Source organism: Cherax quadricarinatus, chromosome 33 (assembly GCF_038502225.1).
Source record: "Cherax quadricarinatus isolate ZL_2023a chromosome 33, ASM3850222v1, whole genome shotgun sequence".
NCBI classification, from domain to species: domain Eukaryota; kingdom Metazoa; phylum Arthropoda; class Malacostraca; order Decapoda; family Parastacidae; genus Cherax; species Cherax quadricarinatus.
The window spans coordinates 13,984,417-14,056,505 of NC_091324.1; the positions used below are offsets into that span (position 1 = coordinate 13,984,417).

At 40.1% G+C, this 72,089-nt stretch overlaps 1 protein-coding gene across 1 annotated transcript; it reads left to right on the top strand.

The window, feature by feature from the left end:
• The first annotated feature begins 4,294 nt into the window (after positions 1-4,294).
• Positions 4,295-56,926, top strand: l(2)05287 (WD repeat-containing protein l(2)05287). Its single transcript, XM_070090835.1, has 16 exons — positions 4,295-4,451; positions 14,103-14,193; positions 17,423-17,527; positions 17,617-17,811; positions 17,949-18,031; positions 18,379-18,560; positions 19,562-19,717; positions 26,418-26,608; positions 35,242-35,426; positions 39,401-39,561; positions 43,829-44,015; positions 45,429-45,610; positions 46,671-46,831; positions 46,948-47,172; positions 52,417-52,508; positions 56,620-56,926. The coding sequence occupies exons 1-16, from the start codon at positions 4,339-4,341 to the stop codon at positions 56,777-56,779; spliced, it is 2,469 nt and encodes an 822-aa protein (XP_069946936.1). The 5' UTR covers positions 4,295-4,338; the 3' UTR covers positions 56,780-56,926.
• The last annotated feature ends 15,163 nt before the right edge of the window (positions 56,927-72,089 follow it).

The following is a 72,089-nucleotide window of genomic DNA, read 5'->3' on the forward strand; positions in this document are numbered from 1 at the left end:
TATTACACAGCATCACAAGCCAGCACTCCTAAACAATGCTAAAAGTCTATCAGTACTTAACTACAACATCAGGTCCTTAAGCAAACACTATGATGACCTCTTAGCACTCCTTGAATCACTAAAGACACCCTTCTCCTGCATTATTCTTACTGAGACCTGGCTTAAGCAGGACACAATAGATATCTACCCTCTACCAGGATACACAGCAATTCACAACTGCAGACCAAACCAAGTTGGGGGTGGTATTGCAATCTATTACTCTAACCAATTATCTTGTCTTAGCACCACTTGCTTTAGTGATGAATACGGGGAATACATTATTGCTAATTTTGCTGTAAAAAACCTTAAGACGCCTATAACAATCGGTGCCATTTACCGGATACCTCACACAAACATCCCAAATTTCAGTGAGAAATTAAAGTCACTAATAACAAACAGACAAATGAATAAGCACCACCTTCTCTTAGCTGGAGACTTCAACATCAACCTTGGCTTACTAGATGATCAGCATGATCATCAATATGAACAACACACTTCTCATACCAACAATAACTAAACCAACCAGGCTCACTGAGACAAGTGCAACCATAATAGACCACATATGGACCAATATACTAGCCCCCCTTAAATCAGGGATAATCACAGATAGCACTACAGACCACTACCCTACCTTCCTCCTGACAAACATTAGTAAACCACCACTTGAATACAACAAAGTCTCATTTAGACTCCATGACGAGGCCTCAGTAAGGAAGTTCACAGCTGACCTAGAGACTGTTGACTGGCCTACAGAATTCTCCAAGGCCAATGGTATTGATGACTGGACAGACATTTTTCTTAACAAATTACTTAGACTATACAACAAACATTGTCCTATAAAAACAAAACAGATCACAAACAAACGGCTTGGTTGCCCATGGCTAACCAGCACCATTCTGAAATCCATTGACAAGAAACACCAATATGAAAAGCAATATAGACAGGGCTTAATACACAAAGATATTCTTAAACACTATTCATCAGCTCTCACCAAAGTAATAAAGAAAGCCAAACAACTATACTACTCCAGTAGATTCACAGACACTAGAGGAGATATAAAAAAGACCTGGAAAATACTCTCTCAGATTCTAGGGACCCACAAACTGAGAAAAACCAAGAATATTGTCCTAACTAAACCTAATGAAACACCACTACATCCCACTGACACAGCTAACAAGATAAACGACTTCTCAACCATAGGATCTAATCTCGCCAGTAAAATCCCACATACCAATGCCCATGCCGGGGACTACCTAGATGGGAATTTCCCTAATTCCTTCTATCTTGCACCAACTGAGCCCACGGAAGTCACCGAGATTATAAAGTCACTTAAAAATAACTCGGGGAATCTGTCTCATGTCCCACCATTACTGTACAAGCGAGCGGCCCATGTCCTTTCGCATGCTATTTCATTACTTTTTAACAAGTCACTAGAGACTATGACCTTCCCGAAACTACTCAAGATGGCAAGGGTTACACCAATACATAAAGGTGGTGACCCTACAGATTTAAACAACTATAGGCCAATATCTAACCTACCATTGCTATCCAAAATCTTTGAGAAACTCGTACACAGGAGACTGTATTCATTTATAACGGCTCAAAACATACTCAACCCCTGCCAATTTGGATTCAGGAAAAATAAAAGCACTAATGATGCAATCATAAAAATGCTAGATCTGCTGTACACAGCATTGGAAAATAAGGAATATCCACTAGGAATTTTTATTGACCTAAGAAAAGCTTTTGACACAGTAGACCACGACATCCTACTCCACAAACTTGATCATTACGGTATAAGAGGCCATGTGCTTGCTTATTTCAAATCTTACATTACTAATAGGTATCAGTATGTCACCATTAAAGACACAGCATCAGCAACACGGCCAATTGATACTGGAGTTCCGCAGGGAAGTGTCCTTGGTCCCCTGCTCTTCCTCATATACATCAATGACCTTCCAAACGTATCCCAACACCTGAAACCCATTCTCTTTGCTGACGACACGACTTATGTCATCTCTCACCCTAATCTTGCCACCCTCAACACCATTGTGAATGAGGAGCTGATCAAAATATCGACTTGGATGACAGCCAATAAACTTACGCTTAACACCGACAAAACCTACTATATTATGTTTGGTAGCAGAGCAGGAGATGCACAAATTAACATTAAGATTGACAACACGCTAATTACTAGAAATAATGGGGGCAAATTCCTAGGCTTATACCTTGACAACAACCTGAATTTCAGCACCCATATCCAGCATATAACCAAAAAAGTATCCAAAACGGTTGGGATCCTCTCCAAGATACGATACTACGTGCCGAAAAATGCCCTTCTCACACTATACCACTCACTTATTTATCCATACCTCACCTATGCTATTTGTGCTTGGGGATCAACTGCAGCAACACACCTAAAGCCAATAATAACCCAACAAAAAGCTGCAGTAAGAATAATCACTAAATCCCATCCCTGGCAACACACCCCCCCACTCTTCATAGACCTAAACTTACTCCCTGTTCAGTACATCCACACTTACTACTGTGCAGTCTACATCTACAGGGCCCTAAACTCTAATATCAACCTTGACCTAAAACGCTTTCTTGATAGTTGTGACAGAACCCACAGGCATAACACCAGACACAAACATCTCTACGACATTCCCCATGTCCGACTAAACCTTTACAAAAATTCAATGTATGTCAAAGGCCCTAAAATCTGGAATACCCTGCCTGAGAACTCTACAACTGCAGACACATTCATCACCTTCAAAACTACCATTAGAAAAACATCTTATCTCCCTGATACACCCCGTCAACTAACTACACGAATACCACCTGGTGGTTCACACTTACACTCACTCACTCATTTGACCATAAACAGAAATATTAATCTCAATCTTAAAATAATGAATCCTGTGATACTCCAATACTGAAACTATGTACTGTGCCAAAACAAAAGCATTCACATTGCTAAACTCACAAACTAGTATTTAGTCACTTAGCCATAATACCAACTTACCTCATAATTTGTAATATTTTACAATTAAGAATAAAACTAAGTCTGCCCGAAATGCCTAGCCATGCTAAGCGTTCTAGTGGTACACTCTGTAATCACCGTTTTACAACATGTAAACCACACAATAACCAAATTTCTGTAAACTCAGCATTGTAATCCTTATAGAGAATAAACTTTGAATTTGAATTTGAATGTACATGTACTTGTAGTAAATAAAGATTATTATTATTATTATTATTATTATTGGTAGCCCATAACCTCTGCATCACTAACAACAACGTGGAGGGCACTTCTGCTCCAGCCTTTATCAAGTGTGGATGTCTCGCTCTCACCTGAGCATCAGTTAGTTAGTTAGTTTAATATGTTTATTATGCACCCCATACCCATCCTGTGGGCGGTAGTCAAAAGATTACAGAGATACATAATGGGTCCAGGGACTGGGCCTCAAAGTTTTGATGGCTGAGCAAGTTACAGAGGTAATGAATTCCATACCCCCGGCCGGGATTGAACCCGCGGTCATAGAGTCTCAAAACTCCAGCCCGACTCTATGACCGCGGGTTCAACCCCGGCCGGGGGTATGGTTTATTTGCAATCGTGTCATTACGATTTCTTAAGTCGTAATGAATTCACAATTTACAAAGGTAATGAACTCACAATTTACAAAGGTAATGAACTCCAGGTAGGTCTATTCACAATCATGACAAGTTACAGAGGTATTAACAGATTATAGAGGTACACAATGGGTCCAGGGACTGGGCCCCAAAGTTTTGAGCATCATTGACAAGTTTCGCTCATTCACTCTGGGACGCTTGTCCCCATCTTACGTTTTTATTCTGAGCACCTTTCATGGGTTCAATTTTATCCACCTCCATTTTGCCACTGCGGATAATTCATTAGTAAGTAAGTAAGTTTATTCAGGTATACACAAATACAGTTACATAGAATTATCATACATAGCAGCATATGTGTAGAGAACCTAGGATAACCCAAAAAAGTCAGAGTGACTTATTTCCATTGGGGTCCTTTAACGGTCTTGGTGGGAATTCGGTTACTGAAGTCAGGTGAAGTATGGGCTTCCAGCTCTGATGGGGCTTGGTGAAGGGGGTCAACCTGGTATATTTGGAAACTTCTAGTTTCTGTTTCTATTTACAAAAGGACTCGCGTTCCCTTTTCTTTCATCGTCCAGCCTTGGACAGTATCTTCTCCGTACATGGGACAGCAAGACTCGACACTGTGGAAGCTGTCAGTGGCCCTTAGTAACCCAACAATAAGACAACATGGAGGTTGGTGATGACCATGAGGCGGCGGGTTTTCCTGAAGCTATCCACGCGGTTCAGACAGACTGGGGACTTTTGGTGCGCATCAAGCCTGTATTGACGGCAAACTCAAAGTATGTATGTAATTTTTTTTCTACTAGCACTTATAGAATACTGTGTCCTTAGACAAGGTGAGAGGTACGGATGTCCTGAGGCTAATATCCAATGTTTTTGTTTTTTAATTGTTTATTCACGGGGGCCCCTTTGATGCTGGCGAAGAGCTCTTGATCCAAGGAATATGAATTGACCTCTTCCTTGAATTCAAACCTGATTATTTACAATTCCGGGCTCTGTTAATAAGATTTTGTTCGGATTTTTAATCCATAGGGTGACACCCACGATAACTCAATCAAGTCATTGCCTCATTGAGGACACACTCTTACTCATTGGGGTCCTTTTTAATTTTGTCCCCGCAGGATGCGACCCACACTAGTCGACTAATACCCAGGTCTCTATTTACTGCTAGGTGAACAGGGACAGTAAGTGTCAGGAAACATGCCCACTGTTTCCACCCGTGCCAGGGATCAAACCATTGGCACTCAGTATGTGAGTTAAGTGTGCTATCGACTGGGCCACAGGACAACCAGATTTTCAGATATTTCACCCAGAGAGTTAGCTACCCAGGATAACCCTTTAAAGTCAGTGTATCACTGTAGACTTGTCTGATTTCCATTGAAGTCCTTTAATCTTGTCCCCAGGATGTGACCCACAACAATAGGAAAATATCAGAGACGATCTGACTGATTGGTGACTTGATAATGCCAATAAAATCACTGGCATTCTGCCTGGCAGCCAGGTAATGAATACTTTGTTGAAGGCCATTTATGTGGAAATTGGCTAGCGACCAGTTTATTGGTTTGGTTACACGAACCTGCAAAAAGTATGCACTTTTTAACCGCAAATCATCAAATGAAAAATACATGAATGTAGCATGTGTGACAATGTGATTCATTTTTATGACTACTTTTACAGTGAAATATCTCATTTGTAACCCCTGTCAGGCTTGTATTTAGTGCCATGCCACGTCACCTAGGCCTTGTACTGCCATCAGATGGGCTGAGTTCAAACCTAGAGCTGGCTGGGCATGACCCTGTTTCCTCCATACTAATGCTCCAGACATAACACCAGCAAAACACCCCCTCCCCGTCCCAGTTCTCTCACGCAAGCCCTAGGCCTTGGCATGACTAGCAACCACACTGCACTATACCATAAGAACAAAAGAATGGAAGAACATTGCAGAAGGCCTACTGGCCCAAGAATTTGCTCCCTTACCCATGACACGAATCAAACTCGGCCCCTCCCACTCATATATTTGTCCAATCTCTTTTTAAAGCTACCCAGGGTCCTACCTTCAATCATCCTACTCGGAAGATTGTTCCATGCATCCACAGCTCTGTTCAAAAACCAGTACTTACCTATGTCCTTTCTAAATCTAAATTTATTCAACTTAAATCCATAATGTCTGGTTCTTACCCAGTTCGACACCCTCAGTACTTTATTAACATCACCTTTGTTTATGCCCATCATCCACTTATACACTTCGATGATATCTCCCCTCATTCTACGTCTCTCCAGAGAGTGGAGATTCAAGGCTCTAAGTCTATCTTCATATGGGAGATTCCTTATGCAGTAAATCATTTTAGTCATTCTTCCCTGTATGTTCTCCAATGAGTCTATAACCATCCTATAGTGAGGAAACCAAAACTGAGCAGCATAATCCAAATGAGGTATCACTAGTGATGTATAGAGCTGTAAAATAACTTTTGGACTTCTGTTACTAATGCTTCTTGAAATAAATCCTAGTAATCTGTTAGCCTCATTGTGCACACTTACGCACTGCTGTCTTGGCTTTAGATTTCTACTTACTATGACTCTCAAATCTTTTTCACATTATGTATGGTCAAGCTCTGCTTCACCTAGTTTATAACTTTGAGGGTTATTTTCATTACCAAGAACTAGTTGTGCAAGAAAGGTATACAATACCGACAAGATGAAAGCTAAGACACATATGCAACACTCGGTCATCCCCATTGTAGATGCCTCACCATCCAGTGGCCCCATCAACACAGATTCCAGGACACAACTAGAAGACAGCAGAACCACACAAAAGATAAGGCAATCAGTCCCCCAGCAATAAATCCCAAGACTCACCTCTGTTGATTATTATTATTACTCTACAAGATATTCATCCTGGATGCATTTGGTGGCAGCAGTAAAAAAAAAACCTATCATGACATAAGATTAATACAGCCATGAGCAGTAACTAAAGGGGACAAGAAGACACAGACCAGCCAGATTATGGGAAACAAAAGAGGGGAGCCATAACCTCTCCAGAGAAGGAGGTTTTTTAGTGCCAGGAAGGAAAAAAGACTGACAAGAAATGACAAATCTTACACAAACTGAAAACACTTCTGGAGCAGAGGCACAGTCATTGGCCTCTACTCCAGAACAACAGATATTAGAGCCAGCAAATAAAACCTCCCTAAACTCCATCAGTATAACATCATTTGTCTTTGCAAACATACAGGGTCTAAAGCCATCAACAAACAACAAAATTCCTTACATCAAGGGACTGCTCACAGAGTCAAATACAGTGTTTGCAGCTTTCACAGAGACCCACATAAAGGATCATTTTGGCAATGAAATATGGATTCCAGGTTATAACCTATTCAGATGCAACAGACTAAACAGGCAACAAGAGTGGGTTGGCTTGTAGGTCACAGAGTCGTTCATTTCCTCAGAACTACTAAAAACCTCAAATGATGTAGTTGAAGCTTTGGCGGTAAAGATAGAAAACCAAAACCTTGTCATTGTTGTATACAAGCCTCCGGATGCAACTTCCCGGCAATTCCAGGAACAGTGTTTGAAAATTGACCACTGTCTGGAAAACCTCCCAACTCCTTCCCCGAACATATTGCTACTGGGAGATTTCAACTTGAGACACCTAAAATGGAGGAGTGTAGCAAATAATATTGTAGCAGAGATCACCCCAGGAGGCAGCTTAGATGAAAATTTACACACACATGAGCTATTAAATCTCTGCACCAAATTCACCTTAAACCAGCAAATATTTGAGCCTACAAGACTAGAAAATATGCTGGACCTCATTTTCACAAACAATGATGATCTGGTATGTAATATAACCGTATCAAAGACAGTACCCCTTTGTATGTCCTTTGGCTCCTTCCATATGCATAATCAGGGTTATAGAGAGGAAGCTAAATTTAATGTGAATATAATGCCTAGTGTGTATACATTGTATATAAGATTGGTTGTTAAACTTTTATGTTGTGATAAATGAGTCGTGTTTAGAGGTTCTGCACCTGTCCATGAGAAATTAGCACTACTATTTATATACCCTCTGCTTCTCTTCATTTGCATAATCAAAGTTAAAAATATGAGGAACCTGGATATGATGTGTATACTGTACAGTAGGGCCCCACTTATATGGCAGGTTAGGTTCCAGGTTACTGCCGGAAAGCAGACATCGCCAGAAAGCAGGTAACATGTTGACACTAACATATATTATGTTAGCAATAGAACTAGGCATTAAAAACAATAAAAAGTAAAGTGCACACACAGTACACCCATTACTTACCTTAAAATATTTGTACGTAGTCTTAATGTCGGGTGAGAGGCGAGTTTAATTTGTAGGAAGTCAGGTTTGGGAGGTATGGTAGCCATCCAGGTCAGCCCTCCCCACCCACACGTAATATACTACATTTAATTAAAGCTCCCCAGAGTAATAAATACATATACAGTACAGTACATTCATTAATTACCTTATAATATTTGTAGTCTTAACCCTTTGAGGGTCGAGAGGCCCTCTCCCAAACTCATTCTCAGGGTCAAAAAATTTTTCGAAAAAAAATAAAAAAAATTTTCTTATGAAATGATAATCTTTTTCTGATCATAATGACAGCAAAAGTATGAAATTGATGGAAAACTTATGGAATTATGTTCTCACAAAGTTAGCGGTCTCAAATTGAGCGATTTCACCCACTTTGAGCCCTATTTTTGGCCAATTCCAATGTTGCAGCTGACTAAAATCATAGCTATTTCTCTAGAACTCCTTTTGTTCTATCAATTGAGTACAAGAATCCGCCCATTTACCGATTTCAACTAACCAATAAAGTGGTCAGAAATTGGCAATTTGGACAATTTCAAACAAATTTCAAAAGATGCCAATTTCGAAATAGGGTCTAGAATAAACAAGACAGACATTCATGGCACTAAAATAACATTTTATCTGTTCATTAGTCATGTCTGTAGGCCCCTCTTACATTACTTTTGATTTCCTTTTTGAATTTTTATTCTCACAGAAAATAGAAGGTTTTCTGTTACGTATACTACTGCATCATTGTAAAAATGGTATAAATGATATCAGTGCGCTTGTGAAAGAATACATTAGACTCGCCAGTTGATGTGTACTGGACACGTGGCTTGATTTGTTTACTCTTGAACATCGGCAAAAATCGATCATTTCCGCTAATTTGAGCTCAATTTCAAGGCACTTGTAATCGTGAAACCAATCAAAATCATCTCTAATTCTGCAATATATCTTCCATTCTGTCAAATGAGACCAAGGAAACGAGAATACAACCATAAATACCATACGAAAATACACTAGAAAGTCGCTGTTTTAACCCTTTCGAGGTCCCCAGGCCCTCTCCGAGACTTGTTCTCAGGGTTGCCAAATTTAAAAAAAAATATTTTTTCTTATGAAAAGATAGAGAATCTTTTCCCAATCATAATGACACCAAAAGTATGAAATTTGATGGAAAGCTTACGGAATTATGCTCTTGCGAAGTTAACGGTCTCGACGATGTTTACGCATCAGCGATTTTGCCCACTTTGAGCCCTATTTTCGGCCAATTCCAGTGTACTAGTCGACAAAAATCATAACTATTTCACTAGAACTCCATTTTTTTCTATCAAGTGAATACAAAAAAACACCCATTTACGGATTTCAACTATCCAATAAAGTAGTCAGAATTTAGCAATTTTGCCAATTTCACACAAATTTCAAATGATGCCAATTTTTGAATAGGGTCCAGAATAAACACGAAAAACATTCCTGGCACTAAAATAACAAGTTCTCTGTTCATTAGTCACATCCCCAGGCCCCTCATATTTCTTAGGCTTTCCACGATGAATTTTTATTCTTACAAAAAAATAGAAAATTTACTGTTATGCAGACTACTGCATTAGTGTAGAAATGGTATAAGTAATATCAAAGCACTTGTGAAAGAATATTAGACTCATCAGTTGATGTGCATTGGACGCTTGGCATGATTTGTTTACTTTTGAACTTTGGTAAAAATTGAACATTTCTGTTACTTTGAGCTCAATTTCAAGGCACTTTTCATTGTAAAACCAGTCAAAATCATCTCAATTTCTGTAATATATCTTTCATTCTATAAAAGAAGACCAGGAAAACTAGACTACAACAATAAATACCATACGAAAATACAGTGCAAAGTCGCTGTTTTAATCCAAAAACACGCACTGTGTGCTGCAGGATTTTTTTTATACTGTGCACACTGACCACAGACCCATTCTTTCATATGTAGGCCTACCAGCTTTCTCTCACTAGATTTGAGGGCGCTTGAATTTAGGCGTAATAGTACGTCAAAAACCCTGGTGCGTAAGCCGTACTAGTACGGTCGAAACCCTGAAAGGGTTAAGCCAAAAACACAGTGTAAGTTTTTTTTTCTTCTCATTCACAGTGTGCTTCAGGATTTTTTTTATACTGCACACACTGACCACACAGGCCCATTCTTTCATATGTAGGCTTGCCAGCTTTCTTCAACCAGATTTGAAGGTGCTAGAATTTAGGTGTACAAGTATGTGACCAACCTTTCCTGCAATGATTTACTTGTGTGTGACCGACCCCCAAACCGTTAATGTAGGGTGAGAGGCAAGTTTTATTTGTAGGAAGTCAGGTTTGGGAAGTATGGAATCCAGCCAGGGCAGCCCTACCCACCCCACCTACACATAATGTAAACAGACCAGACGAACGTGTCTGGTTTTCGTCACTTTACATTGTGTACCAGTTGTCTCCACATTGATACAGTAGAATAAATAGAGAAACACTCCCATTCTCATGTAACACCATTTTTAGAAGAAATGATGCCCTGAGTGAAGGCATACTTAGGTACAGGTACACATTAGTATACAATTTTTTTTTTTTTTTTAACACACTGGCCGATTCCCACCAAGGCAGGGTGGCCAGAAAAAGAAAAACTTTCACCATCATTCACTCCATCACTGTCTTGCCAGAAGGGTGCTTTACACTACAGTTTTTAAACTGCAACATTAACACCCCTCCTTCAGAGTGCAGGCACTGTACTTCCCATCTCCAGGACTCAAGTTCGGCCTGCCGGTTTCCCTGAATCCCTTCATAAATGTTACTTTGCTCACACTCCAACAGCACGTCAAGTATTGAAAACCATTTGTCTCCATTCACTCCTATCAAACACACTCACGCATGCCTGCCGGAAGTCCAAGTCCCTCGCACACAAAACCTCCTTTACCCCCTCCCTCCAACCTTTCCTAGGCCGACCCCTACCCCGCCTTCCTTCCACTACAGACTGATACACTCTTGAAGTCATTCTGTTTCGCTCCATTCTCTACATGTCCGAACCACCTCAACAACCCTTCCTCAGCCCTCTGGACAACAATTTTGGTAATCCCCCACCTCCTCCTAACTTCCAAACTACGAATTCTCTGCACTATATTCACACCACACATTGCCCTCAGACATGACATCTCCACTGCCTCCAGCCTTCTCCTCGCTGCAACATTCATCACCCATGCTTCACACCCATATAAGAGCATTGGTAAAACTATACTCTCATACATTCCCCTCTTTGCCTCCAAGGACAAAGTTCTTTGTCTCCACAGTCTCCCAAGTGCAACGCTCACCCTTTTCCCCTCATCAATTCTATGATTCACCTCATCTTTCATAGACCCTTCCGCTGACACGTCCACTCCCAAATATCTGAATACATTCACCTCCTCCATACTCTCTCCCTCCAATCTGATGTCCAATCTTTCATCACCTAATCTTTTTGTTATCCTCATAACCTTACTCTTTCCTGTATTCACTTTTAATTTTCTTCTTTTGCATACCCTACCAAATTCATCCACCAACCTCTGCAACTTCTCTTCAGAATCTCCCAAGAGCACAGTCATCAGCAAAGAGCAACTGTGACAACTCCCACTTTATGTGTGATTCTTTATCTTTTAACTCCACGCCTCTTGCCAAGACCCTCGCATTTACTTCTCTTACAACCCCATCTATAAATATATTAAACAACCACGGTGACATCACACATCTTTGTCTAAGGCCTACTTTTACTGGGAAATAATCTCCCTCTTTCCTACATACTCTAACTTGAGCCTTACTATCCTCGTTAAAACTCTTCACTGCTTTCAGTAACCTACCTCCTACACCATACACCTTCAACATCTGCCGCATTGCCCCCCTATCCACCCTGTCATACGCCTTTTCCAAATCCATAAATGCCACAAAGACCTCTTTAGCCTTATCTAAATACTGTTCACTTATATGTTTCACTGTAAACACCTGGTCCACACACCCCCTACCTTTCCTAAAGCCTCCTTGTTCATCTGCTATCCTATTCTCCGTCTTACTCTTAATTCTTTCAATAATAACTCTACCATACACTTTACCAGGTATACTCAACAGACTTATCCCCCTATAATTTTCGTACACTCTTTTGTCCCCTTTGCCTTTCTACAAAGGAACTATGCATGCTCTCTGCCAATCCCTAGGTACCTTACCCTCTTCCATACATTTATTAAATAATTGCACCAACCACTCCAAAACTATATCCCCACCTGCTTTTAACATTTCTATCCTTATCCCATCAATCCCGGCTGCCTTACCCACTTTCATTTTACCTACTGCCTCACGAACTTCCCCACACTCACAACTAGCTCTTCCTCACTCCTACAAGATGTTATTCCTCCTTGTCCTATACACAAAATCACAGCTTCCCTATCTTCATCAACATTTAACAATTCCTCAAAATATTCCCTCCATCTTCCCAATACCTCTAACTCTCCTATTATACAATATAATTATCAATTATAATAATAATGTAGGTCCTTTCAAGGGAGGTTCCTTGATGCTGGTGAGGGGCTCTTGATCTAGGAAATTGGTCTGTGCTCCGGTTCCCTGAATTGAGTCTGAATACCTTCCACCCCCCACATGCGCTGTATAATAATACGGGTTTAGCGCTTCCCCATGATTATAATAATAATAATAATGTAGGTATGTAGTCTGCCCGGGGTACATACCTACACCTACCTAGATAGCTACATGATATTTAATGTAGCCCAGATCCATATTATTACCATTGACATACCATGTTCACTTAGTTTAATCGTTTCTAACAACTATCTTTAGATGCCATCATAAACAAAGGGAGAAGTAATGAATAATTTATGCCGAAAATTGTAAACAAAAGCGTTATGTATTAAGGGGAGTGACGTAATATTTTCCCTCCACCTGCCTACCACACCTCCATAGTATATAAACATAAAATGTTTATATGCTATGTAATATGTTTCTTATATAATTTTGAAGAAAATATCACAGATGGATTAATGAAAATCTCTATATTGATGTAAAATTAGACATATAATGTGCCCAAGAGTGATTGCTATTACATAATACAGATGTGCTCATGGAGAACGTAAACAAACAGGGTGGCGTGTGCCGTATTTGAAAGACCGCTTGCTGTATAGAAAGTTTTGGTCATAATTTGAGATCGCCGTATTAGCGGAACGCCGTAAGGCAGGGCCCTACTGTACATATTTCATATACAATGTGTGTGTTGATTTAGTTGTTAATTAAACTTGTATTTTGTTTGAAAGGCAAGGGAAATGATGCTTTATTTTAATTTTGTATTTAAATAAAATTTTGTTAAATAGCAGTGAACCGGACACAGAGCCCCATACGCCAGCGCAACCCTTAAACCCAACAATAACAGTAGGAAGTAATAACCGGAATTTTTTTTTTTTTTACACATACAGCCTCTCCTCACTTAACGACGGAGTTCCATTCCTAAGACCACATCAGTAAACGAATGCGTCACTAAGCAAGGAGCATACTGTAATGGTAGAGGGTTTGTGTCAACCATCTTTGATATTGTCACGTTTGCACCATTTATAACATTTTTAGTATATTTTTAAATGTTTATACAGTTGTGCACTGTATACTACTTGAATAAACAGAATGAAGGAAATCAGCTCTAATACACATTATTTAGGTATGCATACTGGTCAGAGAGCCTGTTGTAAGTCCGAGTCATCGGTAAATGAGTTTGTCGCTAAGTAATGAGAGGCTGTTTTGCTCACTTAACCCTTAAACTGTCCAAACGTAGATCTATGTTCACGTGCGTAGCGCTCCAACCTTTATTTTTCCCATTGGAAAGCATGTAAATAAAAAGTAGATCTACGTTTGGACAGTTTAAGGGTTAATATTTGATGGTGTAAACATGTTATCTTGTTTTTATATGCATTTCAAAGTGATTCACTTTACAGAAGTAGCCTGGGACCTAACCTACTATATAAGCAGGGCCCTCCTGTATATCTGTGAGAGTGCCTAGGACTTATAAAAACATTAATCTGTTGTTAATGGTAGATATGAATATTTGAATGCATAAATATTTATACCATTTCCTTATTTTCAGATATTTACTCACAGGCTCAGGGAATTCTATCAAGGTATTTAGTACCACTAGCGGAAGCCTTCTGGAAGAACGTTGTTACCATGATGCTCAGGTAGGTCACATTTATATTTTGCATTATGGCACACCTTTTAAATTTCTTAGACTTTTTTTTATAAATTACTAGCTTCAGAACTTGAGAGTTCTGAAGCTAGCATGGATAGAGTTAGAGAAAAAAGAAAAGAAGGAATGCCTCCTAGAAAGGGATTGCTGTAGAAGGTTCAAGATGAATTGCTAAAATTACTTGGAGTATGAGTTCACAGCCTGCTCTTACTACTTACACCCATTATGCACTACACGAGCTATTGTACAAGTATGTGTATATGTATATCGCTCATCCAGGTTTCCTTCTACTTAATAGTTCTTGTCCTTGTAGTTTCTTGTCAATTCCATCTTTTCGAAGATGCAACTGATATTGTTCCTGACTTTCACGTCTATATACTGTAATGCATTCCAATATCTTCTGTGATGGCAATTTCATTTACACCTCTGTGCATTCTTGTAATCTTTTGTATCCCACTACAAATATAGCAGTGGGATTTTCAAGTATAGTGCTCTGACAGTGATTGATGGCACTAAAGAAGGAAATATTTTTAATCAAAAGTTGGTGTTGTGTCTGGTAATTTCAACTGGCCTTTGTTTTTAAAATTGTGCTTTCTTGAATCAAGTTTCACTTAGGTTTATGGAGTTTACATTTCTACACAATAATAATATACATGTATGTAATAATAATTTGCTTAATGTTTAATGGGGTAACAAATTTTATTATAGAATGTAAATGCATTTCTTTTGTCAATCAGTATCAGAGAGAGCAAACTGTGAGTCATATGTTTACCTCTGGATCAACAGTGAAAGGTATTGTATACAGGGTATTTAAGCCTTTCACTCTCCAGACCCCTGAAATTAACATTGCTGTAAGTGAAATGGTAAAGAATGTTTTTGGTGAAGACACCAAAAGTATGAGCTTTAATGGAAAATTTGCAGAATTATGCAGGCTGTCTCAGTGGAATTTACATATTGATGATTTTGCCCAATTTGAGTCCTGTTTTAAGCCAATTCCATTTCTCAGTTTGTCCAAATTTTTAGCTATTTCATTAGTATGCCTTCTGTTCTATTGATTGAGCACAAGAAACTGCCCATTCAGCTACCATATAAAGTGCACAGAAATCAATAATTTGGTCACTTTTACATAAAATAAAAAAAATACATAGTAGTATTTAAAAACAGTCAAAAATAAACAATGTACACATTCCTGTGACACTAAAACAATATTTTCTCTGTTCATTAGTCATATCTCCAGGCTCTCCTATATTACACTTGTCTTCCATTTTGAATTCTTAATCACACAAAAGCAGAAGATTTATTCTACTTCTTAGATAATAAAATATAACCAGGAGTGATTGGTCATGGTATATGGCATCCCAGTAATTTAATCAGACCAATAAAAACCCACAAAACAGACCAGGGAGAGCCTTATCCATCCTCAAGAAAATCATCAAAGATTTAATATTCCTGCTTCTTTGAACCTGATTTTCAGCTACATCCAATCCTGAAACCAGCAAAATTCATCTCTTTCAGCAGTATGTCTTCCATTCTAACAATTAATGCCAAGAAACAGCCTATAAAACCATACAAACTATTATAGAAAACACCTCAGAGTTGCTAGTTTAACCCTTTGACTGTCGCGGCCATATATATACGTCTTACGAGGTACCGTGTTTGACGTATATATACTCATAAATTCTAGCGGCTTCAAATCAAGCAGGAGAAAGCTGGTAGGCCCACATGTGAGAGAATGGGTCTGTGTGGTCAGTTTGCACCATATAAAAAAAATCCTGGAGCACGCAGTGCATAATGATAAAAAAAAAACTCCGACCATTTTTTTTTTAATTAAAATGCCGACTTTGTGGTCTATTTTCGTATAGTATTTATTGTTGTATTCTCGTTTTCTTGGTCTCATTTGATAGAATGGAAAACATATTATAGAAATAGAGGTGATTTTGATTGATTTTCCTATAAAAAGAACCTAGAAATGGAGCTCAAAGTTGGGGAAATGTTTGATTTTTGCCAATGTTCAAAAGTAAACAAATGATGCCATTGTCCAATAAATGTCCAACTAGCCATTCTAATATGCAGTCATGAATGGGTTGATGTTATTTATACAATTATTACAGTATTGCAGTAGTCTGCATAATAGTAAGTCTTCTATTTTTTGTTTGAATAAAAATTCAAAATAGAAAGCAAGAGTAATATTAGAGGGGCCTGGAGACATGACTGATGAGCAAAGAAAATGTTATTTTAGAGCCAGGAATGTCTGCAATGTTCATTCTGGACCTTATTTTGAAATTGTAATATTTTTTAGTTTTCGTGAAATTGGCCAATTTGCAAATTTCTGACCACATTATTAGGTAGTTGAAATCGGTAAATGGGCAGTTTCTTGTACTCAATCGATAGAAAAAATAGAGTTCTAAAGAAATAGCTATGAGTTTGGGCGACTGGAATAATGGAATTAGCTGAAAATAGGGCTCAAAGTGGGCGAAATTGCCGATTTGTAAACAGCACTGAGGTCGCTAACTTCGCGAGAGCATAATTCCGTCAGTTTTCCATCAAATTTTGTTTTTTTTGGTGTCATTACAATCGGGAAAAGATTCTCTATCATTTCATAAGAAAAAATAATTTTTTTTTTTTTTTTAAATTTTGCGACACCAGGAGACACCTCAGGATTGAGGGTTGCGACAGTCAAAGGGTTAAACCAAACACAAGGTCAAAGGTTTGCATTTCCCCATCATGCACTGCATGAGGCACGATTTTTTTTTTTTATGTCATGCACACTTCCTGCACAGATTAATTCTCTCATGTCTAGGCCAAAATTTATAGCTCAAAGCTTACCTGAGGGAGCTAAGCACAAACTATAGATCTATGTAAGTGATCCATAGATCTACATCACTGATGTAGATCTATGGATGAGACAGTGAAAGGCTTAAAATTTTTAGAGCTTACTGATGTCAAATGCATAGTTGTTAGACATGTGTATTATGAGATCAGGCAATTCCCCAAAACTGATTACAGCAATTAAGTATTACTTTATTATTATTTATATTTATATTGTCATCATAATGACGTAACAATTTCTTGCAAAATTTGAGAGGTGAGGGTGTAGCCCATAACCTACCTGTTTGGAAACAATCCTTTGATTTAAGATGTTTGACAGTAAAGGTGAGGTTTATTGTTTTTCAAAATATTCTGTAATGATAATGCCATAAGTAATATTTCAATGTTTTCAGGTTGTTGGGGTGATATCATCAAAAACTAAAAAGGACCAGTTTATATCATGTGATGAAAATGGTTTGGTGTGTTTCTGGTCTCATCAGGATAGGAAATCCTTGGAGGTAAGGAGGAGGTTGATAAGGTTTTGAATGGCTATATTTTATTCTGAATGCTTGATTCCAGTGGTTTTGATAAAAAAAAATATTTTCAGAAATTCACCCTATATACCAAAGAAGATAAGAAGTTTAGAATTGCGTCGTTGCCTTTTTGTGGCAAGGGTGGAGAGCTGTTTATAGTAACGCAGGAGGAGAAACAGCAGAAGGGACAGTTGCGCAAATACTTTTATCCATACAAGCCTAAAAAGTTTGTTATTATTTCTAAAGATGTTCCGCTGGAGCCAAACAAGGTATAGTACTCGGTGTGAATTTTGTTGCAGCTCATAAATTGTTAATATATTTCATCATTTAATTTGAGACCCTATAAAAAATACAATGTAGCAGCAAAACAGGATTAACTTTAGTGTTTGTTTTTTGTTCCTTGTAGATTGCTGTGTCAGTATCAGGGGATCATGTAGCGTATGTATATCCAGAAGCACTTTATGTTGTTGGAGGACATACCCGAAGAAGGTGAAGTACAAATCGTTTTACTATTTTGTAGGAATAAAATTGTAAAATTTAAATAACATCCATTATTGAACAAATTTTTTACTTTATAAATAACAAAAAAGGCACAATACCGTGACTGGAACGATACACAAATAACCCGCACATAAAAGAGAGAAGCTTACGACGACGTTTCGGTCCGTTTCGTGACTTTGTCAATGGTCCAAGTCGGACCGAAATGTCGTCGTAAGCTTCTCTCTTTTATGTGTGGGTTATTTGTGTATTTTTACTTTATTGTAGAAATTAGTGAATATTGTCTCCAAGCATTTGATTATTAATTCTTCATTGCTTTTTTTCATTTGCAATCTTAGACATACAGTTGGCACTCGTTATTTGACTTGTGTGACCTTCCACCCCTCACAAGATGCACTAGCAACAGGGGATATCACTGGACGTATTCTTATCTGGTATGAAATCAAGAGTCCCAAACCAACAAAAATGGAACTCCACTGGCATTATCTGCCTGTGGCTGATCTTGCATTTTCTGTCACAGGTTAGTTTGATAGCCCATTTTTCATTCTGCGTATTATATGACTGCAGTACTATATATTAAATGTAGACAGTGAATCCTAACATAATTTTTCCCTGGGTATTTAACTTGACTGACATTCTCTCGCTCTGAACTGTTCTTGAACGTCCTCTAATTTATCCACTGTGTTTAATGCAGTGTCTTTTGAAGAGCGCTTAATTGAAGAAATTAATTTAATATTACAGTATTCCTTAGGAATTCCTTACAGCCTCATTTAACTAATCTGTTCCTTTAACAAATAAGTGACATGTGCAAAACCTGGACATCTTTACTGAGAGAGATTTCACTCACCAGGGACTTTATCAGTCTAATAGTGTTGTCACATAAATAAGATTTACTTGTACAGTGTGGTTTGAGCATATGTACAAGTTATGTGCATGTAAAAAGAACATTTCAAAGTAATATATGTATGTACAGTTTTTACCCAGGATAACCCAAGAATGTTAAACAGTGTGACTAGTTGCTGTTTCTAGTGATATCAGACCATGATTCAGTTGTCATATTGTGAGGGCATACAATGTTGTGGGTTCATAAGTACATTACATAGTATATTGTGTAGATTTTTTTTACCCAGGATAACCCAAGAAAATCATACAGTATTGCTTCCATGTTTCCAGGGTATTACACCCCTGACTTAATTGTATATCATAAGATTTTCTTGTACATTTAGAAAAGTTCACAAAAGAAATAAGAAAAAACTAATGTTACACTAAGTGAAGTTGTCAGGAAGCCTGACTGACTTGCATACAAAATGGTACAAAACTGCCTGTGTTGCAATTAAGTCAGGCTACCACACACTGGTCATATTTCACCAAGGCAAGGTGACCTGAAAAAGAAGAAATGAAAAGTTTTTCTTCTTTACATTTAGAATTTTGCCACAGCATTTTCTTTTCAGGGTCTCCCCAAGTTTAAAGGTTATTGGAGAATGTTGACATGGACTCCTAGTTTTTCCCTCACTTTTACAGGAAATGAGTTGTACAGTGGAGGAGAGGAAAATGTACTTGTGAAGTGGCAGCTTTCAGAAGAGAAACGGAGCTTCCTTCCTCGCCTGGGCATGCATATCAGATTTGTGGTTACAGATATTACAAACACTTACATTGTAACAGCTCAAAAGGATAATGGTATGTATAGGAGGGTCTTAGTTATTTTCAAGGAATATAGGGAAGAGTAGTTTATTGGGTACAAGGTATATACGAGAGGGTAGTTTATGGATTACAGAAAAGGTAACGTGCTACAGAACAGTCATATTGTATTCTTAGAACATTTAACTGATATTATTTTGTTTAATTCATAATCAAATTAGAACAATTTTGCTTAGTCTTTTACTCAGTAAATACTCAATTTTTTTTTTTTTTTAACAAGTCGGCCGTCTCCCACTGAGGAAGGGTGACCCGAAAAGAAAGAAAATCCCCAAAAATAAAATACTTTCATCATCATTCAACACTTTCACCTCACTCACACATAATCACTGTTTTTGCAGAGGTGCTCAGAATACAACAGTTTAGAAGTATATACAGTGGACCCCCGGTTAACAATATTTTTTCACTCCAGAAGTATGTTCAGGTGCCAGTACTGACCGAATTTGTTCCCATAAGGAATATTGTGAAGTAGATTAGTCCATTTCAGACCCCCAAACATACACGTGCAAACGCACTTACATAAATACACTTACATAATTGGTCGCATTCGGAGGTGATCGTTATGCGGGGGTCCACTGTACATATAAAGATGCACAACATATACCTCCAAACTGCCAATATTCCAAAATCCCTCCTTTAAAGTGCAGGCATTGTACTTCCCATTTCCAGGACTCAAGTCCGGCTATATAAAATAACCGGTTTCCCTGAATCCCTTCACTAAATATTACCCTGCTCACACTCCAACAGCTCGTCAGGTCCCAAATACCATTTGTCTCCATTCACTCCTATCTAACACGCTCACGCACGCTTGCTGGAAGTCCAAGCCCCTCGCCCACACAACCTCCTTTACCCCCTCCCCCCAACCCTTTCGAGGACGACCCCTACCCCGTCTTCCTTCCCCTACAGATTTATACGCTCTCCATGTCATTCTACTTTGATCCATTCTCTCTAAATGACCAAACCACCTCAACAACCCCTCTTCAGCCCTCCAACTGCCTCCTCGCTGCAGCATTTACAACCCAAGCTTCACACCCATATAAGAGTGTTGGTACCACTATACTTTCATACATTCCCTTCTTTGCCTCCATAGATAACATTCTTTGTCTCCACATATACCTCAACGCACCACTCACCTTTTTTCCCTCGTCAGTTCTATGATTAACCTCATCCTTCATAAATCCATCCGCTGATACGTCAACTCCTAAATATCTGAAAACATTCACTTCTTCCATACTCCTCTTCCCCAATTTGATATGCAATTTTTCTTTATCTAGATCATTTAATACCCTCATCACCTTCCTCTTTCCTGTGTTCACTTTCAACTTTCTACCTTTACACACACTCCCAAATTCGTCCACTAACCTCTGCAATTTTTCTTTAGAACCACCCATAAGCACAGTATCATCAGCAAAAAGTAACTGTGTCACTTTCCATTTTGTATTTGATTCCCCATAATTTAATCCCACCCTTCTTTCTACACATAGCTCAATTAAAGGCTCCCCATTTACATTTACCCCTGGCACCCCAAATTTACCTACTACTCCCTCCACAACATTTTTACCCACTTTAGCATTGAAATCCCCAACCACCAGTACTCTCACACTTGGTTCAAAACTCCCCACGCATTCACTCAACATTTCCCAAAATCTCTCTCTCTCTACACTTCTCTCTTCTCCAGGTGCATATATGCTTACTATAACCCACTTTTCACATCCAACCTTTATTTTACTCCACATAATCCTTGAATTAATACATTTATAGTCCCTCTTTTCCTGCCATATCTTATCCTTCAACATTATTGCTACTCCTTCTTTAGCTCTAACTCTGTTTGAAACCCCTGACCTAATCCCATTTATTCCTCTCCACTGAAACTCTCCCACCCCTTTCAGCTTTGTTTCACTTAAAGCCAGGACTTCCAGCTTCTTCTCATTCATAACATCCACAATCATCTCTTTCTTATCATTTGCACAACATCCACATACATTCAGACTTCCCACTTTGACAATTTTCTTCTTATTATTCTTTTTAGTAATCTTTAGAGGAAAAGAGGTTACTAGCCCATTGTTCCTGGCATTTTAGTTGACTTTTACAACATGCATGGCTTACTGAGGAAAGATTCTTATTCCACTTCCCCATGGATATAAAAGGAAAAGTAATAAGACCAAGAACTTTTTTTTTTTTTTTTTTTTTCAACAAGTTGGTCGTCTCCCACCGAGGCAGGGTGACCCAAAAAAGAAAGAAAATCCCCAAAAAGAAAATACTTTCATCATCATTCAACACTTTCACCACACTCACACATTATCACTGCTTTTGCAGAGGTGCTCAGAATACAACAGTTTAGAAGCATATACGTATAAAGATACACAACATATCCTTCCAAACTGCCAATATCCCAAACCCCTCCTTTAAAGTGCAGGCATTGTACTTCCCATTTCCAGGACTCAAGTCCGACTATATGAAAATAACCGGTTTCCCTGAATCCCTTCACTAAATATTACCCTGCTCACACTCCAACAGATCGTCAGGTCCCAAGTATCATTTGTCTCCATTCACTCCTATCTAACACGCTCATGCACGCTTGCTGGAAGTCCAAGCCCCTCGCCCACAAAACCTCCTTTACCCCCTCTTTCCAACCCTTTCGAGGACGACCCTTACCCCTCTTTCCTTCCCCTATAGATTTATATGCTTTCCATGTCATTCTACTTTGATCCATTCTCTCTAAATGACCAAACCACCTCAACAACCCCTCTTCTGCCCTCTGACTAATGCTTTTATTAACCCCACACCTTCTCCTAATTTCCACACTCCGAATTTTCTGCATAATATTTACACCACACATTGCCCTTAGACAGGACATCTCCACTGCCTCCAACCGTCTCCTCGCTGCTGCATTACCAAGAACTATTAAGATAAAATCAAAGAAAACTCAGATGAGTGTGTATAAATAAACGTGTATGTGTAGTGTAACCTAAGTGTAAGTAGAAGTAGCAAGACATACCTGTAATCTTGCATATTTATGAGACAGACAAAAGACACCAGCAATCCTACCATCATGTAAAACAATTACAGGCTTCGTTTTACACTCACTTGGCAGGACGGTAGTACCTCCCTGGTCTACCAACCTACTACCTATACATACATGTACAAGTATATATATACACACCCCTCTGGGTTTTCTTCTATTTTCTTTCTAGTTCTTGTTCTTGTTTATTTCCTCTTACCTCCATGGGGAAGTGGAACAGAATTTTTCCTCTTTAAGCCATGCATGATGTAAGAGGTGACTAAAATGCCGGGAGCAAGGGGCTAGTAACCTCTTCTCCTGTATATATTACTAAATATAGGAGGAGAAACTTTCGTTTTTTCTTTTGGGCCACCCCGCCTCGGTGGGATACGACCGGTGTGTTGAAAGAAGAAAGAAAGAAATATCAGTGTAAATATAAAAGGACCCCAATGGAAATACGTAAGTCACCCGGACTTTTTTGGGTTATCCTTGGTACTTTACGCATATGCTGCTATGTATGTGTGTATATGTAATTGTATTTGTGTATACCTGAATAAACTTACTTATTTATAAATTAAAGTGTAAATATTTCATATTTATAAATTAAAATGTAAATCTTTCTTATGTATCAATTACATGCTACATTCATTAAGTGTGATAGTGGTGGTGGGTTCTGCTGGTGCTCCGCCACCACCATTATGTATGGTTTCTCTCAGTGACCCTTATAAACCCATCAGCAACACTTACACCATTTACTCCTCTTATCCATTATGACATTTTATTCATTCTAGAGTATATATCATGTTTCTTTGTTATTAATATTGTTTATATTGTCGTATTAGATGAATTGTGGTAGATAAATAAACCGTAGAGATATTAGCATCATACTGAAGCATAATAAACTTGCCTTCCTCTTGCCTCCTACATGTCTACCATACACCAACAAGTCAAGTCAAGTCAATAAAGGTAAGTGTGATGTTAAATGTTCATTTTTCCATTTTATTAGTGCTTTATATTTATTTGTCATTGTTTTCTGTATGTATATTTATATTTAATCTTTAAAAAAAAATATTTTTTGTTAGTACTTTTAGCTGTCTGAAACGGATTAATTGGATTTCCATTATTTCTTTTGGGGAAAATTAATTCGGCTAAAGGCGTTACCCGAGGGTCCACTGTATAGTGGTTTACAGTATCAAAGGCCTTTTGCAAGTCTAAGGTTACCATTCATATGAATTCCCTATCGACATTTCAGTTCTCATGGAATTCATCAGATTAATTAGGGAGGTGTTGGTTGAGTAAGATCCCCTAAAACCTGATTGGTAACTATGAAGAATGTTGTCATTAAGGTACTTAACTACTTGACAGTACACTGCCCTCTAGAATTTTGGATATTACGCTGAGTATACTAACAGGCCTATAGTTGCTGACATCAGACCTACTATTTTTCTTGAAGATAGGAGTAACTCTGGCCTCCTTGAACCCCTCTGGTACTGTATTGGTGGTGATGGACAAATTTACTATGTGAGCAATGGGGATTGGCAATTCAGAGGCACCGTCTTTTAGGAACTTAGACAAGATGTTGTATGGGCCAGTGCTCTTAGCTGGGTTTAACCTGCTTAGTTCTTTTTGCACAAAGTCATGAGATACACTTACTAATTGACAACTGTTTGGGGTTACCCCTTTATTGGTATAGTATGTTTTAAACTTATCAGAATTTGTGTTAAAGGTATTTGATGCAGCTGGTAGTTTACTTACTACTGCTGATGCGACAGTTGTGTAGTATGAATTAAAACAATTTGCCAATTAAGTTGTTTCGTGGCATACCTTGTTATCGATATTTAGCATTATGTTCGATCTATCTACTGGTTTATGGCTACACCCCAGCTGTTTTAGTTGTTGCCAGAGCTTTCTAGGGTTATTCTTGTACTCTTCAATTTTTGAGCAATAGTGCCATGCCTTTGCTTTTTTTATTAGCCTCTGCACTCTGTTCGTAACCCTTTGGAATTCATTTAGCACTGCAATATCCTGTCTGTTTGCTTTAAATCTTTTTAGCAACCGGTCTCTGAATTTCATATTATCTAATATCTCAGTAGTCACCCAGGGTTCAGTTCTCTGTTTAATCCTAACCTCTTGAACTGGTGCAATATTATCAAGGATGGCAGTGAACATTGTTTTGAATTTTTCCCAGGCATCATTTCATCTGTGCAACTTGTTTTCTCTGTCCAGTCGCAATTCTGTAGCCTATTTACCAGTGTTTCTTTACTGTAGTTTCTAGTTGATGATGATAAATTCTGTAATTGAATTGATGTTTTATTTTAGTAAATTATGGAAAAGGTTTTTAATCAAATGCACTGCTTATTTTACACAGCAAAAATTAATGGTAAGTTAAACACTAAAGATATGGGAAAAAATTCATCTACTTTGATTCATAGATAAATTTTTTAAGTTTCTTGCGAGGAATGGAGAGATGTATTAACCCTTTGAGGGTTTCGGACGTACTAGTACGTCTTAAGCGCAGGGGTTTTTGACGTAGTAGTACGCATAAATTCTAGCGCCGTCAAATCTCGCGGGAAAAGGCTGGTAGGCCTCCATATGAAAGAATGGGTCTATGTGGTCAGTGTGCACAGTATAAAAAAAATCCTGCAGCACACAGTGCATAATGAGAAAAAAAAAACTTTCACCGTTTTTTTGGCATAAAACAGCGACTTTGCACTGTATTTTCGTATGGTATTTATTGTTGTATTCTAGTTTTCTTGGTCTCATTTTATAGAATGGAATGCATATCACAGAAATGGAGATGATTTTCACTGGTTTTACAATGAAAGGTACCTTGAAATTGAGCTCAAAGTAACAGAAATATTTGATTTTTACCAAAGTTCAAAAGTAAACAAATCATGCCAAGCGTCCAATACACGTCAACTGGTGAGTCTAACATTCTTTTGCAAGTGCGCCAATATGATTTATACCATTTTTTACACTAATGCAGTAGTCTGCATAACAGTAAATCTTTTATTTTTCGTGAGAATAAAAATTCAAAGTGGAAAGCAAAAGAATGTAAGAGGGGCCTTGAGATGTGACTAATGAACAGAAGAAATGTCATTTTAGTGCCAGGAATGTATTTCTTGTTTGTTCTGGACCCTATTCGGAAATTGGCATTTTTTGAAATTTGTGTGAAATTGTCAAAATTGCTAAATTCTGACCACTGTATTGGATAGTTGAAAATGGTAAATGGGTGGTTTCTTGCACTCATTCAATAGAAAAAATGTAGTTCTAGCGAAATATTCATGTTTTTTGTCGACTAGTACAGAGAATTGGCCGAAAATGGGGCTCAAATTGGGCAAAATCGCCAATGCGTAAACATCGCCGAGACCGCTAACTTCGCAAGAGCATAATTCCGTAAGTTTTCCATCAAATCTCATAATTTTGGTGTCATTATGATCGGGAAAAGATTCTCTATCTTTTCATAAGAAAAAATTATTTTTTTTTTTTTTAAATTTGGCCGACCCTGAGAACGAGTTTCTGAGAGGGCCTGTCGACCCTCAAAGGGTTAATGGAAAATATATTAATGAGAGAGAGTTGTTGAAAAGTTGCTGAGTACTGGAGTGTTCTATGTATTTTGTGAATATTATTAGGTACTGGTACAAAAGTTAAAATAAATATCAACCACATTTTTTTCTTCAGCATTTAGTATTATTTCTGCAAAGAAGTACAAGGCAGAAGGGGTTATCCAAGGACTTGCCATGAATACAGATAATGCTGAACCCTTCCCAGCTGGCATTGCATATGACCCTTTCACCAGGGCTGTTGTCTTGAATGGCAGGACAGGTCATGTTCAGTTTTATGACTTGCACCATGGAAAACAGCTCTTCCATGTAAGTAGCTTACAGCAGATATTTTTTAATAAACTTCTTAGGAATATTTTAAATTCACCAAGTAATGTATATTTGAACGCTTGAATTTATCTCGTATAAGGCGCTACTAATCTGTAAGGTGTATTTTGTTTTACCGTGAAGATTAGAGATATCCATACACTTCTGGCAAGACAGCGATCAAATAAATGACTGTGAAAGTGTTTCTTTTTTTTTCAGTTGCCATACCTTGGTGAGAGATTGCCAGTGTATAAAAAATTCCTAAATATTTTTAATATGTCATTCCAACTGATGTGGATTTCTGAGAAAAAGTATTGTGTAAATAAATAAATAAATATAAATAAACATAACATAATTCATTTATTCATTTATTAATTCATTCATTTATTTACACACAGTAGTACTTTGTTTTGGAAATGCACATCAGTTGGAGTGATAGATTTAACACGTTTAAGGATTTTTTTTTATATACAAGTTGGCCCTCTATCACATAGGTATCTTTCTTTCTTTCAACACACCGGCCGTATCCCACCGAGGCGGGGTGGCCCAAAGGGAAAAACGAAAGTTTCTCCTTTCAAATTTAGTAATATATACAGGAGAAGGGGTTACTAGCCCCTTGCTCCCGGCATTTTAGTCGCCTCTTACAACACGCATGGCTTACGGAGGAAGAATTCTGTTCCACTTCCCCATGGAGATAAGAGGAAATAAACAAGAACTAGAAAGAAAATAGAAGAAAACCCAGAGGGGTATGTATATATACGCTTGTACATGTATGTGTAATGTGACCTACGTGTAAGTAGAAAGTAGCAAGATGTACCTGAAATCTTGCATGTTCATGAGACAGAAAAAAGGACACCAGCAATCCTACCATCATGTAAAACAATTACAGGCTTTCGTTTTACACTCACTTGGCAGGACGGTAGTACCTCCCTGGGCGGTTGCTGTCTACCAACCTACTGATCACATAGGTATAGTGACCTGAAAAAGAAGAAAACACTTTCACAGTCATTCATTCAATCACTGTCTTGCCAGAAGCGTGCCAACATCACAGCTCAAATAACTTTTGTCTGCAACATCATTAACCCTTCTTCAGAGTACAGGCACTGTACAGTGGAACCTTGGCTTATGAACGCCCCACCATGTGAACTTTTCAGGATATGAACAGTCATTCGGTCGATTTTTTGCTTCTGGATACGAACTTTCCCTTCAAGGGAGGTTCCTTAAATAAATAAATAAATAAATAAAATAAAATATTATATTATGTATAAATATTATATTAATAAATTATTATTTTATTATCACACTGGCCGATTCCCACGAGGGCAGGGCGGCCCGAAAAAGAAAAACTTTCACCATCATTCACTCCATCACTGTCTTGCCAGAAGGGTGCTTTACACTACAGTTTTTAAACTGCAACATTAACACCCCTCCTTCAGAGTGCAGACACTACTTCCCATCTCCAGGACTCAAGTCTGGCCTGCTGGTTTCCCTGAACCCCTTCATAAATGTTACTTTGCTCACACTCCAACAGCACGTCAAGTATTAAAAACCATTTGTCTCCATTCACTCCTATCAAACACGCTCACGCATGCCTGCTGGCAGTCCAAGCCCCTCGCACACAAAACCTCCTTTACCCCTTCCCTCCAACCTTTCCTAGGCCGACCCCTACCCCGCCTTCCTTCCACTACAGACTGATACACTCTTGAAGTCACTCTGTTTCGCTCCATTCTCTCTACATGTCCGAACCACCTCAACAACCCTTCCTCAGCCCTCTGGACAACAGTTTTGGTAATCCCACACCTCCTCCTAACTTCCAAACTACGAATTCTCTGCATTATATTCACACCACACATTGCCCTCAGACATGACATCTCCACTGCCTCCAGCCTTCTCCTCGCTGCAACATTCATCACCCAGGACATCCAGCTTCTTCTCATTCATAACATCCACAATCATCTCTTTCTTATCATTTGCACAACATCCACTCACATTCGGACTTCCCACTTTGACAATTTTCTTCTTCTTATTCTTTTTAGTAATCTTTACAGGAAAAGGGGTTACTAGCTCATTGTTCCCGGCATTTTAGTTGACTTTTACAACACGCATGGCTTACGGAGGAAAGATTCTTATTCCACTTCCCCATGGATATAAAAGGAAAAGTAATAAGACCAAGAACTATTAAGATAAAATCTAAGAAAACTCAGATGAGTGTGTATAAATAAATGTGTACATGTATGTGTAGTGTGACCTAAGTGTAAGTAGAAGTAGCAAGACATACCTGTAATCTTGCATATTTATGAGACAGACAAAAGACATCAGCAATCCTACCATCATGTAAAACAATTACAGGCTTTCGTTTTACACTCACTTGGCAGGACGGTAGTACCTCCCTGGGTGGTTGCTGTCTACCAACCTACTATAATTATTATTATTATTATTATAATTATTATTATTAGTAGTAGTACATATGTGGTGAAGGGCTCTTGATCTAGGGAATTGGATCTGTGCTCCAGTTCCCTAAATTAATAATAATAACAATACGTTTATAATAATACATACAGTGGTCCCTCAATAATCGTCCGGCCTGAAGGTCGTCCATTTCGGAAATAGTCCTGTTACTTCGTCTAAACATTGGCTCGCAAATGGTCCGTTAACTCACTAATCGTCTTTCGTCCTGGACACGTACTCACGGCTCTGAGCCATTCCCAGCCAGTGTGCCATTGTTTACCAGTGAGCGACAGTCCCCTCACATGTTCATACGAAATATTTCATAATATTCCATTCATTTTAGTTTTTGCAAGTGCTAAATAAGCTACCATGGCTCCAAAGAAAGCTCCTAGTGCCAAACCTTTGGTAAAGAAGGTGAGAAATATGATTGAATTTAAGAAAAACATCATTGAACAATATGAAAGGATCTAGAGTTTCAGCAGGAAGAGCAACAGATTGCAGCTCAGAATCTTGCTGCAGAGGAGGAGGAAGAGATGGAAGAAGGTGCCTTCTTTAGAAATTAAGGAGATTTTTGAAATGTGGGGTAGGATGGAAAGATTTTTGGAGAAACATCACCCTGAGAAGGATGTTGCAAGCCATATTGGCAACTTGCACAGTGACAGAGTCTTGGCCCATTTTAGGGAAGTTTTAAAGAGGCGCCAGAAACAGAGCTCTCTGGACAGTTTTTTTTTGAGAGACAGGACTCCAGTGACTCTCAAGCTGGTCCTAGTGGCATTAAGAAACAGAGAAGAGAAGTAACCCCAGAAAGCACTTTACTTGAGGTGTTGATGTAAGGGGATTCCCCTTCCAAACAGTAATTCAATCTCTCCTCCTCCAGTCTTCCATACACTAAGAAGAATCGCCAATAAAGGTAAGTGTCATGCTGTTAATGTTTCATTCATCATGTGCCATTGTATTGTTTATGTACTACATCTATATTTCATGTTAAAAATTTTTTTGTTTTAATAATTCTGGGTGTCAGGAACGGATTAATTGTATTTACATTATTTCTTATGGGGAAAATTGATTCGAAAATCGTCTATTTCGATAATAGTCCCACTTCCAGGAATGGATTATGGACGATAATTGAGGGACCACTGCATGTCTTTTCTTATGCCGAATCAAAGTCAAGAACAACATCCAGTATTGGGCCCCTACTTAAACAAGATAGGTCCTACACAGATGACAGCAAGGAAATGAGTGAGCTACTCAAGTCCCAATATGACTCAGTTTTTAGCAAGCCGCTAACCAGACTGAGAATCGAAGATCAAAATTAATTTTTTATGAGAGAGCCACAGAATTTGGTTAAAACAAGCCTATCTGATGTTATCCTCACGCCAAATGACTTTGAGCAGGCGATAAATGACATGCCCATGCACTCTGCCCCAGGGCCAAACTCATTGAACTCCGTGTTCATCAACAACTGCAAGAAGCCCCTATCACAAGCTTTTACCATCCTATGGAGAGGGAGAATGGACACGGGGGTCATCGCACAGTTACTAAAAAACAACAGACATAGCCCCACTCCACAAAGGGGGCAGTAAAGCAATAGCAAAGAACTACAGACCGATAGCACTAACATCCCATATCATAAAAGTCTTTGAAAGGGTCCTAAGAAGCAAGATGGCCACCCATCTGGATACCCATCAATTACCTAACCCAGGCCAACATGTGTTTAGAGCAGGTCGCTCCTGTCTGTCTCAACTACTGGATCACTACGACAAGGTCCTAGATGACTAGAAAACAAAAAGAATGCAGATGTAATATATACAGACTTTGCAAAAGCCTTCGACCATGGTGTAATTGCGCACAAAATGCGTGCTAAGGGAATAACAGGAAAACTTGGTAGATGGATCTATAATTTCCTCACAAACAGAACACAAAGAGTAGTAGTCAACAGAGTAAAGTCTGAGGCGGCTACGGTGAAAAGCTCTGTTCCACAAGGCACAGTACTCGCTCCCATCTTGTTTCTCATCCTCATGTCTGACATATACAAGGATGTCAGCCACAGCTCCGTGTCTTCCATTGCAGACACTGCAAGGCTCCAGGCGGACATCAACCAAATCTTTCAGTGGGCTGCAGAAAACAATATGAAGTTCAACGATGGGAAATTTCAATTACTCTGATATGGTAAACACGAGGAAATTAAAACTTCATCAGAGTACGAAACAAATTCCTTCCACAAAATAGAGCGAAAAACCAACGTCAAAGACCTGGGAGTGATCATGTCGGAGGATCTCACCTTCAAGGACCATAACATTGTATCAATCGCATCTGCTAGAAAAATGACAGGATGGATAATGAGAACCTTCAAAACTAGGGATGCCAAGCCCATGATGACACTCTTCAGGTCGCTTGTTCTATCTAGGCTGGAATATTGCTGCACACTAACAGCACTTTTCAAGGCAGGTGAAATTGCTGACCTAGAAAATTTGCAGAGAACCTTCATGGTGTGCATAACGGAGATAAAACACCTCAATTACTGGGAGCACTTGAAGTTCCTGAACCTGTACTCCCTGGAACGCAGGCAGGAGAGATACATGATTATATGCACCTGGAAAATCCTAGACGGACTAGTACCGAACTTGCACACGAAAATCACTCACAACGAAAGCAAAAGACTTGGCAGACGATGCAACATCCCCCCAATGAAAAGCAGGGGTGTCACTAGCACGTTAAGAGACAATACAATAAGTGTCAGGGGCCCGAGACTGTTCAACTGCCTCCCAGGATACGTAAGGGGGATTACCAATAGGCCCCTGGCTGTCTTCAAGCAGGCACTGGACAAGCACCTAAAGTCGGTACCTGACCAGCCGGGCTGTGGCTCGTACATTGGATTGCGTGCAGCCAGCTGTAACAGCCTGGTTGATCAGGCTCTGATCCACAAGGTGTGACCGGGCCGCGGGGGCGTTGACCCCCGGAACTCTCTCTAGGTAAACTCCAGGCTACATTCTGTTCACTGCCTTATGTACTCACTCCACACTCTCTTGTCGCTCTTCCATTGACAAGATTCTATACTTGCCTACCCAGTGCATGAAATCAGTGCCTCCCTTTGTTCAACAACATTTATCCATTCTGCAAAATATTCCTTACATCTTTCTAGTATCTCCACCTCCCCAACTAATAACTTCCCTCTGTAATTTGTAAATGTTAAATTCATTTGTTTCATAGGCTTTCTCAACTTACCGATATCAAATTAAAACTGTCTTACTCAGCAAAATTTGGTGATAATACCACACCACTCTCTCACTGGCTCTCCTTTTGCACTTCCTCACCAATTTTTTTAACCTCTCCTCAAAACTCTATATTCTCAGCTTTCTGAATCCTACACTGCAAAAAAAAAAAAAAATTGTATACTGACTTTCTCCCTTACCACCCTTGTTACCTCATCATTCCACCAATCTCTTCCCTCCTGTGCTCACCATCCTATTCCCACATACTTCTGCTACACACACTGATGCCACATTCATAAATTCTATACTATTCTATATGGTTCATGTTTGACTCCCTGCTCATTACCTGTACTTTCTTGCCCATCTTTTTCTTAATAGTTACTAATATTTTACCTCTACCATGTCCTCCTTTAATTTAATAACTTTCACTTCTTTCTTACTCACTGATGGCAGTCTTCTTGTACCCCATTTACTTCTTACTCTCACTAGCTACCATTACATAATTATCTAATATATCCGTTGCCCGTCTAAATTCATGAGCATCTTGATGGCTACCCATCATTGTTTTATCTACAGTACTAATACATAGTTTGAAACCTAGGTAGTAGGTTGGTAGACAGCAACCGCCCAGGGAGGTACTACCATCCTGCCAAGTGAGTGTGAAACGAAAGCCTGTAATTGTTTTACATGATGGTAGGATTGCTGGTGTCTTTTTTATTCTGTCTCATACATATGCAAGATTTCAGGTACATCTTGCTACTTCTACTTACACTTAGGTCACACTACACATACATGTACAAACATATATATACATGCCCCTCTGGGTTTTCTTCTATTTTCTTTCTAGTTCTTGTTTATTTCCTCTTACCTCCATGGGGAAGTGGAACAGAATTCTTCCTCCATAAGCTATGCATGTTGTAAGAATCGACTAATATGCCGGGAGCAAGGGGCTAGTAACCCCTTCTCCTGTATAAATTACTAAATTAAAAAGAGAAACGTTTGTTTTTCTTTTTGGGCCACCCTGCCTTGGTGGGATACGGCTGGTTTGTTGAAAGAAGAAGACATAGTTTGAAAACTGCTGTCATTTCACCCCATGTCGTATATCTTTACATAACTCCATTAGTCATTCCCCATTACCATTTACCCCTGGCACTCCAAACTTACCATCTGTGCCCTTTATAGCAGTTCTCCTACTTTAGCATTTAGATCCCTCAAAGCAGTTATTTTTCACTTGGTTCAGAACTCCCTGAACACTTGCTTAATTAACATCTCCCAAAATCTCTCTCCTCTGCACACTTTTCTCCTTGGTGCATAAGCACTTACTATAATCCACTTCACATATCCCACCCTTATTCATATCCAAAAATTCTTGAATTTATACACCTATACCCCTTCTCATTTCATAGTTAATAATATAATATTACTGCTGCCTCTTTTGTTCTCACTCTCTCAAATATTACCAATACGTATAATCCCATTCACTCTTCCCCACTGAAATTTCCTTATCCCCTTTAGTTTTGTTTCACTTAGAGCTAGGATGTCCAGTTTCTTTTTATTTATAATATTCACAATCTATGCTTTCTTATCATCTATACTACACCCTGCACACACACAAATTCAAACATCCCAACCTTAAAATTTTCTTCTTTGCTTTGGTAATTTATTAGCCCCTTGCTCCCCACATTTTACTAACCTTTTACAACATATATGGCTTATGGAGAAAAGATTCTTCTTTGCTTTCCCATAGAGATGAAAGGAAATACGTACTATAAGAACAAGAAGTTTTAAGAAATTACAAGAAAACTCAGATAAATGTGTACACATAAATTTGTACACAAAAGGAAACAAATTCAACATTACTCTTCAATAGCTGTCTTGCCAGAAGTGTGCAGACAATAATTCAGATGACCTTCTGAACTGCAGCTACAGTATATACATATTTTATTATTATTTTTCTACCATTTTTCATCAAGGTAGGATAAAGTAGGAAACACATTCACCATTGTTGCTGGAGGTGGTCAGACACCACATTTCAAATTACCATCTATATTGCATCATCCTCACTCATCTTTGAGGTACCATTTCCCCACCTCCAGAATTTGTGTTCATTTACCTGGTTTTCCCGAATTCCTTCATGAATGTTATTTTCCTCACATTCCAACAGTACGTCAAATCTCATAAACAAATAATTTACCATGTAGTGTATCACATCACATCTTAAGCACGTTTAGTAGAAACTTTTTTTTTTTTTTTTAATATGCTGGCTGTCTCCCACTGAAGTAGGGTTACTCGTAAAAGAAACACTTTCACCATCATTCTCACTATCACTGTCTTGCCCATGGCAATTGTCTCACTAATATCAAAATTATGCATCATTGGAGCTTCCCTCAGAGCAAGCATCTCTGATGAGATCAGTCCTCCAAGTCTGCAGTGTTATATAGGTATTGAAATTGGTGAGAAAGTTTTTAAACAGTACAAGTTTGAATTTTGGTCTTCGAGAGACTGACAGAACAATGTACATTTAAATAGTTATGGCTGACTGATAAACTCCTCTGTTGGAGTAAAACAGTACTCTGCTGTGAATTATTGTTTACAATGAGGCTGTAGTTATCACAGCAGAAATAAGTCATAATGGGACAGGTGAAGACACCACAGATATATTTAGCATTTTGCCTTTGTTTACAGTCCATTTTGTTAATCCTTGTTACTTACATCCCATAACTCATTTTATATGGACCAAGACAGTGACTCTTGTTTTATATCAGTTACATAGTTACCATTATATTAGTGCTTGCTCTTAAATTTTTAATTATATCAGAAAAAATTAGAATTTTGCATACAAAAACATCTAAAAGCAATGTCTTAACCTTTCATCTTGAAGCACTTAGTCAAACAGACTACACTTGTTATGCACTTAAAATAAAAATTGTGTGTATGTCCCACATTTGTTTTCTAGTCTCCCTTCTTCTTTCCCAGTTGGATATAACAATGAGCAATTATTATAGTCGGGAGAGGTATCAAAAAATCTACAACACGGATGTTGAGAAGCTTGCTGTGTCTCCAGATGGGTGTTGGCTTGCCACTGTTGAGTATAGAGATGACCATCAAAGCTCTATGGAACTGCGCCTCAAATTCTGGAACTTCAAAAAGGAGGACCAGATGTAAGTACGATTTTCTTCTTTCAACAAACCAGCCATATCCCACCAAGGCAGGGTGGCTCAAAAAAAAAAAACGAAAATCTCTTTTTAACTTTGGTAATGTATACAGGAAAAGGGGTTACTAGCCCCTTGCTCCCAGCACGTTATTCACCTCTTACAACACTCATGGTTTACGGAAGAAGAATTTTGTTCCACTCACCCTTGGAGATAAGAGGAAATAAACAAGAACAAGAACTAGTAAGAAAATAGAAGAAAACCCAGAGGGGTGTGTGTATATATGCTTCTACATGCAAGTGAAGTGTAACCTAAGTGTAAGTAGAAGTAGCAAGATGTACCTGAAAACTTGCATGTTTATGAGACAGAAAAAAGACACCAGCAATCCTACCATCATGTAAAACAATTACAGGCTTGTGTTTTACACTCATTTGGCAGGACAGTAGTACCTCCCTGGGTAGTTCCTGTCTACCAACTTACTACCTACAAGTATGATTTTATTATCTATATTTGTGGGCATGCATTAATGTATGTCATGAACAGTGCTCACCATTAAAGTACACAGTCTCTACCCTTCTCTCTCAAACTATGATCACAAAATATACCAAAAAAAAAAAAATATGAAGTACTTGCCAATAATTTAGGGCAGCCTCTCCTCATTTAGCGACATACTCGTTTACCAATGCCTCGGACTTACGACAGGCTCTCTGACTAGTATTCATACCTAAATAATGTATATTAGAGCTGATTTCCTCTATTCTGTTTATTTCAATACACAGTGCACTACTGTATAAACATTTAAAAATACACCAGAAATTTTATAAATGGTGCAAAGGTGACATTAAAACAATATCAAAGATGGCTGACACAATCTCACTACCATTATAATATGCTCCTCACTTAGCGACAAAGTCATTTAACAACGTGGTCTTAGGAGTGGAACTCTGTTGTTAAGTAAGGAGAGGCTGTATTTTGTAGGTCGTCCCTTGAGCATCAGGACATCCTTAAATAGCATATGTTATTTTAGTGCCACGAATGTCTACCTTGTTTATTCTGGACCCTATTTTGAAATTGGCATCTTTTTTATTTTGCGTGAAATTGGCCAAATTGCCAATTTCTGACCACCATATTGGGTAGTCCAAATTAGTAAATGGGAGGTTTCTTGTACTCAGCTGATAGATAAAATGGAGTTCTAAAGAAATAGCTATGAGTTTGGTCAACTGGAACAATGGAATTGGCTGAAAATTGGGCTCAAAGTCGGCGAAATCGCCGATACGCATATGTCGCCGAGACCGCTAACTTCGCGGGAGCATAATTCCACGAGTTTTCGACCAAATTTCGAACTTTTGGTGTCATTACCATCGGGAAAAGATTCTCTATCATTTCATAAGAAAAAATAATTTTTTTTTTTTTCAAAAATTGAGCGACATAGAATGACAGTTTCAGAGAGGGGCCTGAAACAGTCAAAGGGTTAAATCATCTTGGAAGTGACTTGCATAAATTTTTAGAGTTTCTTTGGGTAATTTCTCCCTCGATTTGCATATGGTGGGAATGAGCTGATGTCCTGTTTCTGTAGATCTCAAGAAGGGTACATCACAAATGAAGCCACTGAACAACTGATTTAGAGGTGCATCAAGGAGCACTGTCATTGTAGACAGCCTGTACTGTCTGCACAGACAACCCATGCTGTCTGCCAGCTTAGTTCATATTTCGTGCCATGCTGGTGCTGCCACCTATAGGCGTTGCCACTTCAGCCTGGCTGCCCTTGCCTCACTCTCACTCACACATCTGCCTAGCAGGAAGACACAAGGCCTACTCCTAGTTCCTCTCGTGGGATGGCCCTGCCCGGGCCATGGGCACAACACACAAGCCTGTGTACCCACCACGACATTTTCAATAAAGTAAGAAGCCTCCGAAGATGTATCATTTGAACCCCGCTACAGCTTACCAAATAATCTCATTAAACATTGGTGGCAGCGGTGGTCGCAGCAGTGAGAGGAAGGAAGGAATGAAGTTGTTCACTTCATCCCCCTACACAACAAGCATCCGTCTCTCAACGAGTTATCCTGATGTCATGTCTGCACGTTTGAGCATCCAGACACAGGTACAAGCAGGATCTAGCCAAAATTTGCTGAATTTCGCCGAGAATTGTAAGTGGCGTCTCAGCGACCCCACGCTACAGCGTCCCACGCTGTTTCTCAAGTCACATGTTCAGCGTCACTTGTATGTTGCTGCTGTTGTTGTTCAGCTCAGCACAGCTGTTTCAGCAAGCCAGAGGTGAGTTTTGTGGCGATTTCTGCATCCAGTGAGAGTTCTCCACGTGTTTGTGGGAGGAGGAAGTGGCCGTTCCTCACCTTGCCCATGCTCACCCTACTCACGCTCACCCGTCTACCATACACTCACCACTGCCCACTCCCTCTGCTGTGTTTTCTGCTGTTTTTCGTGTGATTCATTGCCAGAACTGTGTATCCGAGTGCCCGAGGCCACTCGAAACTACGTGGTGAGAGCGGAGTCAACGGCACTGTGAGCCTACTCGGGGTGGAGGGGTCGACGCCAGTCAACATCATTCGTCGTCATCCAACGCACCTGCTGGCCTAAAGAGTTATCTATTACTCCCAGCGTCTTGACGGGGCCTGAGATAGATCTCACTCCTAGGCTGACCGACTTGATAGGCACAAGTGCTCCCCCTCCACGGACTGGCTTGCGGTCACTCCTTCACACTGCCCGTTGTGTACTCACTCCTATCCAATTAAAGCCAAACTAGTCCACGGCCGTATCATTGCTACCTACGCTACCTTCATCGGCACTAAACCGCTGTTCAGCAGCAAGAACAGTAATAACATCATGATTAAAAGTTTTTGCACCACATTGAATGAAAGACAGTTTCAGCTAGTTGTACTGATAACTACAGTTAGGTTAGGTTAGGTAAGGTTCGTCAGGAAACAGGACAAATGTTTCCTGACGCGGGTCTTAGTCAGATGATGACCCGCCTTTGGATCTTTTGGTCATCTGACCGAGGCCTTCCGCTGGCTTACCGGTCCACCCCTTTAAAAATTATGGTCATTTATAACCTTCATAACTACAGTGTTTTGTGGGTAGCACAATCAACTCTCCAACACTTTTAGCACTAAAACAAGCCCAAACCATTAAAGATGGTAAAAGTGCAGCTGCTTGGGTCCAAGGGGTCTCCACTGGGCCAGCTGTAAACATTCCTGTGGCTACGGGTCACTGTGAAAATAATTCATTGCTAAAAAGAGCCTTGCACCGCTGTTGTTTGGTATTTTTTTGCAAGCACAACTCTGATTTCTCTGCACATGGGTCAAAATTGGTTTCTGGATAGGTTGATGGCTGCTGTAACCAAGCCACTTCATATGCCTGTTAACAATTATAATTGACACTATGAAGCAATTGTAGATTCTTTTCTTGAATCTTCTGTACAGTCACTCTTGGTTTGGTCTTAAGCTGTCTCTCTATTACAGTTAGCATACATTGGGACTTTTTTCTGTTATATGTAATATTGAGAAACTAGATATTGTATTAACATCTGGTTTCATTGTTGCAGTAGTTTTGCAGATCATGACATCTGGTTTGGTATCTGGTTATGTCTCCTGGTTGATGACCTAATTGTTTGCAGTCCAACATAGTATATAATTTAAATGAAGTAGGAGTTATATTTGGGTTAAAAACTATAATTAACTTAGGACTTCATATATAGTATTGAGGTTGTAACAGTAGGACTAAAAATGCTGTAACCTCACATGCAAATCAGAAACAAAAAAGTAGTTCATCTTAGACAACTAGAGTACACAGCAGTTTCATGATGTGTTCATGAGTGTTTCTCAATAGCTTATAATTAATATTTTAATTACAAATAGCAAATTTTTTTCTGAGCTGAGTTTTCCAAAGTTGGGAGTCTTATTAATAATTTTCTGTTAAAAGTCACATTATGAAGAGTTTAAAGCTCTTAAAACATTTATTTTCAGCTGGTACCTCAACACCTCAATAGAAATGCCACATGACAAGTATATCAACGGCATTACATTTCAGCCTACTCCAACGCCAGGAAAAACATCATTGTGTATAACTTGTGGAGAGGATGATAAGTTCAAGATTTGGAAAGAAATTGATAACTCAGATATATATGGTAAGTTGTCTTTTTATCACTTGTGCCATCACTGTCTTGCCAGAGGTACACCAATGCAGTGGTACCTCAGTATACGTCCTTAATCCGTTCCAGGACCTTGGACTTATGCCAAACAGGACATACTGAACAAATTTTCCCATAAGAAATATAGGGAAAACGATTAATCCATTCCCATGAAAAAAAATCCTATTGTTATTGGCATATTATACATTGATTTGGTTGTATAAAATAATTTAAACACTGCTTAATACTAAAATACATAAAGAATTAGATGTAAAGTAAAAGGACACAAGTGCAACTAATGTGACATTTTATTGTGGCAACGTTTCGCTCTCCAGGAGCTTTATCAAGCCATTACAAACAATACATGGACACAGAGGGTATATAAAGGCTCAGAGTGAGGTGCAATACTTGGTTACATTACGTGGACGACGTCCTCGTAATAACTCCCAAACGTTTTGATGTATGGAATCTTCAGGCAAGGCTCAACGCATTTGAACCGGCGATCCAGTTTACACTAGAAGAAGAGTCCAATGACAAGCTACCTTTCCTCGGCGTCCTCATTCACAAGTAGACAACAACCTAAGATTTCAAGTTTATCGGAAACCCACCAATAAAAATGATCTCACACACTTCTATTCCAGTCAAGATACCAAGACCAAAAGAGGCATCATCATCGGGTTTTTCCTAAGAGCATACCGAATTTGTAGTCCTGAGTTTCTTGACGAGGAATGTACATACATTCACCAAACATTCACTGAGTTACATTTTCCTTCTTTTTTCATCAAAGACTGCAAGAAAAGAGCTCTTCAGATCATTAATTCTCCACGCACCAACACCACTCCAACAAAGTTATAATTCTTCCCAACAGCCAGGTTGCACTGAACGTCTCAAAAGTACTTTCACAAGCTAACACCAGAGTCGCCATCGCTTCTAGCACTTCAATAAAGGATCTAACCAGGACAAAATCCAAGCACCACGAACAAGTCAATGCAGGAGTTTACACTATACCCTGTGGAGGCTGTGACAAGATTTACGTAGGTGAAACAGCAAGAAACCTCGACACCCGCTGAATAGAGTCGAGTGCTTACTATGATAGTGCCAAGAAGGGAAGAGGAGGAGGAGATGCTATTGTTTGTAAGGAGAGTCCCCTTCTCTTTTCTGTCTATTTTTTTTTTTCCTATTTGGACCTGGTTGAAGCTCACCAGGTTTGACTTTTACTAAAAATCTCTCCAAAGCAATTTGCCTTCTCAGGATGTTTCAGAAATGTGACATTGTCTGTTTGGGGTTTGTTGGGGTGGTACTTCTCTGCAAAGTTTTTGACGTCTTTCCATTTGGCAAAGATTTCCATGATTAATGAAGTAGGGGCTTCCTCAGTCTTCTCTTCCAAGCCTGAAGAGAGTGCATCCATCATAGTTTTGTGCTCCTCCTCCTCAAGTTCCTGCAGCTCCTCAGTGGTCAGCTCTTCCCCATGCCCCTCCACATCACCATCACTCACATCCAAACCCATGGACCTGCCAATTTAATAACAATTGTAGATACCACTGTTCTCGGCATACGGTATGCAGCAGCCCTGTCCCGGATACACATGCCACCTTCATACTTTTCAACAGTCTCTTTTTTCACCTCCATGGTGATCCTAACCATTTTCTTCTTTGTTTGGCTCTTCTCATTAACTTTCTTAGAACTTATGGTTAATGAATTTACTAAAAATTTATATGAAAAAACAAAATTACGTGAAAATTCAGGGTGTTACAGTGCGGGTTGTTCATTGACGCTAGTGGGCAGTCGTGGTTTTGTCTCAAGAGAGAGGCAAACAAGGGTAGCGTGCAGTGTCATGACTCATTTTGACCCATGCAACTTCTAGCACGCAAGTCATATTTCAAACAAAGGTTGTATACCAAGCAAAAAATTTTCGCATCCAAACAGGACATATGCCAAGTTGGACTTATTCCAAAGCGGATGTATACTGAGGTACCACTGTACTACAGTTCAGATGATCCTCCAAACTACAAATATTCCCAACCCATCCCTCCAGAGTGCAGGCACTGTACCTCCCACCTCTAGGACTTAATCCCTTCGCAAAAATATTACCTTGCTCACACTCCAACAGCTCTTCAAGCCCCAAAAGCCATTTGCCTCCACTCCTATCTAACAGTCTCACATACACCTTCTGGGTGTCCAAACCCCTCACACATAGAACCTCCATTAAGCCCTCTTAACCTTTCATAAGATGACCTTTACCCTGTCTTCCCTCCACTACAAATTCATACACCCTCCTCTCTAGATGTTTGAACCACCTCAACAGCCTTCTGGATAATACTGTTAGTAACCCTGCACCTCCGAATCTCCAAGCTACAAATTCTCAGCATAATATTTACACCACACATTGCCCTCAGACATGACGTCTCTGCTGCCTCCAGCTTCCTCGCTGCAATATTACAACCCACGTAAGAGGTTTGGTACTATTATACTCTTACATTCCCCTTTTTGCCTCTGATGGATAATGTTCTTGGTCTCCACAGATGCCTTGATACACTTCCCACCTTTTTTCACTGCATCTTTCATAGACCCAATGTTCACTTTTAATTTCCTTCTTTTACATACCTTCCCAGATTTGTCCACCAACTTTTGCAACTTCTCTTCAGAATCTCCCAGAAGCAGTGTCATTGGCAAAAAACAGTTGTAACAACTCCCTTTTTGCATTAGACTCTTCATGTTATAATCCCACATCTCTCCCCAACATGCTAGTATTCACTTCTTTTACAACTCCATCTACAAATATGTGAAACAGCCATTGTGATGTCGTTCATCCCTGGCTAAGGTCTACCTTTGCTGTAAAATAATCTCCCTCTCTCCTACATTCTCTAACCTGAGTCTTGCTATCCTCATAAAAACTTTTAACTGCTTTCAGTAACTTATCACCATCTGCCACATTGCTCCCCTATCCATCCTATCATATGCTTTTCTTAATCCATGACTACAACAAAAACTTTCTTACCTTTTATCTAAATATTGTTCACTTATATGCTTCAGTGTAAACACTTGGTCTGTACATCTACCCTTCCTAAAGCCTCCTTGTTCATCAGTGATCCTGCTCTTCCTCTTACCCTTAATTCTTTTGGTAATAACCCTACCATACACTGTACCTGGTATACTCAACAGGCTTCTTCCCCTATAATTTTTACTCTGTCCCCCTTTCCTTTATACACAAGAACCATGCATGGTCTCTGACAATCCCTAGGTGCCTTCCTATCTCTCATACATTTATTGAACTAAAGTACCAGCCACCCCAAAACTATATAACCACTTGCTTTTAAAATTTCTGTCTTGGTCCCATCAATCCCAACTGCTTTACCCCTTTTCATTATACCCACTGCCTCATCCCCTTCCACCACTCTCATATCTGGCTCTTCCTTGCTCCTAAAGGATGTTATACCTCTCTGGCCAGTACATGAAATCACTGCCTTCATTTCTTCATCAACATTTAACAGCTAATCAAAATATTCTTGCCATCTTCCCAATACCTCCAACTCCCCATCTAATGCCCCTCTTCTGATTTTAATTGTCAGATCCATTGAATTCCTAGGCTTTTTCAGCCAGTTAATCTCACTTCAAAACTCTTTCTTATTCTCAGCAAAATTTGTTGACAGAACATCAGCCACTCACTCATTTGCTCTCCTTTTACACTACCTCACCACTCTCTTAGCCTCTCTTACTCTGTATACTTCACCATCCCTATATCACTTTGCCTTATAAAAACCTCTCATATGCTAACTTTTCCTCCCTTAACACTTCGTTTACCTCATTCCACCAATCACTCCTCTTCCCTCTCACACCCACCCTCCTATGTCCACAAACTTCTGCTGCACACTCGAACACACTGTTCTTAAATCTACCCCATACCTCTTCAACCTCCTCGTTACCTATACCCTCACTAGCCCATCTTTCTCCCAATAGTTGCTTATATCTTACCTAAAGTACCTCCTCCTTTAGTTTATATACTTTCACCCCTCTTACTCGCTGATACCATTCTTGATGCACCCAAGAAGTAGGAATTTATTGTACTGTAGGCACACTTTATAAAGCAGTGTCGATCCCTTGAAAATATTGCCTGTAAGTATGTTTACCCCTTATTTTTTTTTCATAAATTTTTGTCTTAAAATTTTTGTGATTTTTAGTAGGGCATTTATATCATCATTATGTTTTGTTAGTGATTTATCATTATATGTATGCAGAATAAAAAATTAATTATACTTGTCAACAGGAAAAAAAAGTTGTTGGAATTGTTGTGGTGTGGGATCTTATCGACACTTTCCAGCAACAGCAGTTAGTATATCCCCTGATGGCTCACTCATTGCTGCTGGTTTTGGGAGTATTCTAACATTTTGGCTTCCCACAACTTGTCAGCTTAAAGGCACTCTCTCTCAACCATACCTCTCTGAGAGGATAAAGTAAGTAAATGTTTTACATTTCTTAACATACAGATTATGAGTGGGAAAAACTTTGCTTTGGGAGAAGTATTTTGCACGAACTACACAATACAAATATGTTTAATTCCACAGAAGAAAAAAAAATATAAATATTGTTCATAATTAACATAAATTATAGGTAGTAGGTTGGTAGACAGCAACCGCCCAGGGAGGTACTACCGTCCTGCCAAGTGAGTGTAAAACGAAAGCCTGTAATTGTTTTACATGATGGTAGGATTGCTGGTGTCCTTTTTTCTGTCTCATGAACATGCAAGATTTCAGGTACGTCTTGCTACTTCTACTTACACTTAGGTCACACTACACATACATGTACAAGCACATATATACACACCCCTCTGGGTTTTCTTCTATTTTCTTTCTAGTTCTTATTCTTGTTTATTTCCTCTTATCTCCATGGGGAAGTGGAACAGAATTCTTCCTCCGTAAGCCATGCGTGTTGTAAGAGGCGACTAAAATGCCGGGAGCAAGGGGCTAGTAACCTCTTCTCCTGTATATATTACTAAATGTAAAAGGAGAAACTTTCGTTTTTCCTTTTGGGCCACCCTGCCTTGGTGGGATACGGCCGGTGTGTTGAAAGAAAGAATTAACATAAATTGTAGTTGCAAGTGTAAAGTTCACAGCTAGCCTTTAGTTTGAAAAAAGTGGCTATATTTCAGCCTGTCCTGGACCATTACCAGTATCATTTGACATGTAAGTGAAAAGGGAAGAAATCCATAAGTCAGATTAGGTGAAAATGTAGCAGACAGCCAGAGCCAAGAAAGGTCAGAGGACAGATCTGGTCAGGTCAAGACACATGTATTATGAAGATTTGAGCATTTGACAATGTACTGCAAAAGGCAAGCATCAACAGGAATAAAACTGGGACTAAGCTTCTTGTTAGGAATGTGTGTATAAGGGCCAATTCACCATTTATAAAGCCTGCAATAGGTATAGATAGTTTTGGGAGAGGACCACCTTATGGGATGACTATGGTTTTCAGTATGACAAAAAAGTTGATAGTGCCAGGCAGCAAGGGGAACATTTCTCTTGTGTTCTTTAAGTGTCAGAAAAGGAGCAGTCAGTTACACCATTGTATTACAGAGGGCAAGAGAAACAAGAAAGAGGCTACTTACTCTCAGTTAGCAAGAATGGTGAGAGGCTGTCACTGCTCATTGCCCATGAAACGGATTGAGGTCTTTAAGATTTAAGACACACATGATTTTTGAATGCTACTAAGCTTTTGGTTGCAATTTTTAATAATGTTGCAATAAAATTCCACTAAGTGATGTGGCATTAAGAGAAGGTTTACTGTAATTTACCCCATTTGATTACAGAAAGTTACTGACATTCAGATAAATAAAAATTATGTCATACTTAATATACATTGTTTCACAGGCAGATAGAATTTGGTCGTGGTAAAGACTCTGGATCCCTGATTGTGACTCGCACAAAGAATTGGGTGTGTGCCTGGGACCTGTTCATGTGCACTCTCTCTTGGCGTGTTAGCATCTGCTCCACATGCTTAGCTGCTGATCCTCTGTCCTCCTACATGGCTGTATTCTCGGAGAGCTGTGATGGTAAGAGAGTGTATAATAAGGAGATTTCTTTTTCTTGACTTGAATAGACATTTGTTTTTATTTCACATAATATTTCTTCATAGCTAGCATTGTTCACACTTCCTGTCGGTATTTCCTAATGTTATACAGTGGTCCCATGAGTTATGATATTAATCTGTTCCAGATGTAGTGTACCTCAAAACTATTGTGACTCAAATTCCAAAATGCATGGTTTTGTGGTAATTTGTTCCAAGACTCCGGGAGTGCAAGTTTTACTGTACCTAGGACTTGATAAGTTGGCAGGGAAGAGGAAGTTACTGGTTGGAAAGAGAAGCTTTTTCAAACTGCTGGCTCTTGAAAAAAACTGTCCCGAGTTGTTTGTTCTTGTTATTTTCTTCAGAGCCTCTTAAAATAAGATAAAACATTGTCTTTAAAAACACAAGAAGTGAATTCAGTTTTTCATTGTCTGGGTATTTTCCTGTGAATTTCACACCTCCCCAGTTAGTGAATTTCTGCATCTTTCACCCTATGGTTGTCTTCATTCACTTCTTTCTTTCCACTGCCCTCATTAATCTCACTTAATTCCTGGATCTTCTCTGTTGTCAGCTCCTGTCTGTGATGTCCTGAATTAACTCTACATCCTCCTCTTTCTTTTTCTCTCTTTCTTTCTCTTTTTGTGTCTTTCTCTCTTTTTCTTCTCCATCCCTCCCTCAGTCATCTGTCCCAGGTAACATTGAATGTGTAATGTTATTTTGTGAAAAAAGCTTCTTTGTATTAGTATAATTGCCCAAATACTCTCAGTGTCTAAGAATTAGATATGTTGCAGTTTTTTAACCGTAGTGTAGGCGTGCCTCTGGCAAGACAGTGATGGAGTGAATGATGATGGTGTTTCTTCTTTTTTTGGGTCCTCAGTGGGAAATGTCTGATGTTTTTTATTTTAATTAACACATCAGCTGACTCCCCCCAAGGCAGGGTGGCCCAAAAAAGTAAAACTTTCATCATCATTCACTCCATCTCTATCTTGCCAGAGGAGTGCTTACACTACATTTATTTCACATTCTCATGCTTCTGTTATTTGCAGTTTTTGTGTTTGAGCCACGAAGCAGTGAATTGGTTTCATGGCAAAACAACATCGATGTGTCCCCTGCTGTTTCTGCAGTGTTTGTACCACATTTAAAGAAATCAGATTTAAAACCACTTTGGAATGAACAAAGTGCCTTGATATATATAAATAAAAATCAGGTATATAATGTAAAGTATGTTTTATTTGTTCAGCTAACATGTGATTGACATTGAATATTATTTTTTGTTTTTATCTGTCTTAAGTTTTTGTTTAATTAATATTTATTCTCTGTCAGATGCTTAAAATGCTTGAAGTGAATGTCGATCTAAGTTCGGCGAAAGATACGATAGCAGGGCGGGTGAAGCAATTAGTTCAGGACACTGAGGCACCTGTAGCACCCACCCCATTTGCTGCTCTTGTCTCACAGACTTGCATGTCCCATAGTGAGAACAAGACCAGTCAATCAGATTTAGCTGCTTTTGGGGACCAGGTTGAAAAATCTGCCATTTTTATACAAGAGGTAAGTTCTTATGTGTTAAAATATTTAATGCCTTTCATACTATTCATATCTTCAGCCTTGAAATCTCCAGTCTTATTTGGATAGCCACAGGTAGAATCTCCTTTAGACACTTAATGCATTGAAGTGTGGCAAGGCTGTTACGAAGCACCAGACATTTGCCAAGGAATTTTACATTCTGGTTTATCTTAGTTGAGCAATTACTGCTAGCTTCACTTGTGATCCAACTTGCCTGGAAATATCTTTAAAGTTATTTATAGATTTTGATGGAATGTTCTGATGTGTATTTGGTTAGACATACCAGGGTATGTAATGCTTATACAAACATTGGTTACTGAAAGTACCAATCAGGGAATTGGAACATAGATATTTAAAGTTTAGATGAAATAAAGTTGCATTTTAATTTTTTTTTTCCAACACACCGGCTGTCTCCCACCGAGACAGGGTGACCCAAAAAAGAAACACTTTCACCATCATTCACACATAATCACTGTCTTTGCAGAGGTGCCTAGATATGACCGTTTATATGTCACTCCAAACAGCCAATATCTCAAACTCCTCCTTAAAGTGCAGGCATCGTACTTTCCACCTCCAGGATTCAAGTCCGGTTAACCAGTTTCCCTGAATCCCTTCACAAAATATAACCTTCCTCACATTCCAACAGCTCGTCAGGTCCCAAAAAACATCCGTCTCCATTCATTCCTATCTAACATGTTCACACATGTCTGCTGCATGTCCAGACTCCTTGCACACAAAACCTCTTTTACTCCCCTCCTTCCATCCTTTCCTAGGCTGACCCCTACCACTCCTCCCCTCCACTCTAGATATATATACCCTCCAGGTCATTCTAATTTGCTTCACCCTCTCTAAATGACCAAACTACCTCAATAATTATTGGGGGTTATAACCCCTCTTCAGCCCTCTGAATAATACTTTTTGTAACTCCAAACCACCACCTTATTACTACACTACAAATTCTTTGCATAATATTTACACCAGACATTGCCGTTAAACATGACATCTCCACTGTCTCCAGCCTCTTCCTTGTTGCAGCATTCACAACCCATGCTGCACACCCATATAAGAGTGTTGGTACCACTGTATTCTCATATATTCCGTTCTTTGCCCTCATGGATAACATTTTTTGTCTCCACGGGCACCTCAGTGCACCACTCGCCTTTTTTTCCCCTTCATTACTTCTATGGTTAACCTCATTCTTCATAAACCCATCTGACAAATCTACTCCCAGATATCTGAACACATTAATAACAAAAAAAAGGCACAATACCGTGACTGGAGCAATACACAAATAACTCTCTTCATGATGTCCTTGATTTTCTTAGAGAAGGCCAATGAAAGGTTTCTTCATCTCCCTATACCTACTGATGTCTTTCTTGATCTTATCTGCCTGTGTGTGGACTCTAATTCCTTTTGCTTCCAAGGGAAATATTATTCTCAAACCTTCGGTGTCACTATGGGTTCTCCTCTCTCTCCTATCCTTACTAATCTTCACATGGAATATTTCGAGACTGTTCTTCTTCCTACTATCGATGTGCGCCCTTCACTCTGGCTCCACTATGTTGATGACATCTTTGCTCTGTGGCCTCATGACTCTTGTCTCTTCCAACTATTTCTTGATGCTCTTAATAATCTTGCCCCTTCCATTAAGTTTAAAGCTGAATGGGAATCTAACTCCTTGCTTCCTTTACTTGATGTTCGTGTGTCCTCTGCTCAGATGCAGGTTTTGCCTTTTCCGTTTACTGCAAGCCTATGCACAGTGGCATGTACATTCTCTACTTTTCTTATCATGCTTCCTCTGTTAAGAAAAGTGTTCTTATCTCCCTCTTTCTCCATGCTCTCTGCATGTGTGATCCTCAGTTCCTTCAGTCCGAAATTTCCACTCTTCATAATTCATTTTCCCGTCTTGGCTACCCTTGCCATTTCATTGACTCTGCCTTCTCACGTGCTAAACATAGTTTCTTCTCTCCCAAACTCTACTCCTGGGAACTCTTCTGTCCTCTGCCTTCCCTACATTTCCAGTCTTTCTAATCTCAACAACTCTCTCCGTTCCTTAGACATCAAACTTACTTTCCGCCAGACTAACACTCTTCACACTAATCTCGTTTATACCTCTCCTCCCTCTACAGATGCTCCTGGTGTCTACTCTATTTCTTGTTCCTCCTGTCCTCTTCAGTACTTTGGAGAAACTGGTCGATCTCTTTCTGACAGACTTAGGGAGCACAAAATTAGTGTTAGGCTTGCCGACACTAACAATGCTCTTTTCTGTCACTTCAGAGGTCACAGCCACCCTATTGACTGGTCTTCTGCTAAAACTGTCTTCCCTACTTCCAACTTTAACAGTCGCCGTCTGGTTGAATCCTCCCTAATACACAATTTTTCCTTGTATGAATCTTAGTCCTGGCTTCATCTCTGTAGATGCCTTTCTCTCCCACTACATTGTAAAATGCTCCAAACTTCAGAACACTCGTGACCTAACCTGATTCCTCCTTTTTTCTTCTTCTCCCTCTTTCCTTTTTCTCCTTTGTGTTGTCTTTCTCCTGCCCTATGTAATTGTTCCTCCTTTCTTTATTTATTTATTTGTTTTCCCCTCCTCGATGTTCTTGCTCTTACCCTCTGTGGGCACCTAGCTCCCGTGCAGTGCTCCTCTTTCTTAGTATTTGACTGGCCCCTCCTACTCTTACTACCTCTCCACTACTACTTCCTTCTCTCCACTACTTTTAATACTACCACCTCATGCCTGTATATACCCATCCTGCTCTCCTTATTGTTAGTGTGACTGTAAATGGTCCAAGTCGGACCGAAACGTCGTCGTAAGCTCCTCTCTTCTATGTGCGGGTTATTTGTGTATCTGAACACATTCACTTCTTTCGTACTCATTCCCTCCAGTGTGATATCCAGTTTTTCTTTACCTAACTCATTTGATACCCTCATCACCTTACTCTTATCTATGTTCACTTTCAACTTTCTTTACACACTCTCCCAAACTTGTCCACTAACCTTTCCAGATTCTCTTTAGAATCTCCCAAAAGCACAGTATCATCAGCAAAAGGTAACTGTGACAACTCCATCTATAAATATGTTAAACAAGCATGGTGACATTACGCACCCCTGTCTCCTACACACCCTAACCTGAGCCTCACTATCCTCATAAAAACTCTTTAGAGCATTTAGTAATTTACTACCTATTCCATACACTTGCAATATCTGCATTTCAAATATAGCATTAAAAACTTATTTCAGTTACTCTTTCTTTCAACACACCGGCCATATCCCACTGAGGCGGGGTGGCCCAAAAGGAAAAACGAAAGTTTCTCCTTTTACATTTAGTAATATATACAAGAGAAGAGGTTACTAGCCTCTTGCTCCCGGCATTTTAGTCGCCTCTTACAACACTCATGGCTCACAGAGGAAGAATTCTGTTCCACTTCCCCATGGAGGTAAGAGGAAATAAACAAGAACAAGAACGAGAAAGAAAATAGAAGAAAACCCAGAGGGGTGTGTATATATATGCTTGTACATGTATGTGTAGTGTGACCTAAGTGTAAGTAGAAGTAGCAAGACGTACCTGAAATCTTGCATGTGTATGAGACAGAAAAAAAAGACATCAGCAATCCTACCATCATGTAAAACAATTACAGGCTTCCGTTTTACACTCGCTTGGCAGGACGGTAGTACCTCCCTGGGTGGTTGCTGTCTACCAATCTACTACCTATTATTTCAGTTACATGGTATAGTATTTAGTAATACAGTATATTTGGCAGATAAACATTTTACATTTAGGCTTTAATTTATTTTGTATCAGCTTTAACTGTAATATAGTGCACATAACTTATTATGATCATCGTTAATAAAACATCTTAATAAGCATTTCTGGGTATTAATAAATATAGATTTAACCCTTTCGTTGTCTTATATAGATCTACATTATTGATTCCAAGATTGCTTATGTACATCTATGTATAAATTCTAGTAGCTTCAAGCTTGGTGTGAGAAGGCAGGTGGGCTTAAACATAACAGAACGGGACTACATGGTGCAGTATATAGAATTGGGGCAGCTTTAGTGCATTATGGAAATGTTATCTTAGTATAACATTGTTCACCATGCTTCACAAATACAGAGTTCACCCCCAGGTGAATTCAGTGAGTATTATTCATCAGTGACAGCTTCAACAATGATAATTACAGAACTGAGGATGAGCTCTTTGGTATCAAACATTTAGTGACTGAAAGTGATGCTCAGTATGCCAGAAATACTGCTGAAAACCCCAGTGACCCTCAGCCATCCACATATGGGGTTGGTTCATCTGGAACACGTTCATCACGCCTTAAGCAAAAATTTATATTCTCCTGTGACTTTGGCACTGATGTGAGTAATGGTGATTGTAGTGATATGGACTTATTTCCTAGTAATTGATGACCGTTTAAATGATAGTGATAAAAAGTTTGCCTTTGAAGCATCATTATGTAGTGCCACAAGCATCTGGTAGTGTGGCCATTCCTATCCCAAGGGAATAGCAGTGGGCTCAAAAGATATATCTGTGCACACAGTAAAGCAGAGGGACATGCACTTTGTGTAGAGAGTGCAAAACACTGATATGTATGGAACCATGTTTCAGGGACTTGGACAGACTGCAATAGTTCTAGGAACATGACCAGTGCCTGTATGTGGAAATATGTTAGGACAGTAGTAGTGTGAAGCATTTGGACATGTTTGTTTACATTGTGTATGTGCTTTGTAAACAATGTACTGATGATACTGTTAATATGGGCATTGTATGGCATACAATGAGTGGTCATATGTACATTGTGCATGTGTGTCTCATGGGCCCCAACAGTTACTAGTAAATGTAAAAAATTAGAAACCCCCCAGAAAAAAGTACAAACAAAAATGAATTAATATGTAGCGATCAACAATTATTGATGTTCTGTCTGTGGGCTAATGACTTTCTACCCAAAACTTCCATGTCTCAGTAATTACTGATGGGAAAATCTTTTCTTTATCTTATTACTACCAGAAAAATGTTTTATTTTTTAAATTCCAGCATTGTCAGTACTGTTAATTTCAAGGGTCCCAACAATGAAAGGGTTAATAATATTTATTTTCTTTTGATTTTTACTAGTTTTTATGTCTGTATGCCTACTTTTTGTAAATTGTAAGAAATGTATTGCCTGAGATCTTTAAATCCTAAACCTATTCATACTAACTTTCGTATTGTATTCACGTAGGTTTTGAATGAGGCACGGGTATATCGCCTTGACTCATTTGCACATCTTACGTTGGAATTCTGCAAGAGGATCATTCCTGAGGCAGTTAACAGGTATTGGAAAGAGCATTAAGTTTCCATTTGTCAGTCATTGTAAGGTATCAGTAAAGTACCGTATTTGGAAAAATTCTGTACTGATCATGTGAGGAAGATGTATAATCTTACATATGCATTTATACAGAATTATGTGATGAGTAGTATATGAAGTGCATTAAATGCATGGTATGATTAAGCATTATATGTGAAGGGGAGATGGTTATTGACCATGAAGTTTGTGAAGTAATCAGGATTCTTAAGAAGTTAGGGAGGTGGTTAATAGTTAGTGTTTCAAAAGTGGAAAAGATGGGAGTAATCAGACTGTCTCAAGTTGATGTTCTTAGTTTCTAGTAGTTTTGGAAAATGTAAAAGTGGGTATAAACTGATTATGAAGTATTCTTAATTTAATTTTTATCTATTTTATCTGTCTTTTTTATCTATTAGTGCACATACAAGTAAGGGACTACAATGAAGGAAGCATGAATAAAACAGATAAATTTAAATTAAGAAAAAAGAACATTGAGAATCACTTCTTATAGAAAGGCTAATGGAGACTGGAGAAAATAAAGTAGATTTTCACTGAATATTGAAGTGTAAGTAACTGAAAACTAGATACCCCTGCATTTACTTTGCTCATGATAATGTTGCAAAAATGTTCCTAATAATTGAGCTGTATGTCTAGAGTGCAAGCTACAAGTGTATGTTGAAGATTCTATGAAATGTTATCAAATAGATTTTCAGCTCTTGGGCCTGCATTTCAATTTTGACCTTGCAGAGGGAGGGGGGAGTACCTTGATGCAGGTGAAAGGCTCTTGATTCCAGGAATTGGAGCTAACCTTTCCTTAGACCAAATTACGGTACTTCCTGTTCCTCAAGCACTGTATGATTCCTACCAGTTTACAGCATCCCCATGAATATAATATAACTTGAGTTGATGTTAATGGGCTTATATCATATTTACCTTTGAACTTCTGTATGGAGTTGCCATGTCATTGCCTAGCTCTGTTTTTTTATGTCTTGTGCTGTACATAGAAAAATAGAAAATATACTACCTCTTAACATCAGTCCATGTCCCCATGTTATGCCTTCTACGTTCATAAAAATCTGTCCCACAGGTAAGATATCTATTGTTTACTGTCTTATATTTAAGCTCTTTCTTTGCTGCTACAACACCATTTGGAATTTTTGTGTTGAGCTCTCCAATTTTTTCTATATTTTTTTATTTTTTTTTTTGTACTGAGTATCTGTATGGGAGTACTGTGTTAGAGGGTAGAAGTTCCACTATGATAGCCCTGAAAAAAGAAATAAAAAAAAATTTCAGATTTTTTTTTTTATATGGCAACACTTGCATGTGCCTACAGAAAAACTGGACAGAAAAATTGCTACAGATGAGTGCACACAATTAAAAATGCATTACTCAAATTTGTCATATTCCCAGAAGGATAAAAGTGCATTTTTTTTTCTTTAAGTTTGAAAATTAGAAAATTAAATTTTTTAATAAAAATGAGTAAAACAAATATTTTGAGTGAATTTCATGGAAGTCTAGGTATGAAATTCAAGAGTAAATAAGTTCTTGCATAATATCAGAAAGATTTTTTTTATGATTCTTCAATAAATAATGAAGCTAGGCATACGGATAGCCAAATGACTTCCAAGATAATCATGGATGGAGAAATAATGTACTGCAAGTGTGTCTTCAAAGTGCTATAATTTTTCTTCTAACCACCCATTTTTGCCTCAGATAGTTGCATAATGATTATTCATTGAAACAAAAAGAACAAATAGTAGCAGAACTATCTTCAAAACAACATAATATAAAATCTACTGTAGTTTTTTATGCCAGTCTATAACATACTAGAAGCACATTGAATTCCCTTCATTATTTCAATGACTGGACACTAAAGGGTTCATCATAATACAATTTGTTGCTGATCTGAGATGGCATCAGTTTATTTCCTGTTGAAAGAATCCTGACCTAAGTGCCTCACCTGCATATTGGCCTTTTTCTGTCCAGGGACAGTGCATTACTTATTCGTGATCAGTCTGTGTAATACAGACCAAGTTATGCCATGTGTAATCTTTATACAAGATTACTTAGATATATAATATTCATGATATTTTCCATTCACTCCTTTATTTTTGTTTTCTTCAATGACTTTGTCTAATAGATATGTCCAGGTATCTGTCTTGCATCTTTGTATTTCTAAGTTTGGGTGTGTGAATGTCTCTGTATGTTTGTGTATGTACATTATATGAAATGTTTATTTAACATTTTCACTTTGTTGCTGTCTGTTATTATTTAGAATTTTCTTCGTAGGTAAATTGCCCAAAACTCAATGTCCATATTGCAGTTAAGATTCATTTACATTTCTGTGTAACTCTTTTTTTTTCAACAAGTCGGGCATCTCCCAGCAAGACAGGGTGACCTTTTTTTTTTTTTTTTTTTTTAAAGAAACAAAATCTCCAAAAAGAAAATACTTTCATCATCATTCAACACTTTCGCCTCACTCACACATAATCACTGTCGTTGCAGAGGTGCCCAGATACAACAGTTTAGAGGCATATGTCTTCTTTCTTTCAACACACCGGCCGTATCCCACCGAGGCGGGGTGGCCTAAAAGGAAAAACGAAAGTTTCTCCTTTTACATTTAGTAATATATACAGGAGAAGAGGTTACTAGCCCCTTGCTCCTGGCATTTTAGTTGCCTCTTACAACACGCATGGCTTACGGAGGAAGAATTCTATTCCACTTCCCCATGGAGATAAGAGGAAATAAACAAGAATAAGAACTAGAAAGAAAATAGAAGAAAACCCAGAGGGATGTGTGTATATATATATGCTTGTACATGTATGTGTAGTGTGACCTAAGTGTGAGTAGAAGTAGCAAGACGTACCTGTAACCTTGCGTGTTTATGAGACAGAAAAAAGGACACCAGCAATCCTACCATCATGTAAAACAATTACAGGCTTACATTTTACACTCACTTAGCAGGACGGTAGTACCTCCCTGGGTGGTTGCTGTCTACCAACCTACTACCTATAAGAGGCATATGTATAAAGATATATAACATAACCCTCCAAACTGCCAATATCTCAAACCCCTCCTTTAAAGTGCAGGCATTGTACTTCCCATGTCCAGCACTCAGGTCTGGCTATATAAAAATAACCGGTTTCCCTGAATCTCTTCACTAAATATTACCTTGCTCACACTCCAGTAGCTCGTCAGGTCCCAAAAAACATTCATCTCCATTCACTCCTATCTAACACGCTCACACATGCTTGCTGAAAGTCCAAGCCCCTCGCCCACAAAACCTCCTTACCTCCTCCCTCCAACCTTTTTGAGGACGACCCCTACCCCCCCTTTCTTTCCCTACAGATTTATACGCTCTCCAAGTCATTCTACTTTGATCCATTCTCTCTAAATGACCAAACCACCTCAACAACCCCTCTTCAGCCCTCTGACTGTATGTTTTGTTTATATTTATATTCCCCATAAGAAAAAATGTAAATAAAATTAATCCATTCCAGACACCCAAAAATATTAACAAAAAATACATTTCATGGAGAATAACTATAGTTTTACATTCAGAAAAGGGATTATGAAATTCGAGGGTCCACTGTACTTTTAGTAACTCCACACCTCCTCCTACTTTCCACACTCCGAATTTTCTGCATAATATTTACACCGCACATTGCCCTTAGACAGGACATCTCCACTGCCTCCAGTCGCCTCCTCGCTGCAGCATTTGCAACCCAAGCTTCACACCCATATAAGAGTGTTGGTACCGCTATACTTTCATACATTCCCTTCTTTACCTCCAAGGATAACGTTTTTTGTCTCCACAGATACCTCAACGCATCACTCACCTTTTTTTCATCAATTCTGTGGTTAACCTCATCCTTCATAAACCCATCTGCTGACAAGTCAACTCCCAGATATCTGAAAACATTCACTTCTCCCATACTCCTTCACTCCAATGTGATATCCAGTTTTTCTTTATCTAAATCATTTGATACCCTCATCACCTTACTTTTATCTATGTTCACTTTCAACTTTCTGCCTTTACACACCCTCCCAAACTCGTCCACTAACCTTTAACTTTAACTTATATTTTTTATTAATTTACAGTGAGGAAAAGCAAGAGAATGAAGATCTTGATGCTAAACTGAAGGTAAGAGAAGAATTTCAAAGAAAAACACAGAAGAAGATTTTCAAAAGAAAAAGGAAAGACTTGCAAAGAGTTACGGACAGTGATTTCAGCGATCTCATGAGTGTCTTAGCAATATAAAGGTTTGGAGAGTCATCTGAACTGTGATGTCATTGCACTTCTGGCAAGAAAATGATTGAGCGAATGATGGTGAAAGTGATCTTTCTTGTTGGGTCACCCTACCTCGGTGGGAGATGGCTTAAATGTTAAAAATAAAATAAAATAAATTCTGAATTTTCATCATAACCTAAAACGTATACAAACTGTACTTTCTTGGAACTGGCAAAGTATAAAATTCATATGGCTCCAGTATACTGTATATATTTGACATAATTGAGTCATTGAATTTCAAAGTTAATTGACAAGACAAGATTTAACAGTTTAAATGAATTTCAAAGTTAATTGACAAGACAAGATTTAACAGTTTAAATGGCAAATTGTTATACTTAATTAGTTGTCATAACTGGAATTTTTTCCTTGTAGATGAAGAATAAGACAATGAAACAGGTAAAGTATTTATTGTACAGCATATGCAAACTGTAATTTGCAATGACATAATGTCAGCACTTGTCTGGTAAAACAGTGATTGCTTTTGTGACCTTGTTCTAGCTAGACTCCATCTCCTGAGTTTGCTCTTTCCTAGTTTAACATGAGTGAGCTACAATGATGGATCTCTTCACAGCCTTCTGTAATTTCTGAATTTTCACAAATTTCATTAGTTCTTTCATCCCAACTAGTTCATGGCTGTGCTCTTCAGCCTCCTGCCAGTGCCCTGGGTTTCTTTCATGACTGTTATGCTATTCTTGGTCTCCAAGCCAGTGGCAGGCACTTTGGATAGGACTACTGGTGTTCCAGTAGGTTTCCTCATTATTTATGTTCATTATGTCATCCCTTATTCCTCAGCATTTCGTGCACTGGTTGGGCACTCTGTTGCTCCTTCTCAGGCTCCATGGGCTACACTGTCTTGGGCACTGCGTAGTCACTAGGTTGACATGGAGTCTATTGCTGGGAATTTTCTTAGTGACTGGTCCTCCCATTCACGTTTTTGTATTTTTCACACCCTTGTACCAGTCTTTAGATACTTTGTCCATGACTTTTCCCCATCTATCACATTTTTGTGTAAGTCGTTTCACCCTAGCATATCCTGATCACCCTGGCTTGCCCTTTTCTCCCTCAAGGCAAAGACTGTGTTCATAAATCCTATCACATCAAATCCATCTTGGTGTCTCAATATCCTAGCAGATAACTACTATCATGCCTTTCTCCTCTGCAATCTGTCTCCCATATCCTCTTCATTCAAGATGGGTCTGTAAGTTCTGAGTTCTCTTTACAGATCTCTGGCTGGTATTCAACTCTCCTGGACCCCATGATGGTGCAGGGCCTTTATGGGATAGGGGAATTACAGTCTTTGCAGTCTTGGTCATACTGGGTGAGCTTTGACTCCCTCAGGATGGCCATGGCATGTAGTGGTCTAATAAACACTGTCCTGAGTGTTTGCCATGCATAGCCACCCTTAAATTCCTTGTTTACTTTTGCCTGGAAGTTAAGCAGACTGGTAGTTTGTGGTCTAATGGTAGGAATACTTCTTTGGTAGGAGGATAGAGGTCAAACAGGAGGTTCAGTGCAGGCCTTACTGAATATATTGGCTGGTCTAGCATCACTCTTCCCTGCCTGGTAGAGCGATGTGTTCAATGTGTTCAGCTAGAGCTAGATAAGAATCTGTAGGTGGGCACCACTTCAATCCTGTGACTGCCATTTAGCTCACTGATGGTACATGCATATACCTCTATTAACCCTGGGGTTGTTTGTCAGTGTTAAACCCTTTACTTATTGGAGTCTATGGTGGGTTGAGATATAGGAAGCTAAATTTGATTACTAATGTTGCATGGATAGTCTTCATCCTACACAATCTGTTGATGACCCTGGACTCAACTTGGAACCTAGTGATGCTTTCAAGCACTCCTTTGTTGCCTGACCCTGGTGCTGGTGTACACCCTGTCCCCTTTGATTCCTCTGACCTTTGCAGTGCTTTGGCCATACTCCTGGTTGCTTCCACAATGCTGCATTGACTTCCAAGTTGTTCATTTGTCATAAGACAGAGTAGCTTTGAGCCATTGTCCAAACGACCTCTACTGGCTCCAGAAGTGTTTCCCCTTTCCCCTTTGCTCGTATCACAAGAAACAAGCTACCAGGAAAGCTTTTCCCTTATAAATGTATTTCAGACAGTCTTGGACAAAATTCTTTTTCCCTTTGACCAACAACAACTGATTACCCAACTGACCATGACATTAGCAAAGCTCTCATGAGGCATATTGGCCAGAATATGGTCGTCCATGCCCACAAGAGTGGTATATTTATTGCCACTGTGAAGGATGCTGAACAAGGGACTTGAGACTCCACATATCAGCTCTTATCAACAACACCCAGCACAATATACATATAGACATTCCTTTCAGAATTCTAGCTGTTGTCCTGTTCTCATCCCACACATTATATATAGTCCAATAACACTTAATGCAATGAGGCCCAGATATTCATGAACACTTGAGCCTCAGAATCTCCCTATCACCAAAGTCGAAACTCGTATCCACCCTTTCCGAGGTCTGAGATGTCATCCAAGTAACACTACCAAGCAAACTTACAACTCCAGGGAGCTTTGAGCCCCAGTTTATGTAGCAGGACAGCACTTACAATTGTGGGAATTAATCCCACCACCTCAACATTGCAGAGATTGTTGGCACTTTGGCCAACCTACCAAATATTGTATGTATATCACCAGCAGAATGCCCTGTCTGCATTGCCACTGATGATACATCCTGCAGCCACCCACCTACTTGCCATAACTATGAAGAAGTTCACCCTGCACATTCCTGCTGTTGTCCGGTTTTCTTACAAAAGCACGAAATATGCTGTCTCGGAAATGGAAACTCTATCATGCACAATGGTAGTGACTCAACTTTGTCTCCAAGAAAGACTTCCACAGCTCTCCTACTCCAGAGCTGCTCAGTGCCCGGAAGTCCTTGTACCCTCTCCCACAATCACTGTACCCTCTCCCACACTCACCCCTGTGTCCAACCCTTATGAAGTCCTTACCTCTAACATTCCTGAATGTATGCATTCTTCATACTTATCCCTTTCATTTCCCATGTTTCTTTCCCTACACAGGCTTTCCCAACTGGGTTTTCAACTAGATCCAAACCTCCTTACCAGCCCATTGTTCCTTCATACTTTACTTATCTCTTTGTATTGCCCCCTTACCCCTACTTCTGTAACAGATAAACATCCTCCTCCACATACTGCCCCTACCTCCTCCCATTACAACCCAAATTCCTTCATCTTGAGACTCCACTATCCTCTTTCCGTCTTCCCGTTTTACCAGTTACCAATATCTCTCCTCTCTCTATTTTCTCTGCCTCTGCCTTTTGTACCATGCCATCTGCTGCTTCCTTGTCTACAAAAATACCTGCAGTCGTATTGGATTATACTGAAAAGGTAAAACTAGCGATGGACATTAACTCTCCCCCTCGCATTCTTATCAACCTGTAACCCTGTACATCCACTCCTGTCCTACAGTCTACATCTACAGTTACCCACAAATTTCTTACTACTGATTAACTGCTACCTCCACATGAAGGCTTTAATAATCACCTTAGCCCATAGTCACCTAGTTTCCTGTTGCTGCTGTATTGCTAGTCAATCATATGACAATATTGTTGTGGAATGTCAGAGGATACAGGAAAAATCGAGGACAGCCTGAATTACAGGAAACAAAATTACATTACACTGACTTTTTGTTTGTTCCCTGCTTCCTTATACTGCAGCCCAGGTCTGTTTGGGCAAGTAGTACACTGTCTGCTCTTTGCATTTATCCCATTTACTACCACTGTCTATCCCTGTCATTCATGTTGCAGTAGAAATTGGGATTTGTCAAACCAGGCAATGTTTTTACCCAATGTTCTACTGTCAAGTTTTGGTGAGCCAGTGCCCACTGTAGCCTCAGTTACATTTTCTTCGCTGATGGGAGTAGAACCCAGTGTGGTCTTCTATTGCTGTAGCCCATCCACTTCAAAGTTCAATGTGTTGTACATTCAGAGATGTTCTTCTGCATACCATTGTTGTATTGCATGGTTATTTGAGTTACTCTTGCCTCCCTGTCAGCTTCAACTGGACTTGTCTCATTAACAAGGTATTTTCCTCCACAAAACTATAGGTCATTGGATGTTATGTGTTTTTCACATTATTCTCTGTAAACTCTAGAGAATGGTGTACATATAAATCCTAGTCAGATCACATTCTTCCCCATTCTGATGTTTGTTCTGAACAGGTGACCCTTTTGACTATGTCTGGATGCTTTTAGTCACTGAGGCACTGAGAGAGACGGACACAGACACACAGACACAGACACACACACACACACACACACACACACACACACACACACACACACACACACACACACACACACACACACACACACACACACACACACAGACACAGACAAACAGACACACACACAGACACAATCAACCTGACGACACTGGAGGACAGGAGAGATAGGGGGGACATGATAACGACATACAAAATACTGAGAGGAATTGACAAGGTGGACAAAGACAGGATGTTCCAGAGATTGGACACAGTAACAAGGGGACACAGTTGGAAGCTGAAGACACAGATGAATCACAGGGATGTTAGGAAGTATTTCTTCAGCCACAGAGTAGTCAGTAAGTGGAATAGTTTGGGAAGCGATGTAGTGGAGGCAGGATCCATACATAGCTTTAAGCAGAGGTATGATAAAGCTCACGGCTCAGAGAGAGTGACCTAGTAGCGATCAGTGAAGAGGCGGGGCCAGGAGCTCGGACTCGACCCCCGCAACCTCAACTAGGTGAGTACAACTAGGTTAGTACACACACACACACACACACATACACACACACACACACACACACACACACACACACACACAGAGACACAGACAGACACACACACACACACACACACACACACACACACACACACACACACACACACACACACACACACACACACACACACACACACACACACACACACTCTCTCTCTCTCTCTCTCTCTCTCTCTCTCTCTCTCTCTCTCTCTCTCTCTCTCACACACACACACACACACACACACACACACTCTCACACTCACTCTCTCACTCTCTCTCTCTCTCTCTCTCTCTCTCTCTCTCTCTCTCTCTCTCTCTCTCTCTCTCTCTCTCTCTCTCTCTCTCTCTCTCTCCCCACTGGGATATCAGATCCTGAGGAAAGATAGAAGAGTAGAGGGGGAGGTGGGGTTGCACTGCTCATAAAGAACCAATGGGGATCTGAGGAAATGGAAGGCATGGACGTGCTTGGAGAAAGGGACTACATAGTAGGTACAATTCAGTCTGGAGAACATAAAGTAGTCATTGGAGTGATGTATAACCCATCACAGAACTGCAAGAGGCCAAGAGAGGAGTATGACGAAAACAACAGAGCGATGGTGGACACACTGGCTGAGGTGGCAAGGAGAGCTCTCTCGAGCAGAGCAAAGTTACTGGTAATGGGTGATTTCAACCACAGGGAGATTGACTGGGAAAACCTGGAGCCACATGGGGGTCCCGAAACATGGAGAGCCAAGATGATGGATGTGGTACTTGAAAACCTCATGCATCAACATGTCAGGGACACTACCAGAAAGAGAGGGGAGGATGAGCCAGCAAGACTGGATCTTGTGTTCACCCTGAGCAGTTCAGACATTGAGGACATCAATTACGAGAGGCCCCTTGGAGCTAGCTATCACATGGTTCTGAGTTTTGATTGTATAGTAGAGCTACAAGTGGAGAAGGTAACAGGAATTGAATGGGAAAAGCCAAGCTACAAAAGGGGTTACTCCACAGGTATGAGGAACTTCCTGCAGGAGGCTCAGTAGGACAGAGAACTGGTAGGAAAATCAGTGAACGAGGTGATGGAATATGTAACAATAAAGTGCAAGGAGGCAGAGGAAAGGTTTGTTCCCAAGGGAAATAGAAATAATAGGAAGACCAAAGTGAGTCCTTGGTTTATCCGAAGGTGTAGGGAGGCAAAAACTAAGTGCACCAGAGAATGGAAAAGGTACAGGAGGCAAAGGACTCAGGAAAATAAGGAGATTAGTAGAAGAGCCAGAAACGAGTATGCACAGATAAGGAGGGAGGCCCAGCGACAGTACGAGAACGACATAGCATCGAAAGTCAAGTCTGACCCGAAACTGCTGTATAGCCACATTAGGAGGAAGACAACAGTCAAAGACCAGGTGATAAGGCTGAGGAAAGAAGGTGGGGAACTCACAAGAAACAATCAAGAAGTATGTGAGGAGTTCATTATGAGATTTAAGGAAGTATTTACAGTGGAGACAGGAAGGCCTCTGGGGAAACAGAACAGAGGGGGACACAAGCAAGGAATATACCAATAAGTGTTGGATGACATACATACAAATGAGGAAGAAGTGAAGAAGCTGCTAAGGGACATCTATACCTCAAAGGCAATGGGACCGGACAACATCTCCTCGTGGGTCCTTAATGAGGGAGCGGATATGCTGTGTGTGCCACTTACCACAATCTTCAACACATCACTGGAAACTGGGCAACTACCGGAGGTATGGAAGATGGCAAATGTAGTTCCCATTTTTAAAATTGGAGACAGAAAAGAGGCACTAAACTATAGACCTGTGTCACTGACGTGTATAGTATGTATAACGGGCTTATTTTGGTATTCTGGTAGCGGGGTGTGAATGATATACTTCTTCGGAGGCTTCTTTGTTTGTTAACTAGTGTTGGGTTACACAGGCTTGTGTGTTTGTGCCCATGGCCCAGGAGGGCCATGCCCACGAGAGAGAGCTGGGAGGCCTTGTGAGTTGATGCCAGGCCGCTGTGTGAGTGAGAGTGAGGCAAGTCTGGGCATACTGAAGTGGCAAGGCCTATAGATGGCAGCACCTGAGTGGCGCGAAATATGAACTAAGCTGGCAGACAGCATGGGCTGTCTGTGCAGACAGTACAGGCTGTCTACATACGCTCGGCCACCTACCGCGCGTCGTCCCAACGCGACAATACTGGTAGTAAAAGAAACTCGGTCTCTCTCTCGTAGGAACAGGGCACAGAACACAAAATAAAAACATATACAGTGGACCCCCGCATAACGATTACCTCTGAATGCGACCAATTATGTAAGTGTATTTATGTAAGTGCGTTTGTACGTGTATGTTTGGGGGTCTGAAATGGACTAATCTACTTCACAATATTCCTTATGGGAATAAATTCGGTCAGTACTGGCACCTGAACATACTTATGGAGTGAAAAAATATCGTTAACCGGGGGTCCACTGTATATACATATGGACATGGAAAAAAAAACTTCCTACAGGGAGGGAAGAAAAAAACATGTGGGGTGTGCTAAACATCGTGGTCAAAGGCAGTGAGCATCGAAGTGTATCACTGCACGCCTTCCTGCGTCTGGACAGATACTGCATCACGGGAGACATCGCTGCGGCTGAGCTGTGACGTAACAGGGTACGGTCTCCTCTGGAACGGTGAAGCAGACATCGTAGGAGTCGCTGCAGGTTTTCACTCAACCTGGGGCACGACATGCTGGTGCCCTCGAGTGAGGCGTCGACAAAACTCGGCAACTGGGCAGGACTTCTGGCAAGCGACTCAGGAGGACACTTCTTGACTGGTACTGTCGCTGGGCTGTCACTGCCGGTGAGCGTGGAGCGAGTCGTGGCAGAGACGACTGGGCAAAACATCTGGGAGTCGTAACATCATACACCAGACTGCAGTGAGAGAGCTAGCAGTCAAAATGACATCTTCTTTGTGCAGGCTGCTCACTGAAGCTTGTGACACGAGGCTGACACAGTGTGTCATTCTCTCGACAGTTGGAGTTATAGCAGAGGTTAGCCTAAGCGTCCCCAGACTTGTTTCTCTACATATAACTGCACTCTGACGGTCTGGAGGTGAAGTGAAACAAATCTCGATGGGAATCGTAGCAGGTACGATTCTGCAGAACAACACGAGCGACGAGTATAAAAGCTTTCTGTACAAGGGGGCTCATACGCTCAGGGCTGAGAAATCAGCTGTCAAACTGGTCACGCGGGTGACTTAGCACAGTGGTGCAACTCAAGGGTCTGACCACAGACCTCACTGGACACACGGAAAACTTACAAACACACCGCTGTACATACGGTACAACATGGCTTAACTAGCAAATGATGCTTTTCTGCGCATAAAACTGACTAAGACATACTAAAATGTGAGAACACTGACTGAGAGGAATTAATTAACACATGACATATATCTTCTCTCAATCTTCTCGACAATACTGAAATAATTACTAGAACACTCGATGTGACATCATGTGATGTCAGGCGTGATGTCGCAAGGTGACGTCAGCAGCAGTGACGTCAACAGACATCTCGAGGTGACGTCAGGCAGACATCATGAGGTGACGTCAGCAGACATCGTGACGTCATGAAGTCGGGCAGCATCGTGGGTGGCGTCGATGTGATGCGGGCAGCAGACCACAGCATGTGGCCTTGGGACATCTGGTAACTCACGTGGCTTTGTAGGTCTACGTGACATCGGCCACACCCAACGTGGTGTCGTGATCTACGTGGCATGCTGATCCACGCAGCTTCGAGTGGCCTTGAGCACTCGGATACACAGCACTGGCAAAGAATTCACACGAAAAACAGCAGAAAACACAGCAGAGGGAGTGGGCAGTGGTGAGTGGTGTATGGTAGGCTGGTGGCGAGGAGCGTGCGTGAGTGTATGGCAGGGCGGGCATCTGGCGGTTCCTCCTCCCACCCACAAACACGGGAAACACACTGGACGCAGAAATCACCACAAAACTCACCTCTGGCTTGCTGAAACAGCTGTGCTGAGCTGAACAACAACAGCAACATACAAGTGACGCTGAACACGTGACTTGAGAAACAGCGTAGGGTCACTGGGACGCCATTACAATTCTCGGAGAATTTTGGCAAATTTCGGCTGGATCCTGCTTGTACCTGTGTCTGGATGCTCAAACGTGCAGACACGACATCAGGATAACTCGTTGAGAGACGGATGCTTCTTGTGTAGGGTGATGAAGTGAAGATGACTTCATACCTCTTCCTCCCTCTCTCCAGGCAAACACAACTGCTGCGAGCACCGTTGTCACCATTTATAACGGTCTTATTTTGGTATTCTGGTAGCGGGGTGTGAATGATATACTTCTTCGGAGGCTTCTTTGTTTATTGTTAACTAGTGTTGGGTTACACAGGCTTGTGTGTTTGTGCCCATGGCCCGGGAGGGCCATGCCCACAAGAGAGAGCTGGGAGGCCTTGTGAGTTGATGCCAGGCCGCTGTGTGAGTGAGAGTGAGGCAAGTCTGGGCATACTGAAGTGGCATGGCCTATAGATGGCAGCACCTGAGTGGCGCGAAATATGAACTAAGCTGGCAGACAGCATGGGCTGTCTGTGCAGACAGTACAGGCTGTCTACATATGCAAAGTTATGGAGAAGATTATCAGGAGGAGAGTGGTGGAGCACCTGGAATGGAACAAGAGTATAAATGCCAACCAGTACAGATTCATGGAAGGCAAATCCTGTGTCACAAACCTTCTGGAGTTTTATGATAAAGTAACAGAAGTAAGACACGAGAGAGAGGGGTGGGTTGATTGCATCTTCTTGGACTGCAAGAAGGCCTTTGACACAGGTCCTCATAAGAGATTAGTGCAGAAGCTAGAGGATCAGGTGCATATAACAGGAAGGGCACTGCAATGGATCAGAGAATACCTGACATGGAGGCAACAACGAGTCATGGTACGTGATGAGGTATCACCACGGGTTGGTCCTAGGACCAGTGCTATTTTTGGTATATGTGAACATGATGAAAGGGTTAGACTCAAAAGTGTCCCTGTTCGCAGATGATGTGAAGTTAATGAGGAAAATTAAATCAGATGAGGATCAGGCAGGCCTTCGATGAGACCTGGACAGACTGGACACCTGGTCCAGCAACTGGCTTTTCAAATTTAACCCCGGCAAATGCAAAGTCATGAAGATCGGGGAAGGGCACAGAAGACCACTGACGGAGTACAGGCTAGGTGGCCAAAGACTGCAAACCTCGCTCAAAGAGAAAGATCTTGAGGTGAGTATAACACCGAGCATGACTCCAGAAGCACACATCAGCCAGATAACTGCTGCGGCATATGGGCGCCTGGTAAACCTGAGAACAGCGTTCCGATACCTTAGTAAGGAATCGTTCAAGACACTACACCGTGTACGTCAGGCCCATACTGGAGTATGCAGCACCTGTTTGGAACCCGCACTTGATCAAGCATGTCAAGGAATTAAAGAAAGTGCAAAGGTTTGCGACAAGGTTAGTTCCAGAGCTAAGGGGAATGTCCTATGAAGAAAGGATAAGGGAAATCGGCCTGACGACACTGGAGGAGAGGAGGGTCAGGGGAGACATGATAACGACATATAAAATACTGCGTGGAATAGACGAGGTGGACAAAGACAGGATGTTCCAGTGAGGGGACACAGAAACAAGAGGTCACAATTGGAAATTGAAGACTCAGCTGAGTCAAAGGGATGCTAGGAAGTATTTCTTCAGTCATAGAGTTGTCAGGAAGTGAAATAGCCTAGAAAGTGACGTAGTGGAAGCGGGACCCATACGTAGTTTTAAGACGAGGTTTGATAAAGCTCATGGAGCAGGAAGAGGAGGACCCAGTAGCAACCAGTGAAGAGGCGGGGCCAGGAGCTAGGACTCGACCCCTGCAACCACAAATGGGTGAGTACTCTCTCTCTCTCTCTATATATATATATATTATATATATATATATATATATATATATATATATATATATATATATATATATATATATATATATATATATATATATATGAAGGATGAGGTGAATCATAGAATTGAGGGGAAAAGGGTGAGTGGTGCACTTAGGAGTCTGTGGAGACAAAGAACTTTGTCCTTGGAGGCAAAGAGGGGAATGTATGAGAGTATAGTTTTACCAACACTCTTATATGGGTGTGAAGCATGGGTGATGAATGTTGCAGCGAGGAGAAGGCTGGAGGCAGTGGAGATGTCATGTCTGAGGGCAATGTGTGGTGTGAATATAATGCAGAGAATTCGTAGTTTGGAAGTTAGGAGGAGGTGCGGGATTACCAAAACTGTTGTCCAGAGGGCTGAGGAAGGGTTGTTGAGGTGGTTCAGACATGTAGAGAGAATGGAGCGAAACAGAATGACTTCAAGAGTGTATCAGTCTGTAGTGGAAGGAAGGCGGGGTAGGGGTCGGCCTAGGAAAGGTTGGAGGGAGGGGGTAAAGGAGGTTTTGTGTGCGAGGGGCTTGGACTTCCAGCAGGCGTGCGTGAGCATGTTTGATAGGAGTGAATGGAGACAAATGGTTTTTAATACTTGACGTGCTGTTTTAGTGTGAGCAAAGTAACATTTATGAACGGGTTCAGGGAAACCGGCAGGCCGGACTTGAGTCCTGGAGATGGGAAGTACAGTGCCTGCACTCTGAAGGAGGGGTGTTAATATTGCAGTTTAAAAACTGTAGTGTAAAGCACCCTTCTGGCAAGACAGTGATAGAGTGAATGATGGTGAAAGTTTTTCTTTTTCGGGCCACCCTGCCTTGGTGGCAATCGGCCAGTGTGATAATAAAAAAAAATATATATATACAGTGGTCCCCCGCTTTCCGTAGTTCCCGGCAATCATAAAATTCGCCAATCATAGAGGTATTTTCGTATAAACATGGACTCGCTTTTCATAGGTTGACTCGTGAGTTGTAGTTCGTCCGGGACATGTACCCACGGCGTGAGCCAGGGCGGCAGCCAGTCTGGCATTGTTTACCAGTGACCGAAGGTCCCCTCACGTGCTCCAGCGAAATATTTCATAATATTCCATTTATTTTAGTGCTTGCATTTACTAAATAAGCTACCATGGCTCCAAAGAAAGCTCCTAGTGCCAAGCCTGTGGTAAAGAATGTGAGAAATACGATTGAATTTAAGAAAACCATCATTGAACAATATGAAAGTGGTACAAGTGTGGCCGAACTGTCCAGGATGTATAAGAAACCCTACACAACCTTATGTTCCATAGTGGCCAAGAAAAATGAAATAAAGGATGCTGTTGTTGCAAAGGGAGTAACTATGCTGACAAAAATGAGATCACCAGTACTGGAAGAGGTTGAGAAGTTATTATTGGTGTGGATAAATGAGAAACAATTAGCAGGAGATACTCTTATGACTTCGTTTATTTGTGAAAAGGCTAGGCAGTTGCATGAAGATTTGGTAAAGAAATTGCCTGCAAATAGTGGTGAAGTGAGTGAATTTAAGGCCAGCAAAGGCTGGTTTGAGAGATTTAAGAACCGTACTGGCATACACAGTGTGGTAAGGCATGGTGAGGCTGCCAGTTCGGACCACAAGGCGGCTGAAAAATGTGTGCATGAATTCCAGGAGTACATAGAGGCTGAAGGACTGAAACCTGAAGAAGTGTTCAATTGTGACGAAACAGGCCTCGTTTGGAAGAAAATGCCAACGAGGACCTTCATTACACAAGAGGAAAAGGCAATGCCAGGACACAAGCCTATGAAAGACAGGCTGACGCTAATGTTCTGTGCTAATGCTAGTGGGGATTTCAAAGTGAAGCCATTACTAGTGTACCATTCTGAAAATCCCAGAGTGTTCAGGAAAAACAATGTTATGAAGAGTAAATTGTGTGTGTTTTGGAAATCTAATAGTAAGGCATGCGTCACGAGGGAAATTTTCGTCGAGTGGTTCGATGAAGTGTTTGGCCCTAGTGTGAAGGAGTATCTCCTGGAAAAGAAATTGGATCTCAAGTGCCTGCTAGTAATGGACAATGCACCTGCTCAACCTCTAAACTTGGATGACCTAATTTTCGAGGAGTTTGGGTTCATCACAGTAAAGTTCTTGCCCCCGAATACCACTCCTCTCCTCCAGCCCATGGACCAGCAGGTTATTGCAAACTTTAAAAAAAACTACACAAAAGCAATGTTTCACAGGTGCTTGACTGTGACCACAGACACTCACTTGACCCTAAGGGATTTTGGAGAGAACACTTCAGCATCCTCCACTGCATAACCCTTATAGGTATGGCATGGGAGGGAGTGACTACCAGGACTTTGAACTCTGCCTGGAGAAAATTGTGGCCAGATTGTGTCGACAAGAGGGATTTTGAAGAATTTGGGACTGACCCTAATGAGCCTATGTCTGTTATAAAATCAATTGTGGCACTGGGGAGTTCCATGGGGTTGGATGTGAGTTTGGAGGATGTGGAAGAATTGGTGGAAGACCACAATGAAGAGCTCACCACTGAGGAGCTGCAAGAGCTTCAGCAGGAAGAGCAACACATTGCAGCTCAGAATCTTGCTGCAGAGGAGGAGGAAGAAGGTGCCTTCTTCAGAAATTAAAGAGATTTTTACTATGTGGGGTAAGATAGAAAGCTTTATGGAGAAACATCACCCTAACAAGATTGTTGCAAGCCAGGTTGGCAACATGTGCAGTGACAAAGTCCTGGGCCATTTTAGGGAAGTGTTAAAGAGACGCCAGAAACAGAGCTCTCTCCACAGTTATTTTGTGAGACAGGACTCCAGTGACTCTCAAGGTGGTCCTAGTGGCATTAAGAAACAGAGAAGAGAAGCAACCCCAGAAAAGCAAATGGTACCTGAGGTGTTGATGGAAGGGGATTCCCCTTCCAAACTATAAACACTCCACTCTCTCTCCTCCTCCAGTCTCCCATACACTAAGAAGAATCTCCAATAAAGGTAAGTGTTATGCTGTTAATGTTTCATTCATCATTTCCCATTGTATTGTTTATGTACTACATGCATATTTCATGTTAAATTTTTTTTTGTTTTAATACTTCTGAGTGTCAGGAATGGATTAATTGTATTTACATTATTTCTTATGGGGAAAATTGATTCGTAAATCGTGAATTTCGTTTATAGTAACGGCTCCAGGAACTGATTAATTACGAACAACGAGGGACCACTGTATATATATATATATATATATATATATATATATATATATATATATATATATATATATATATATATATATATATATATATACATGTATGTATGTATGTATGTATGTATATATATAGGATAGGGAAAAGCAAACTACAGAAGTGGGGACTACACAGTCATGAGGAACTTCCTGCAAGACGTTCAGTGGCAGGAAAACCAGTAACAGAAATGATGGACTACCTGACAACAAAATACAAGGAGGCAGAGGAGAGGTTTGTTCCCAAGGGAAACCGACATAATGGAACGACCAGAACAAGTCCTAGGTTCACCCAACGGTGTAGGGAGGCAAGAACTAGGTGTACTATAGAATGGAAAAGGTACAGAAAACAAAGGACCCCAGAAAAATAAAGAGATCAGCCAAAGAGCCAGAAACGAATATGCATAGATAAGGGAGGCTCAGTGACACTACGAAAATGACATAGCATCGAAAGTCAAGTCTGACCCAAAGCTGTTGTATAGCCACATCATGAGAAAAATAAGTCAAGGACCAGGTAATCAGACTGAGCATTTACAGTGGAAACCGGTAGGACTCCAGGAAATCAGAACGGAGGTACACTGACAAGTGCTGGATGAGGTACACATAACCGAGGAAGAGGTGAAGAAGCTACTATGTGAACTTGATACCTCAAAGGTGGTGGGACTAGACAACATCTCTCCGTGGGTCCTTAGAAAGGGAGCAGAGATACTGTGTGTGCCACTAACAAAGATCTTCAGCACATCCATTGAAACTAGGCAACTCCCTGAGGTATGGAAGATGGCAAATGTAATTCCAATTTTTTAAAAACGAGACAGACACGAGGCATTAAACTACAGAGCTGTGTCACTAACGTGTATAGTATGCAGAGTCATGGAGAAGATCATCAGGAGTAGATTGGTGGAGCACCTGGAAAGGAACAAGTGTATAATCGATAACCAGCATGGTTTCAGGGCAGGAAAATCCTGTGTCACAAACCTACTGGAGTTTTATGACAAGGTGACAGAAGTAAGATAAGAGAGAGAGGGGTGGATAGACTTCATTTTCTTGGACTGCATTGAGGCCTTCGACACAGTTCCTCACAAGAGATTACTGCAAAAGTTAGAGGCTCATACATAACAGGAAAGGCACTGCAATGAATCAGAGAATACCTGACAGGGAGGCAACAACAAGTCATGGTACGTGACAAGGTGTCAGAGTGGGCACCTGTGACAAGCAGGGTTCCACAGAGGTCAGTCCTAGGACCTGTGCTGTTTTTGGTATAAGTGAATGACATAACGGAAGGGATAGACTCAGAAGTGTCCTTGTTTGCAGATGATGTGAAGTTAATGAGGAGAATC